The sequence below is a fragment of the Agelaius tricolor genome, unplaced genomic scaffold (genome assembly GCF_023055355.1).
Source record: "Agelaius tricolor isolate 1412-34295 unplaced genomic scaffold, bAgeTri1.0.p SCAF_47, whole genome shotgun sequence".
In the NCBI taxonomy this organism is placed as follows: Eukaryota; Metazoa; Chordata; class Aves; order Passeriformes; family Icteridae; genus Agelaius; species Agelaius tricolor.
The window spans coordinates 1,075,368-1,147,456 of NW_027269307.1; the positions used below are offsets into that span (position 1 = coordinate 1,075,368).

The 72,089-nt window shown below is 37.8% G+C and overlaps 2 long non-coding RNA genes across 2 annotated transcripts; both read left to right on the forward strand.

Moving 5' to 3' along the window:
• Positions 1 to 6,173: 6,173 nt before the first annotated feature.
• LOC139604227 (uncharacterized) lies at positions 6,174 to 39,660 on the forward strand. The gene is made up of 3 exons (XR_011683924.1): positions 6,174 to 6,246; positions 28,583 to 28,704; positions 39,366 to 39,660. It is a non-coding gene; the product is annotated as an uncharacterized lncRNA (long non-coding RNA).
• Positions 39,661 to 40,897: 1,237 nt separating this feature from the next.
• Positions 40,898 to 57,305, forward strand: LOC139604219 (uncharacterized). The gene is made up of 3 exons (XR_011683915.1): positions 40,898 to 41,032; positions 42,973 to 43,056; positions 57,025 to 57,305. It is a non-coding gene; the product is annotated as an uncharacterized lncRNA (long non-coding RNA).
• The last annotated feature ends 14,784 nt before the right edge of the window (positions 57,306 to 72,089 follow it).

Below are 72,089 nucleotides of genomic sequence, written 5' to 3' on the forward strand. Positions count from 1 at the left end.
CTTCTAGAAGGCAGATGGCCAGCTGTGAACACACCAGTACAGCAGAGCTACATAGAACTTGCTAAGGATGAACACCAGCAAAATGCTGAGGTCCCAGAAAACAAATTATACATCTCTCGGATAAAATTTGAATTTGCAGTCTTCCCTGACTCAGCAGCCTATTCTGAACTGTACCAGAGAAACGGTTATAATGTCATCTTTATTTTGAGATAGATGGCAACAAGTGTGGAGCAGTTCTCTCTTTCCTTTCCAGTTTGGTTAATAAGTGAGGATGTGGAGGCAAAGCAACCTTCAATAATTCACACATTATCCCATCAGCTTTACATTTCTGAAGGCTGCTGGTGATGGTGGGTTTCAGACCTTCAAGAAATGAAGAAGCAAAGAAAAATTTGAGTACAGTACATCAATATGCGAATCCATAAAATCAGAGGGTTTTGGGAAAGCTGCAAAAGGCAGGCCTCAGAGACAGCAGAACTGTGATTAGAGCTAAGCAGCAGCCATGAGATTGGTCAGCAGAAAAATTATTTAAAAAGTAGAAAAGCAAGGACAAATAGAACAATGGTCTGTGTATTAACACTTGTCTAGAATAACTCTCTAAGCTACAGAAAAGTTTATCTAGCAAGATATTAGGAAATTTGAAGCTTAATAATGGAGCTCTGTGCATTGTGTTTTCAGGCTTACAAGCAGGTATTGTATTTGAAATAAGCAAGCATTGTTTAACCAAAGGTACATGTGCTTATAGTGATTGGATAGAACTACTGTCAATGTGCTTTTGGTTGGTGTGATTGGTCAGAAAACCTATAAAGTAAGTTTATTAAATATTAAGCCCCGAATGTTTTTGGGTGTGTCCTGCCTGGCTTCGTCTGGCCTTGCTGCTGGACCAAAGGCTGCAGCTGTGGTGTTTTCACTGCAGAGATACCTTTGGCTGGCTGGATGCTGCAGCTGGGCATCCAGAACAAATCCAGGCAAAATAGGATCTCAGTTTACCTTTGGTGGAAAAGATTCAGACGACGGTGAAGAGAAAAGGAGCGGGTTCTGCTGTGTAGCTTAGATCCAGAGTTTTATTGTAGCATGGTAGACTTCTGAATGTGGTAACAGCTCCAGACAGACAGAGATGGCAGAGACAGAACCACGGCAGACACCCCGCCGCATGGTCTCGTGTCCTTTTTAAGCCCCGGGACAGGGGGAGGGGACGGATAGGTGAGGGCCAACCAGGTGTGAGCAGGGGAAGGGTCAGGGGATGTGGACACTGGGACAAACCAATGAGCCCAGGCCTGGGGGGGCATCTGCCAATCACTCGACATCTTGCTGGAAGATGCCAGGCAGGAGGGCACAGGGGGAGGGGGAAAGGTTGGCATCCTTGAGGGGGATGGGATAGGTGAGACAGGAAATGGTGGCACACTGCAACATAAATTGTAACATTAAGTCCTTGTTCTGCTGCCTGGGATGTGAGCTGGTGGCATCTTCCCATTGTCATAACCATGTAATGAGACTGATCCTGGAACATAAAACAGCTCAAGGCACGTTCCACAGCAGCCCCGTCCCGTTTGTGATTTGTACACAGCCCCCAGCCGGTGTCACATCGAGTACAGCGGAACACGTGAAGAGCAAACAAAACTCTGTGAGAACGCTTCTGCCCCTGTCAGCTGGTGTGTGCTGCTGTCAGTAGTGAGCCACTGCTGCGTGGAACACAGCTTGCTGACAAGCCATGTACCTCCATCCCCCCCTCAGCCTGAATTTTAACCAACTTAAAAATAATGGAGATTTTTAGAGCTCAGGTATAAGAGTGGCAATTTTTCATTTAGTTCAGCTTTTTTTGCTCTGTTTCTCTCTTTTTCGCTTTGGCTCTGTCATGTCCTCATTCAGAAAAAAGTGTGGTAATAGGAGGTGAAAGGAAAAACAAGGCAGTGACCTTTGTAGTTAGTAGGGATTAAAGCCATGTGTGATGTGAATGCTTCTGTAAATCTTACTGTAGGAGTAATTTCTTTTTCTTTTTTTTTTCTTTTTTTAAAATTTAATTTGGTGTGGAAACTTATGTTATTGAGAATTGTCTACCTTTTGTGCTACTTTATTGAATTAGCATTTAAAGTACTTTGAAAATCTGAGACTTTATTGAGTATCCTTCTCTGTGACTGGCCTGTCAGTCCTACATATTAAATGTATGTTTTAAAAGCAGGCCAGGAACATGTTGCTTTTGCACAGTAGAAGGAACAACACTTAAATTGCTTCATGGGGATTTTTTTTTTAAGAGGTCTGTTTGCCAAATGATCTATGTGCAATTAATGCTGATGATTGCTGCTAAATCTAATATGAGCTGTAAGCATGAAGCCTCCCATTGCTGTCGAGCAAGAGGGAGGCAGTGCCAGGTAATGGCATTCAGTCAATGTTCTCTGTCTCATCAGTCAAGGGAAAGGGTAGAGGGGACAGTGCATCACTGCTGGCTATAAAATATATCTGGAAACAATATGCCTGAGTGCATGGGCTCAGGGAGGACACTGAGAAAACATCATGAAGTGTATCCTGTCCTTTATATGTTTCTGGCAATGAAAGTTGGATTTATTAGCAGTTTGTTGCTACAGTAAAAAGCATTCACAAGATTTACAGCTGAAACAATAGCTGCAGATGTTCACTTCTCTTGTATTTATTGAAGGTTTTGTTGAGCTCATGGCATCCTTTGAGTAATTGCCATCTGAGGCATGTTTTGTAACAAGGACTGTGTCAGAGTTCTCTGTCACTGTATTTCATAAAGTTCTATTAGGTCTTTAGGAAAAGGCAGTTCAAAAACATTAACAAAAACAAATGTGTGGGCAAGTGGTAAAGGTGATTACTAACTGGCTGTCAGTCAGGATTTATAAATTTAGAGATCATCTCCTCAAGTAATTATGTGGTTTACATTTTACTTAAACACAGAATAACCATTGTCTTGTTGCTGGAATGAGTTTCCAGAGTGTTCATTGAAACAGCCCAGAACATTCTCAGCCATTTAAAAAGAAGACAGAGAACTATACTGTAGTCTGAGGTGTTTTCCTTTCCTTTATAGCAGAGTGAAAAGGTAATCATGTGTGTAAATCATGGTAATAGAATAACACTGTATTTAGCTTACAAGAATTCTTGCAGTATGTAAGACACACACTTGCAAAATTGAGGATCTTAAAGTATTTAGCTGAATTTTGTAGAAGTTAGAGAAGTAAATGTAACTTTGAATATATTAAATGTTTTCTATTCAGTATCGTTCCATTATTTTTTCCCTCCTTTCTTATGGCTTTTGAAACATAATTTAACCCAGAATTTAAAGATTAAGCTAGGTCCATGCTTTGTACAAGTTGTTTCCATAAATACCCTGTGTGAGGCCACAAAGTCTGGCAGAAGACCAGTTTTACTGTTATTGCACAAGTGTCATTGATTTGTATTTAATGGAGAATAAAAAGTAGAAAAATGATGTAATTTTGAAACCAAATACTCCTAGAACTCATGTATTATAAGCAACACACTTTCTGTATAGCTAATTTCAGACTCTTACCACTTCATGTGCATTGAATTCTATCTTTTTGTAAAAAAAAATCAAATTCAAACTGGTTTGGTTTTTTTGAGTATACTCATTTCAAAGTGCAGACCTTCTGACTTTTCTGATTTTTCCCATGAAGTGAACATGACCCTTAGTGATTCGTATCTGACTAACTCATTTGAATTGTGTACTTAGATCCAAGCCCCCTACCTTCAGTATCTCTAAAGGTGTTTGCCTTTACATTCTCTTGATCTGAAAAGGTGCATACTCAGGAGTTGTCACTCTAATATTTCAAAGCCTAAAATACACTGCTGACTAATTCCCTAGTATTTCAGACAGTTCATTTCTTTTTTTCTCATTGTCACAGGAGAAAATAGGCCCAAAACTTAGGGAAGGAAGGTGAAAGACTTGGTTTTAATCCTGTGTATTGTCAGATTTTTTTTGCCTAACAGTGTTCCCCTGTCCTGCTGAGAAGGGCAGCAAGGGTGGCTGACTGACATCCAGGGCTAACCCACCACAGATCCATCTATAGCTCTGTTTCTAGAAAAACAGCACCAAACAAGCAACAAACCCCCACAACTCCAAACAAACAAAAAAAAGCTGCTACTGAAAAATTTAAAAGAAAAAAATGTAACAGGAATGATGGCAATCACTTCTATTTCCTTTTCAGAAGGAAATGAAAATGGTGCTGTTTACAAATGCCAAGTAAAATGCCTCTAGCATTTTAAATAAGACTTTAAAATATTACATTAAAATTAGCATTTTTCACCAGTTTCTTTTTTAAAAAAAGAAAAACACCGAGACTCAAAATAATTACTATAAATAAAATATTAAAGAGAAGTCATTTTTATTGCATTGCCTGCATTAGCAATGTAATAATTTCTTTTGAAGAATGCCATTACCTCTAGTAAATATTTAGTCCCTGTGCTTACACAAATCCAAACTGACTTTATCTGAAATCAGTTGGACAGCAGTAAACTGTTGATGCACATGATAAATGGTATGTAATTATTTAGGCATCTTAGTACAAATCCATTTCCAAATAAAGCAAAGGACACTCAGCTAATGGAGATGCTACAAGTCATCATGTTGGGGCTTGGCACAGCTTCCATCTTGGGCACCAGATGGAATGTAGAGGAGCTTGCTGGAGTTTGGCATTCCTGCAGCTGGTGTTAGGACAGGGAGAGGATATGTGTGGCACTCACATTCTCTGAAAAAATCCCTTCACCCAGGATTTTTTCTCCTGAGAAGCTGAGGAGCCTCAGAGAAAACGAAAACAACTCTTACCTCATTTGCTTCTCCTGTGTTGTGCTCACATGTGGAATGTGTTTGGAGATTGTTTACCCACAGGTGATTGTTTCATTGGATTCTGCTGTGAGTTGTTTGACTCTTTGGCCAATCAGTGCCCAGCTCTGGAAAGGGTCACAAGTTTTCATTATTATCTTTTTAGCATTCTGTAAGTATCCTTCCTGTATTCTTCAGTATAGTATAGTATTCTTTAATATAATATATTATAATAAAATAAATAAATTAGTCTTCTGAGAACATGGAGTCAGATTCATCATTCCTGCCTTGGTTGGGGCATTTCCCAGCAAATACAATAGACATGAGTAATGCCATGGCAGCAGCTTTCTAGTCCTCTCTCTTCCCCTTCCTTGCACAGACCTCCTTGCACTGGTTCCTTGTGCAAATGAGTTAAATCATGGAAGACCAATTAAGGGAAGCAGTCAGGTAACCAGAGGCCTGCTGATGCTGGTGTATGCTGCTCTTTGGTTAAAATAAGTGAAACTCCTTCCCCTGAGACTGAAAATCCTGGGAGCCATTTTTCTGGCTAAAGATTTAAGTTTTCAACTTCAAGGGAAAAGGCAGAATGGAAGAGCGTTTTCTAGTGCAGAGTGATGAGAGGGTAAGGAAGGACTCTCTCCACCTATGGAAAAGTGCAGACTGACTGTGGTGGCAGAGCACAAACAGGCAGATATGTCTCTGTTTAGGAGACAGGAATGTTGTCCCATGTGTGCAGGACCAGTTTTAATCTACTGGTTCAGTATTAACTTGTGCCTCCATCTAGCTTTGCTGCTTTCCTGTTTAAAGAGTCAGCTGAACAGTTCCATTAGTGTGTTGCTTTTGAAAATGGGAGGAGAAAAGTGGTCTGTAACTATTGTAACAGACTACAATTACTTATCTTGAGAATTTCTTCCAGTCTTTATTCATAATCAAAGCATTTTCAAGACAGTTATAAGTCACTGTAGCCACATGGGTTAGACCTGGTTATGCTGTGAGGGCCTGGAGAAGATTATGTTCAGAGCAGCTTTTGTGTAATCTTTCACTCTGCCATTTATGAGTGAATATTCATAGATCATTTCCTTTCAAATGTTTACTGGATTTTCTGTTTCCACATTTTTAGACTTCATTTGAAATAAGCAGGATAATTTGGAGAAAACATTTTGATTACAGCCAGAAGCTAGAAGTATTTCACTGTTTAATAAAATAGTGCTGCAAGATGCAAACAATTAAATGGAACATGTTTTAGATACTTTAAATTGCTAATAATTTAAAATGACATATTCTTTCACACTCCCAGATGGAACAAAACCTTGATATATTGAAACCCATATTTTTTGTTTCTCAGTGACTAAAATGAATTCTTTTTTTCCCCCCTTTTTTCTCCAGTGGGATACTGTAGGAAATGGCCCTCCTTTGCTGAAAGCTAAAATACAAGGATTAAGCCATTAGGAAAAGAGGTAGGCAACTTGGTTTCCAGTTTTAACTTCAGCTTGTGGACTATTTGTTTAAAGAATGATGCAGTCTCTTTAATTATCTTGAAAGATCATAAAGAAATCATAAGTAATAAAGCTGAAAATAGGAGGCATCAGGGTCAGGTTATATGATTTAGGAGTATTGTGAAAACAAGTCAAGTCTTATTGTACTTCATCTTACTTAAAAGGTCAAGAGTGATTTTTGTTTAAAATTCTGAATGCTTTCTATTTGAATAATTAAAACAGGAAATGAAAGGTATATAAAACAAAATCTGGTTAATGCAAAACAGTTAAAATGTATGTTTTCCTTCAGAGCTGTGAAAAGGTTTGTGTTGCAAGAACAATATTATTCTCAGGGTTTATTGCATCTGTATTCAATTTCTGCTGCTTTCCTTTCTGAAACACAAGGCTCAGGCTGCATTACTGTGCTGTGAGAATTTTATCAAAATTGAATGCAGCTCTATATTTGCATCTTGGCAGTCTGGGAAGGAGGGTCACACGTTTACAATAAGTACAAAGCACTTTGATGTTCTCTTTTGTCCCTGAGAAGAGGGCAGACTGTGTGAATGGTTTTGATGGCTTTTTCATGACAAGCTTGTGTGAAACTAAACTGCAGGCCCTGCTTTGAAGAAAAGTCAACAACGAGGGAACACAGATTTCCAGTTAAAAATGAGAAGATGAAATAATTAAAAATAGAAATAAGGGTAGGAAAAAATGTAGATTAAGCAAAGCAGATAAATACATAAGTAAGAGTAATTTGTGACTTGGGATCTTGGGCATTGATTATGGCTTTCTTAAGTTCCTGGGAATTTTTTTATGATGCTATTGAATGCACTGTTTCTGTGTTGGTATTGCTTTTATGTTTTTCTTTTTAAATCTGAAAGCAAATTCATGTGATCTCAAAGTCCCAAGCCCAGGTCTTATATTATGTTCCCAGCTGGAGGTTCTGTACCAACCTGACACTATTTCCTCTTGGAATAGAAGTACATATGTCGTGGTTATGTTTTGATAATACATCTCTACAACCAATGTTCAGAAGTTATTTGCTGCCCTTACTGTCATCTTGTTTGCAAGATAACAAAGGGATAAATTAAATTGTATGGATTCTTTGACACGTGATTTTTCAAGTGGTATTTTGTCATTAACTTGTGAAATAACTAGTGGAATGTAATACCAACAGGAATTGTGAAATAGATAGTTTTGTCAACTAACTGTGAGAAAACTTGGAAAAAATATGTTTTGTTTTTAAAAGAAACTTTTACTTTATTTATCTAGTTAATATCTATTAAATACTGTGAAAGTATGAGGTTTAAAAATATTGTGACTACAGAAGAGACTGATGTATGTTCCTTGCTTAAAATGATATTGGAAGTTGAATAGTTGAACAGCAAAAAATAAACTTTTCTGTCCTAATCTGCTACAATGGAGTCTGGAAAAAAAAAAGGTAGAGGCAGATTTAGCATTATAAAGAACAGCTGCTAAATACCTGCACTTCATCTCTCAGTACTTTGAGGCTGAACCACACAGAGAAGTACAAGGTAGTCTTAGGGATATTACAAAGAGAATCATAAGACAGATGGCAGCACTTCCCTGCACCTGCCTTAGACAGATGAGCTGCCTTTCTTTGGATTTTTTTCTATTTCTTTAGAATAAGGCATCTGGAAATTCAGCTATGTTGTACTTGGGCTTTTTAACTCTCGTAGTTATAAGACACAGAAATTTTGGTAATTCCACTGAGGTCATCAGAACTATGTCCTTGCATTAGTGGAATATGATTTAAATATTTAAACTCCAGAAACTTATGTTAATCTCTTTTGTAGGTTTTTATTTGCCCCACACATGGTAGTAATTACACAAATTTTGTATACTGGTGTAGGTTTTTATTGACTTGGAAGAATTATTAATTCCTATTTCATAACCTTAGATCTGTTAAGATGAATGGACCCTGGCAGAAGGAGGAAAAAGCATAGGGATCAGAAAAATCTTTGCTGTAGCAGTAGTATAGGTACAAATGAATAAATAGAATAGAAAGGCTAATAAAGGACTGAAGACGTGAGTCAGAATCATGCAAATGAACAGATGCCCTGCAATCAATATAAGAGATGGGTATTGAATTAAACAAACAAACAAACAAAAAGTAGATTTGGGTAAAAATAACATCTGAAAAGTTTATTTTATGGTATCAGAGCAGCAGGTGTTGATATGTGGCAGTAGCTTAACTCTGCTTTGAAAGTATTTTGCAAAAGCCAGATTGTGACAGCACTACTTCAGCTGTCATGTATCCTGCTCCAAAAGTGGTCCCATTAGCTTCACTTGAATTCATGCAGTGTTCTGGTGATTTCAAAGGGAATAGTTGTTGCTGTACAAACTTGGGAACTCCATCTGAGTATTAGACATGCCAGCTAGAATGGACAAGACTGAGAGCTTGCAGGTCCTCAGGTATTTTTACTTCAAACATGGTTGTTACTGCCCCACAGAGTGGGAAGAGTAATCTTGAACCTCAAAAGATATGCATCTAAACTATTTCCAGTTTTGGAAAAATAAAACCCCCCAGACTTTCCTGCTAACTCTAATTCCTGCCACTTAATATTATTCAGGGGAAAATTTTAAGATGTACTGTCACAGACATCTTTCATGAAAAATCCTTTCCTTAGGATTTTTCCTCCTGAGAAGCTGAGAGGCCTCAGGAACAAAATGTAAACATTGATTATCTGCTGCTGTGGAATGCAACAGGTGGATCTGTGATTGGCCCATGTTGGATGTTTGTAACTAATGGCCAATCACAGCCCAGCTGGCTTGGACAGGGAGTCCAAGCCACAAACCTTTGTTATCATTCTTTGCTATTCCACAATTAGCTAGCCTTCTGATGAAATCCTTTCTTCTATTCTTTTAGTATAGTTTTAATGTAATATATATGATAAAATAATAAATCAAGCCTTCTGAAACATGGAGTCAGATCCTTGTCTCTTCCCTCAACCTGAGACCCCTGTGAACACCGTCACAATGTACCCTGATTGTCCCCTGACTAGAAGCTTCAGCTCCTTGCTTGTAAGAATAGAATATATCCAAATTAAAATGAAGAACTTGATCTTCCACACTACTGATGCTGGATGCACTTCCCTGAAATCAGCATCAAGACCACAGGAAGCTGTAGAAACTCTTAGTTCTGTGGGCTGTTTGCCAAAAAAAACCCAATGATGAAGAATTTTGCCCTTGATTCTGAAAGGAGGAGAATGGAAGTTTGGTGAAGTAATTTCCTCTCCTAATGAGGTAAATGTGGCTTCCTTTGGAGCTCTGCAGCAGCATTAGAGGGGGCCAGTGGTGGAACTGGATTTAGGTGATGGGGGATAGATCATAAGCCTCTATGAAACTGTGAGATGGTGTGTGACCATGTTCACAGGGGTCTCAGGATGAGGGAAGAGATGAGGATCTGACTCCATGTTTCAGAAGGCTTGATTTATTATTTTATCATATATATTACATTAAAACTATACTAAAAGAATAGAAGAAAGGATTTCATCAGAAGGCTAGCTAAGAATAGAATAGGAAAGAATGATAACAAAGGTTTGTGGCTCGGCTCTCTGTCTGAGGCAGCTGGGCTGTGATTGGCCATTAATTAAAAACAACCAATATGGGCCAATCACAGATCCACCTGTTGCATTCCACAGCAGCAGATAATCAATGTTTACATTTTGTTCCTGAGGCCTCTCAGCTTCTCAGGAGGAAACATCCTAAGGAAAGGATTTTTCATGAAAGATGTCTGTGACAATGGTGAAGCATCCTGGTAAACTGGTGGGACTGGCTAACACTAGAGGAGCAGAGGAGTGAGGTGAAGGAAGCAGCTGGCAGAATGTGTGGCAGCAGCAAACAGGAAAAGTCAGTGTCTGCTGCACTCCTTACTCCAGAGGATTTTAGAAACACACTAAAGCAAGGTTTTGCCTTCTTCACTGTGAAGCCCTTGGAACAGCCTCCAAGTGCAGTTCCAATAGCAAAAGTTTGAGAGTAAAACAAGAAAATGAACTGTAGCAAATCTAAGGTTAGCATAGTGTTACCTTAGAGTCCTTGGGAACCTAAGAAATTAAGTGACTGAGAGAATGGTTGTGGAGCATGACCTTGCACTAAATCAGCCCTGATTTCAAGGGAATAAAAGGTGGTGACTGCAAATGCTGCTTTTATTTGACTTTGTGGAGAGCACTCATATGATGCAACTAAAAGTCATGCAGATCTACACTGTTCATAAATGCAAAGTAATGAATGCACTTAAGGACAAGTTAAAACAGCTCCACTGATATATATGCAATGCTGGGCTCTCATTCAGTTCTCAGCAGTTAGGAAAGACAGCTGGATATTACATTCAGAAACCAGATGAGGCCCAGAGCAGGAAAGAAGAGAGGTGTGGAAGAGAGGAAGTCCTTAAAAGAAAGATGAAACTGACTCTTCAAATGACAAAAAACCTGGTGAGGTGAAATATGATGGAGATTTAAGAAATCATGAGAGTATAGAAAAGGTGAATGGGGAGTGATTGCTCACTGCTTCTGACAATGCTGGTTCTTAAAGGTGCCCAATGCCATTATTCAGTCTCAGTTCTAAAGTGGAAAAATAATATCTCTCTTCCCCCTTGGGGAGAAGTTAGTCATTTAAACTTATGCTTTCTAGAGGTAGGGAGTCCAAGAGAACAAGAAAAAATTTAGAAAATCCAGTGTCCATTAGAGACTATAAAACATCTTCCCTAAAACTCATTGTCAGGTGCTTGTATGGTGCTGGAGGGAGGGGGGGTCTTTCTGCTAGCGCACCTTCCCTGTCACACTTCTGCTCTTTTCCTGAACACCTGGGAGTAATTTATTGTTGGAGGTGGGGTAACAGGGGAAGTAAACCTTTGTTCTGATGATGTAAAAAAAATTTCTCCTTTCATATATATTATAGTTCTATTTTAAAATTTAGGTGTCCTGTTAAAAAAAAAAAGTGTAAAAAATATCTTACTTAATCAGGGAAACTTTCAGAGTTACAGCTGATGGGGAGAAGTTGTTCAAGTGCACTTTGAAGAAAAGCAAGGCCTAGCCTTCAGCAGCAGGCATGGATCTAGTACTTTTGGCTCTCTGCTGATAATTTTCTCTATGGGTACCTGAATTACTTTGGTAACTGCGTGTGCTGTGAAACTGTGACGAAATGGAGCAAAAGCTGAAATTAAAGCTCTGCAAATTGCCTGGTTTACTGAGTATGGATGCTCAGACCTGGCAGCTCTGAACCTCTCTGATCCAGATGAAATTGATTCACAGTGAGCCTGAACCGTGCTGGTTATGACTGGGAACAGTGTGTAAATGCACCAGCTTTTCAAAGGTACTGCAGTGTTAGGAAGAGACACCAGCTGATCAAAAGTTTCCAGACCCATGGGAGAGCTCTGCCATCTAAATAGCATTTCAGTGCCCAATGGAATTTGTGGCTTTATCCCTGTATTCTAAATAACTATTTCTCCAATTTTCTTACTTTAACACTCTCTCAGCATATATTGAAAGAAAAGTCTCTCAATGCCGTTACTTTCTTTTCTTTTCTTCACTGGTGATTCAGAATACCTGAACAATAATCAAGGTGATTGCATCCAATCCTTATATTTAATAAAAGTTTAAGTTCTGGTAAAGCAGATAGCTGGGAAAGTTTTTTAAATATTAGCTCTCTGCCACTTCTGTCTTCAGTAGAATGGCTTGTCAGTGAACTTCAAAATAAGAAATTCTCTTAAACATCCGGTGTTCTGTTCTTGTCAGAGAAGATCACAAAGTGTGATCTTAAGTCATTGGTTACATCAAACCAGCTCATTATATTCATTGGACAAAGCAATAGCTTATTGTATTTTATTGGTACAAAGTAATTAATGTCAATAATTAATTGCCATGGGTTTACAACAACACCCTTCACCCTGTTTGCATCTGTGACTGTATGTTTGCTGTCCCTCTACCCATCTGTATTTGAGAAATAATTTTCCCTGTTATCTTCCATGCAGTTTTTCCCAATCATCTCTAACAATCCTACAAGTTCATCTGATGACTCCATTATTAGGGTAGGGATTACACTATTATTAGGCTTGGCATAGCCAATGGTAACTATTAGAATGAAAATATGTTCTCAGTGTTAAACCAGCAGAAAACTGTGGTGACATCAGGTATATCAGGTTTATACTGTCACCTGGATTTACACTGACATAAAAAACACCTTCTTGTTTTGGATCTAAAATTTGTTACTGTACTGTAAACACAGGATTCCTAAACTATTCTATTTTTTTTTTTTTTGTAGATAATTCTCTTTGTGTATACAATTCATGCATGTTTAGCTATTGTGTACTAATTTTTTTAAACATGTTTGTATTTGTGGTCTCAACTTAGGCAAATTACAGGGTTTCACTTTCACAAAAATTATGGAATATTCTTCTGAATTCTGTGGTTTGCTATTATAATGTTTACAAGGTCTATTTTCCTGAATTTATGTCCTAAGTCAGGCTTTCGCATGGGGGCCTACAGAATAAAAGTTAAGTGCAGGTTTCTGCTACCATGCAATTATTTTGCAGGCTAAATGTTGAGGTAATACTTCAAAAGGAAAAAAGTAGAATCAAAGGAAATACCATAATGATGGAAAAACTGAAGAGAGTGAAATACATTTTGTTTTGTTTTGCCTAATGGTACTACAGACATGCAACCTTTCATATATTGATTCTACTGTTCTCTGGCTTTGACAAGGATGTAACTTTTTAGGAGTCTTTAACTTCTCTAATTTCTTTTCTGATAATTATATTAAGATGCCTATGTTGCCTTATTCTCTGAACTAAATAACTAAAAATATTTTTTAATTGATGGAAGGTATACTGGCAAAAATTATTTAAGTCATTATTATCTACTGATAAAAAGCAGGTAAAATACTTAAAACACATGCTTTTTTTAACTAAGATATGCTTTTATATGATGATTTTTTAAAACATATTTAAAATATGTTTTGAAACCCATTTCAAACACAAAACAATTTTTTCCTTGATGCCTGTTTTGTATTTTTCAAATGTGAATGTTTTTATAGATTGCCACTAAATAGTATTTTCAGAAAAACACACTTTATTCATATTCTTAATGTCTACATTAAAATAATTTAAAGGTCATCCTCAGGATAGTCAGTCTTATTAATTCAATAATAATAAATAACACAAACTCTTATTCATCAGAAAAATGGATTTAGATATTTGTCTGTATTCACCAATTCTTCTATTCAATATTATTATTTATTCAGCTAAAGCATCTGAAGCAAAGTATATTAGTGTACAGTAGGCAGAACTACTGTTTAACTTTGGTTTTGGTTTTGTTGTTTGTTTTAATATTTTATGCTTGCAGCAGCACCCAACAGACCCAACAAGTGTAAAGCTGATGCAAAATTGTCTTACCTTGTCCTCCCATAGCTTCTTCCTTAGGAAAGAACTGGAGCTCTACAAATTAAGCAACGGAGCAGAAGTCATGGAAAGCAGTTCTTGATTTCTTAGGAGGGTGTGAGTTACGAGTGCTGTGGTAGTATATAAACCTTTACCTTCCTTATAAAGAAGGTTTTTCTCTACCTGAGGAATTTTCAGAAGCTGGGAGTTGATCAGAGAAGTAGCGGGTGGCCCTCTCAGTTCAGTGTCACTGTCAGGGTGGTTTTGGAGCCTTCCTGCTGTGCTGTATGAAAGCTGTGCTCCCCTCTGAAGGTAGGAACTTGTTAACACCTGGCCCTGCTGAATGCTCCCTCACACAGCAAAGGGACAAAGGTTTGTGCACCCCTTCACTGAGGCTGGTGAAAAATCAATTTCCCACTTGTCACACAATGGTCTGTAGCTATGAGATACAGCTGAAAACCCCAGCACAATATCCAAAAGGGGATATTTGTGTCCCCTGGTGCTGTTCTGGTTGTTAGGAACAGATGCCGATGCGTGCCTTGTCCCTTTTCATCCTCAGCTTGTCCTTTATCTTGACTGGTAGGAGGCTCTCAGAGCCAGGAATACATCCCACATCCCTGATTCCCAGAGAGTTCTGCCCAGAGGTAGCACACACGCTCTGTTGTCACTGTTGAGATGAACACATGATTTACACACACACTTGTGCAGTGACAGCAATGGCTTCTCCTTCATTACAAGTTGTTCTTAAGTTCTTTACCCTTAACAAAGCATGGTCTTATGTCATTGGTTAAATCAGAGCTCATTATATTCATTGGACGAAGCAATAGCTTCTTGTATTTTATTGGTACGAAGCAATTAATGTCAATAATTAATTGGCATGAGTTTACAACAAATTAAGGCACGTATCCTCTGACTGCAAGTATCCCTTGTGTGTCTATTTTATCAGGTTCCATGCTAATGGCCCTGCTTTCTTCCTTGCTATGGATAAACTCATATTTTATCAATTTCTGCTTCTGTTAACTCAGTCATTTGACCTGCAGACCAGCTGCTAAGCCCGTCCACACTCTATGAAGCCTCTGCCAAGTGGGACATCCCAATTTTTCCTGCTTTCACACTCTGCATTGTGCATTGGCCCAGCTCAGGAGGAACTCAGTGGCTCTCAGGGAAGTGAAGAAACACAACCTCCTGTGTCCCTGGTAGAAGCACTGCCATGTCCTTCTGTGGTCCATACCCTGATGTGCCTAATCCATGGACCAACACCAGAAAATAACATGGACTCTTGCTGCCTTTCCCCATGTTGTTTGTCATTTTCACACACAGGCATGTTATCTACACACAGATTTGTGCCCAGAAAACAAGGAGAAGCAAGATTATTATATTTATAATAATAACAAATTATATTCAGGCTGAGTATTGCTCTGCTTTGTATAAAATACTTCTCACATTTGAGGTTGACCCCTAGTTTTAATCTAGAGAAGTTTGTTCATATGTTTGTGTGATCTTGTGATCTTTCAAGAACTTCTTGTACATTGCTTTCCCTTTAGATAATAAGAAACATTTGTTCTCTTCTTTTAGTAATGATATAAGAAGAAAATATTAATATTATATGTTTATCAATTTATGCTAACTCCTGGATTTATTTTAGGCCTAAGCCTACAAAATGAATAATGCAGCAGATGGTGATTTTTTGTTACCTACAGTAGGAGGTAACAGGAGTCAGGCTGAAGAGTGGAGACGTAGAATAACCTATGAATTGTATTCATCTTCCTTCCTCCTCCTTGACTTTTTTTTTTTATATGGTCATAGACCTATAAATGTGTAATGGAATACTGCCCTAAGCTATAGCATTTAATACAATATGATTGCATTAAAAACTAAGAAGAAATTTTAAAAAACAAGAGATCTCATGTTGCGGAAAGGTAGATTTTAAAATACAGTGCATATTTTTGTAGTCTGTATTTAAAACAAACTGACTTGTTTATACTATGAGGAATCTGCAGATTAATTGAAGTGAATATTCACTGGAAATATATTAAAATGTCAGTATATTCAGTAATTTATGAACTATATCTTCCTCTAAATTCTAATCAATTCTTTTATTATAGAAAACCTACTAAATGCAATTTATCAAATGCATACATACATTTTTCTATCCTTTTTATTCTTTTGTATATGTTGAACAATGATTATAGTACAGTTAACATTAAAAATATATTAGTAATCACAATGCAGTAAATTATGCAGGTTACAGAATTAGAACTGTTCAGGCAGTGGATTTAAACAAAACTCTTTAAACATGTATTCATTCACCTTTTAAGATTGTATTTAGTCATGGATTATTACTATCTGAAGCTTTCCTGCATTCTGTTCTTGAAGCCTATAATTTCCTGCTGATGAAGTTAGCAATTAAAATAAAATTCTAAGGTGTTCACAGAGACAGACTGAAGAGTCCAGGAGAAGAGTATTTAGTCTCTAAGAATAAATTGCTTTATTTTTTGAATTTTCTACCAAGTAGCTTGAAGATAGTGAGGTGATTGCATCTATAATTCAGCTCCTGTAATGCAGGAGCTAATGTGAAACTTGTGTGTGTTCTCCCTCTACACAGGGACTGTAGGATATGGGCTACATGCAAAGGCTGTATCAGAAATGAGCATCTGCTGCTTCATACAGCAAATGAGATTTTTCACAAAGTTTATGAAAAAATAGGCTACAGAACCAAGCCTTGCTCCTCCAGAGTCTTCACTTATTGAATGTAAAAGTGAACAAAACCAGAGGTTTAATTATCACTATCTCAAACATTTTAAATTTAAGCAATATTTTCCTATTTAATCTTTGTCTTTAAAGCTTCTTCACAGCTGTGGGACTGGACACCTTGCTGATTCCCATGAGAATCTTTTTTACTTTTTCATTTTAATGCTCTGATTCTTGGCTACAGTCAGCTTTTCTCCCAGTATGTTCTGACTTGCATCTGATCTGTCCAAGTCCCTATGAATATGTGAAGCAAGTGGAGGTTTACCTCTGCACTGAGAGGAGCCAAACCTTCTGTGTGTCAATGCTATGTGTCATTTAGCTCTTATAAATAATCCAGGAGCAGAATTTATTCCTTGTTAAGAAAGGAAAGGTAAAAAAACATTGAATTAATACTTGCCCTGGACTTCAGGTCCGCGTTCTCCTGTATGGCAAACTTAATTGCACCTGCATGACAATTCTAAAATAAGAAAGGAAATACTTTGTTAGCTATGCTGAAACAAGGTTTAGATTTTGGTATATTACCATTTTTCAATGAAATTTATAACTTTAATTATGGAATTCAATTTTACTAAATTTATTAAATTTTACCAATGCATTTTTTTAATGCTTAAACTTTTCACTACTTCATGCTAGCATGCCTGAGGATTATTCAGTGTTGCCTGCTAATTTTAGAAGCTTTTTTATTCTGCTGATACATTTTATCATAATGAGACTGTTCTTTATCTTGAAACCATGTCATTTAGGAAGCATTTTGGTGAGATCATACTTGCTTTCTTTAAAGACTATTTATACAACAGTTGTCTTCAAGCTTCTGCAGCTCTGCTCCTAGAACACACAGCCTCTCTGCTCTACTTTATACTAGTACTGGTAAATTTTTTCCATCTGCTCTTCTTGCACAGCTTGCTTATTCCTTTCTTGTGAGGCATATTTAAAAGCTGCAGGCATTGGAGTGTCATCCCAGGCTGTGCTGGCTGGTGACCTTCTTTCTTGGAAACCTTGAGCTGGCCACATTTTCTTTTGCTTTCTTTTGTTTTGTTTTGTTTATTTTTTTCTACTCCATCCTTGATTCCACCAAGAGCTTCAGGGGTTCCACTCCTTGTTTCTTTTTTAGGCTTTTCCCATTCCTTCTGGTTCTTAACTGTGAGACTCATGACTGAGGCTGACAATAAAAAAAATGTTTAGATAGAGTCCCAGTGAAATGAAGAAATGGAAGGTCATAGACTCGACCAGATCAGCAAAAAGTTTGTAATTCTACCTATTCTAAAAAATAACATGAAGAGAGTTTTCTTTCAGAGAATTTCTTGGTCATTTGAAGTTTCATGTCTGTGTAGAACTTCTAAAAGTTTCTTAGAATTTGTTTTTGAGTTTTAACATCAAGGAAGGAGGAAAAAGTCCTGAGTTTTATAGTTATAATAGAGACCCATTATAAAATTAAGTGGAATTCAGGAAAAGTGTTGAAAATGTTTTAGTTGTGCACTTGTAGAAAATGTTCTGTTTTATATGGTATGCTTACATTTAGAGAGATCTAATAGTAATCCCATGTAAGAATCATTCCTTTGCTTGATTTGTGTAGAAATGCTGAGGATTTTGTGCTGCAAGGCTTCCTAAACTTGCTAGTTAAAATGTGCCAAAAAGTTGTTTAAAAACTGCAACAAGAGTTTTTAAACAACATACAAAGTAGCATTGTAATTCCTGGTTTGTTTTTTTGCTTAGAAACCTCTGAATATCCCACTCTTTTATGATGGAAAATTTACAGCTCTTTAGAATTTGTTTATCTGAAAGATGCAACTTTTCCAAAAGTGTCAATTGCCAAATAAGTGGGGTTTTTAAAATTCCATTGATTGTGAGATGAAGATTATTTTCTCTTGCACATGTTAATGTTCTGGAGAAGATTTATACTTGTGGCAAGTGCTGAGATAGCACACTCTGTAATAGGGTTACAAAGCTATTTTCTTATAAGCCAAATGCAATTCTATTCATTTGCAAAAATGAAAGCCATTAAATATTTACAAGCAGAGACAAAATTGAGATTGAAGAACAGCAAGGCAAGTTTTTAAAGGATTTTGGTGGTTGACTCCAATTACAGCTTTTTAATAAAATCATACTTTGTGTTGTCAATATATGTTAATTAATCAGGGTAATTACATTATGAAGATTTACATGCCCTTTTTATTTTGTTTTCAATCGTTTTGGCTCCCTGAAAATAAACTTTTTGTGTGTTTCTGCAAAACAGAGACATGTTAAACCAAAGAAGGTCCTTTTGGATCCATAAGTTGTTCTCCTGACTGCTACCAGACATGCTAGAAAAACAGTCAATTTCATTCACAAACAGATCATTAGGAAGAGCTGCTTTGCCTTACTTCTGGATTTAAGGAATATCCTGTCTTATGTGCTTCTGTTATAAGCAACCCTTCTGTGGTTTGTCTGGTGAGTTTAAAAAAAAATCAAGTTACTTTTTTGTGAAAATACCCAAAGATTGAGAAGTGGAGAAATCAACTAACTGAATTGCTTCAACATTGGATTGTTGCTGCTCAGATTGCTGTGTTTGGTTTTTTTTCATCTAAAATGACATGGTTTTCTTCTGTCTAAAAGATTAGGAATAATACCTCAGATTGACAGAATTGCCTGTATTTTACATGTTATTGAAGGAAGTTATTGTTCAAGTAATAGGCAACTTTAAGTACTCTGAATCAAAGGAGTTCCACAAAGAGCTTTGAGAGAAAATGTAGAAAATCATGATTTGTGCAATTAAGAGAAATTTTTGTGAAATGCAGCGAGAAGATAAGCTTTCTTCCTTTAGAATGTTTCAGTACAAAAAGAAATTAGAGTTTTCCTAGAAGCCCCTAAGTACCCCACCCCACCCTTTCCAATATTTATGTGCAGGATATTTATTATATCCACTATTTCTGGATCCTTTAAGTGTGATGAAACAAGGTAAATTTTGTGGAGAGAAATGAAAGAAGTGAGATACATCCAGATTCTGTCACTTTTATTGGTTTTGAGTGTCATGGGAATGAGGGCAGCAGACCTTAGTGTTATGGTTAATGAAATACATAAAATGAAGTGTTAAAAGGGTCATGCTTTAAAAAACCAACCCCAACCAAACAACAAAAAAAAAAGTGTGATTCTCTAGTGCCTTTCATTTTAAGAGCCAAGTGGAAAAAAATAAACTCTTCAAAAGATTCAGGCTGGAGGTGAGAGGGGAAGAAGGGTGTTGGGTGAGCTTTTCAGGTGACTCAGGAGGCAGCAGATGGATTAGCAGAAGCACTTTGATATCTGGCCCTGCTCTGGGAATCTCCTGTTTCTAACTCCAGAGGAATGGCTTGGTTTAATGCATGTAACAAATAACAGAGTATGGGTTTAAGTTTCAATTTATTAAAGTCTTTGCAGCATGTTTAAAATTTCTACAGGAGTGTGATAATATTTACTAATATTTTTTGTGTTAAATATTCCACCCTTCATGTTTTTCCTTGTGAGCATATTGAAGTTATTTTCCTTTCATTGCTTCTTTCTTCAACTGAATGAATTAATTGCTATATATTTTTTTATCATCTGAAGTTGATTGTCTAGTCAAATTTGAAGATTCTTAGGGTCTTTGTGGCTTATCAGAGGTATATTACAGTAATGGTAGTTCAGTCTCCATTTTACTGGAAAAATAAATTGTAAATAATTAATACTGAGTATATCTTCAACTCCAGAAAAATGGTAGCATTTTCCAGTACTAGCACCTGCAGATAAAGGAATTTTTATGTGTATAGGATATTGGTTTACACAGAAGCTCGTTACTTTCACAGATGGTTACAATATTGCTGATTTTTTTCTGATAATTATTCATGCATAAATTTGTGAAGCATATGTCAGGGAGGATAGTTGTTTTTTTAGTGTTTGTCCTCCATTGTTAAGGAGAGCAGTGGATATATGCCTATGATAGGGAGGCATTTTGCAGTGGAAAAATTCAATTTGCTTGGTATATACATTATGTGATTTATAACAAGTTTCATGACAAGTATAGCTACTGGCTGAACTGCTGTTCAAAAAAAAAATCAGTTCATTAATCAATATTCATTTTTCATACAAAAACATTATTATTTTTAGGCATCTAAAGGCCATGAATACCCAAGAGTCCACACATTATTAAAACTGTTGAGTGTCACACTCATCCATTTGTTTCAGTTTAAAGGCTGACAAAATTTTTTTCTGGAATAACTGGATCAGAATTCAATGTGCCTGTTTGCAACAACAGAACACCCTAATGATAAAGTGCAAGACTATGTAATAGAAACGAATGAAGTGTAAAATAAAATAATAGAATAACATGACAAGCTAAATGCTTTCTGCAATGCAGCATTCTTGAAAGTGAGTGCATCATAAAAAAAGAAGAAGTTACTTTCATGTTTCCTAATTTCACATAGGAAGTATTTCTGATTTATCATCTACCTCTTTGAACAATATTTTGCTGTTCATCTGGTTTAGCAGATCTCTGGATCTGAAGTTCAGGATTTAGTAGCCATGGTAGCTTCCATGGAATAAATCTTAACTCAAATATGCAGCAGTTTGGGACTAAATATTTTGTGTTCTTTCTTTTAATATATTCACTATATAATTTGCAGTGCATTTGCACAGTTTCAAAAGAGAGGCTTGAAATCACTCTGAAATTTGACAGCTTATTTCAAGTACTCAAAAGTGCAACATGTATTTTCTGCACCATGCCATGTTGAGGCTCCAGCTTAAATCTGCAAAGGTGAGACCCAAAAACCACAACAGGATAAGGAATAACGAAGGAAATGCTGTGTAACTTGGAAAATATCTACAACCCAGTTTTACCTCACTAGTTTTGAGGTCACTATTCTCTCTTTATACCCAATTAAATTGTGGTCAGCCTGCACAATTAGTCTACAATTAAGGAAATGAGGCGATCTTAATAAGTGAACAGACCACTTGCCTTGAAGCTCTTCCACCCTCGTTTGTGGAAGATGACAGTCAGCAGTGGCACTGGGATTGCCTCTTGCAGCTGAAAATTCTGTGCTTCCAAAATTTGTGCAGCTCCACAGCAGGGCAGAGGGAAGCACAGGGGACAGCCATGGGGTGAGGTCTGCCTGTTTTGGCAGCACTGTGCATCTGACTCTCACAGACAGGTCTCAGACCTGCCAAATGTGCAGTCTGGAGGGTGCAGGGGGCAACAAGGAGACTTCACAAGTCCCCCATACTTTATGTTTAAGATTCTCTGTGAATGGGCAATGAGGAATTCTGAAAACGAATTTTTTTTTGCCATCCAGAGCAATTTCTTCATCCTTCTTCTCGTCCCTTTGCCCTCTCTGAAATGGCAACCCATTGGTTATGTGGCATTGTGCCTGGGCCTAAAAGAATGGGGATTCCTTCCCTAATAGCCACAGGTGGTCACCCTGTAAGTCAGAGATTTGATTACCCATATCATTGGCTTAGCTTGCATAGCTGCAAATGCTATTAAAAGTAATAAAATTATCCAACCTTTACATCACTGTGCTGTGGGCAAAGGAGATTGTTCTCAGCAATCAGCATTTATGTCCAACCATTTAACACTGGTGAAGCTGTGCTAATGGCTTTCTGTGACATTTTTGAAAGGACAGCCATTAGATCAAATGAGCAGATATGTACCTGGAAAAATGTAACGTTCAAATATTTGGGAAGAAATGGAATTACCAACTTTGTTATCAAATTAAATTAGTAAACAAGGCTGAGCAGGTCTTAGGTGCAGAAACAGATCTCTGGCTCTTTCTTTTCACAGTTCAATAACTCGCTGCTGTGGACTGAAATTGGAGCTGATGATGTGATTGGATTTGCAGAATGATATAGTTTGTGAGGCCTCAGATTAATAGAAGAGTGAAATGAAATTGCAAACAGGTAGACGAAACAGGCAAGAAAGGCAATTCATTCCTTGAATTATGAGAAGTTTGAAAGAAGAAAAGGGTTTTATGGATGATATTATGGACCACTCACATTGCCCCTGGCATATGTGATACTTTGACCAGGGGTGGACATCAGCTCCAGGGACAGGTACAGCAATGCTCCTATCATCTTATTGCCTGGAGCCACACATTACCTGTACCCAGATTTTGCTCACTCTCTTTGAATAAAAACTGCTTTCTGAAATTGTTTTTAATATCTGAAGGACAAAATGTCCAAGCCATGACCTTTTAAGCGATACTTCTCTTCCTCCCTAAACACTGTGTGTTGGGTCAGAATGCTTGTGTGATGCTGGATGTTCATTCTGGCTATTCCATGTTCCCTGAAAAACCTAATATCCAGTGTATGCCTGTCAAATCCTAAATAATTCTTGTATGTTATAGAATAATGTTTTAGATCAATGAAGGTTTGCTCTTTTCTATCAGTGCAGATAATTGAAATATTTAAGAGTACAGGAGCGACATAAATAGTGTTCATTACAGAAAAATCTAATTTTACCTATATGAGGCACTCAGGATTATGGTTTGATTTTGAGTCTCATCCTACTTTTATTCATTTGACTTTAACAGAAATCACCTTCTAGTCATTATTTAATCCTGAACACTGGTAGTACTGCTAAGGTCAGCATGTATTCCATAGAAAGCTAAGTTAATGCTAGAAGTGAAAGTTCTCTGAAATTACTTTTCAAGTGTTAGCGAAATAAGTGAGGAAAATGATTACCACCATATCAATTTGTAACTTTTAAAGCACTTAGAATATGTAAATATAAAGCCATAAAATATGGCTGTTAATACCATGACTTCTAAGTATATATGATAATGTAATTGAAAGGTCAAAGAGAAGACCTCTTCTTGTAAATACTTAAATGAGAAATCTTTGCTCATGAATTATTCTTTTTAGGTGAGCAGGAATGGGCATTTCATTAAGTATTGCTCATGGGAATAAGCACTGCAGGATCAGACCTTCAGTGCTTCAGTGTATTAAGCAGGAACTCTATAATGTCACTCTGATAAATTTTTTAATCAGTTTTTTGTGATGATCTGGTTAGTTCCCAAAGCAACTGGAATAGAAATCAGTCCAATTCCAAAAGGCAGTGTAGATCTGCTTCAATTACTGAGTGCCACACCATTAGTCTTGGTTGTAGGACCAAGTTGAACGCTGCACACTGTGGAAAAGCAGCTGATTCATGATCCATGAGAAATTATTCCACCCCACAGGCTGTTTTAACATGGAACTATGCTAGTGATAAAATATAAATCTGGTGTCTTAGTTGCTGCTTAGATTTCTGTCTATTTTTCTAATGACTCAAGCCTTCCTGTTGGGTATTTCATCCAATTCTAATGTTCTAATGTTGAAATCTTGGCATTAGAATTTGAGCCTTCTGTACACCCAAATGACTGGAAAAGTGTTCTGTCTTCTGCTGTTTTCCATCTGTGAATCTGTCTTGTTCAGCAACTTTGGCCACATTTGAAGGCAACAGGAGTAAGGAAAATGTGAAGGGTTTGGAGTTTTTTCTCCTGCTGAATCCTTGGGATTAAGAAAAAAAAGCAGAATTCCTTCTTCAGTATTCAGATAGTAGTTTTGTGTTTGCTAAATTCTAATGAAAGGTATAAAAATTCATATATTGCTCCAGCTGTATAATGCAAAAATAATTTGAAGATTTTGCCGGCTTTATCCTGAGGGAAGCTATGAAGCTGGATTTTGCTTTCACTTGTGTAGATAGAATATTACAGAAACTCAGTCTAAATCTCCAATTAAAAAGTGACTGTGAATGGTCAGATTTATATTTCAGATTTTTGGAGCAATTTACCCTGGGTTTCTCAGGAAAAGCAATAATTAACCCTTCTCTCTTCAGTCTGGTCCCATAATCTTTATCTTGTCTGTGTTAAAATACTTGAGGGCTAATTACATAGATCACCTTCAAATGTGTAAAGGCCTGGTTTCAAAGCTGTGAAACAGTGCATGTGGTATTTTCTACTTGGTTAACATCTGTGTATAAATATTTTCAGTTTCAATTACTGTGTTGAAGTTAGCTCTATATTCAGAGGATAACCCTGCATTTCACAACTATTATCAAGTTGTATTTAGACAGCGGAGTCAGAGCATCTGAAACTTTTTTTATGTTTGCATATGAGTTTGCATACTCACATGCAAACAAAATAAACCTTCAGAGAGAACTGGAGATTACAGGAAATGTATCACACTGGCTTGTAGTACATGCATGCTACAATATGCTGCTTGCAGTGGGAAGATGTACACAGCATATATTTGGGGATGGGAGAAGAGATTATTCCAGTTCTGGAATTAAGAGATTGTTCCATCACTCTAGATGTGAGAGCAGAAGGACTTAGACTATATCTCAAAAATGTGGAAAATCTAATGGTTTGTTTGGGATGACTTGTTTGGCATCACTTTGTCCATTACCAACTGTAATGGACAGTTCTTGCTCAGAAGAAGTTATTTAATAGAGGCTTGAGGTACTACTTTTCCTTGAAATGGGTACACAGGAGAAATGCAACAGCTTTTTATTTTAACAGGAGGTCAAAAACCAAACTTTTCTGGCAAGCTTTAGGAGATCAGAAATTTGGAAGACTTAAGACAAAACCTTAACCATTTCATTGAGCATCAACTTAGCAAATTTTACCCATCCAATTTTAGATTACCATACTTCAAGGAGAAGAAACTAGGAATAGAAAAGAGGAAGGAAGGAAGTGGCGGAAGGAAGTGGCGGAAGGAAGGAAGGAAGTGGCGGAAGGAAGTGGCGGAAGGAAGTGGCGGAAGGAAGTGGCGGAAGGAAGTGGCGGAAGGAAGGAAGGAAGGAAGGAAGGAAGGAAGGAAGTGGCGGAAGGAAGGAAGGAAGTGGCAGAAGGAAGTGGCGGAAGGAAGTGGCGGAAGGAAGTGGCGGAAGGAAGTGGCGGAAGGAAGTGGCAGAAGGCAGTGGCGGAAGGAAGGAAGTGGCGGAAGGAAGTGGCGGAAGGAAGTGGCGGAAGGAAGTGGCGGAAGTGGCGGAAGGAAGTGGCGGAAGGAAGTGGCGGAAGGAAGTGGCGGAAGTGGCGGAAGGAAGTGGCGGAAGTGGCGGAAGTGGCGGAAGTGGCGGAAGTGGCGGAAGTGGCGGAAGGAAGGAAGGAAGGAAGGAAGGAAGGAAGGAAGGAAGGAAGGCAGGCTAGAGCTACTGCCTCTTGGATCCTAGCACAGGCTCAACCGCCATAAAATCCCAGAACAGGAGGGATATGACCATGTGTGCCTCAGGGCAATGTTTTTAACCTGCTCTGGCCTCCTGTGGTCACTTCCTCCTCCCAGATGGGTCTTCTGGTCACCCATCTGCTCTGGGGCTGGGCTGGGGCTCCAGGGTGGGCTGTGGGGCACTGCTTCCAGTGTGACAGTGACTGAAAGAGTTCTAGGCCGGACTAGATTTGAAAGGTCCCTAATTTGGGTGTGTATTTCCATTATGGATGAAGAGAAGCATTCTTTCTAGCATAAATATAAGAAAAATTATATTTATAAACCACAACCCTAGGCTTGAAAATTACACGCAGTACCAATTCCTTAATGAACAACATTTAACTTCTTGTGTCTTTTCTTAATTTTGCTGAAAGAATAGATTTCCTTGGTGCCCTTCTCAATAGAATGTATTGAAAGGGTAACACAAGTAGCTTTCTGTGGGAGGCAGCAGCAAAAACCTGTGTGGGGAGAAAGGGAACATTCTCACTTGTTTGGTGTTTTGTTCTTTCACTTTTCCAAATCTATGAAAGTTATCTGTGGGTAATTTTTTTCCCCCAAAGTGCTTGAAAATATTGATTTAAGACATCAAAGGAAGCTCCCTTTTGGTACTAGTATGATTTCAATTCCAGGCTGGTACTCCACACCACCAGAGAGAGACTACTCAGAACAGGGAGATTTTCTGAGTGCTGCAGCTTCTGGGGGTCCAGAAGGAGACCAAGGAGGAATTTTGGAGGAAAACGTAAAAATTAAAAATGGACTGAAGTGGAGTTCAAATGTTCAGGAATCACTGGACACATTCCCAGCAGACCTATGAGGAATCATCTGGGCTGTAGTTGAAACATCAGAATTGATAACATTTTTTTTTATTCTAGTTTAATGCATTTTAGGAATTGTCTGAAGTGACATGGGAGTAACATTCAAATGCCATATAAGGGGTACATGAAAAATGTTCAGGGAAATTAAAAATATCATGACTTTCTTAAAAGTGTTGCTCCAAGTACCTCCTGAAGTTCACAAAGTACTGGCAGAGTACTCTGTCAGAAAAGAGAATCCACAATACAGTATTATTCTATTTAAAACTGATGTTTCAGTAAGAATCTGTTTTTGTAAGGGCCCCATACTTCTAAGCTCTTAATGATTATTGAATCATTAGTCTAATGTATCCCTAGGGTCTTGTTGTAGAAAATTACAAATAAAATACCCACTTCCCACAATTTTAATTGTTCAGTGAGTAGTTCCTTACTTTCATAAACTTCTGTAAATTTGCCCTAACTGCACTTGTTATGCATTGTTTCATTGTCAGAAACAATGGTATCAAATCTAAAAGATGCCATGTGGGGGAAAGCAAAGACTATTAATAGTCAATCTGTGGCATTTCACCCAAATTCAGTATTTTTCTAGAGTGATGTTTGATTTTTTTTTTTTTCTGGTCTGTGTTTAAATATTACTGCTTCAAGCACAACTTTCCTTAACTCTTAAAGTGAATCTTAGCTATCTAAAATACTGTAAATTGTTTGCAAGACTGGTTGTTCACGCATTGTGTAGGTCTAAGTAATGTGATGCTTCATGCAGGTCTGATGATCAGTTAATTATACTGGCATTTGAGAGGTTATCAGTCTTGAAATTAATTCATTTTAGAGTAATTTCTGCTTCATGGTGAGTATAGGCAAACACTTGAGCATCAAAGTGCATACATTTGCAAACTTTGCTTACAACTCCATTTGGGGAGTTGAGTAGTTTGTCTGGCTGTACATGATGTCATCAGAACAGCAAATTTTGTCTCAAATTTTATTTTCAATCTTGTTTTGAAAGGTCTTTAGAATCTTGGGTTTGATCAAAGAAGAAATAAACATTGCTAAATTGACAAAACTTGATACAAATGATCTGGTAACCTGGAGAATGCTGAACTACACTTAAATTTGATGTGCTAATTAACTAGATTTTTTCTACATGATACAGTGGTCTGCACTTTACCAGTACCCTATACACAACCCCATAGATACATACACTTTAATAATTTCATTTAAAAGGGTGTAATGTGGAGTACTTAGTTTTTAGGGAGTGCTACAATTAAGATGTGCCACCAGAAGTTATCAATTTTACACAGGCAAAGGCCTGCTAATTTATGCAATTACAAAGCCATGTTTATGGAATTTTCCAGTGAACAACAAAGACAAACCAGACTATCAAATGCCCTTTTGTAGGTAGGTAGGTATCAATCAATTTGGAGGAGTAAAAGTAAAAAAAAAATCATTGTTAAAACAAAAGCATTATGATCTGCTGTACTGTTCTTGATGGTCATCCTTCAGGAAAACTCCAGTAAAAAGTAGTTGTGATTTGTGCATGTCTATCTCCTTCAGAAATACTAAAAGGTTTTGTCTTCAAATCCAAGAATTGCCCACAAACCTAGAAAAGGATCAGGACAATACAGAGAGGAAAAAAAGAAGACACAAATGAAAAAATGGCCCAAACTAGGTCTTCATAACTTTGAGTTGTGCTTTTCTAGCCATTCCTGGCTTTCCTTTGGGAGTAAAAACTTGCATGTAAAAGGTCAAGTTTTTCATCAGTTGAGATCAATGGTAGGCTGTCCACTTACTCCAGCAAACAGTGAATCATGTCACAGATTTCCACAGCTGATAAGGGTGCAAAAATAGGTTTGCTCTCTCAGACTGCAGGAAATAGGAAATACCTTGGTCAAACCATCACCCTCTCAAAAAAAAAAAAAAAAAAAAGTAGAAAAGCAGACCAGAAAAGATGATTTTTTTGGGAAATAGTTACTATTTATCTATTTATCTTGGAGCAGAGATGAAGGAACCTGAAGTTAATTGTGGTAGGTCAGTACCAGCTGTGACATGATGTCATGAGTGGCACAATCTGTGCTCTACATGTGAGGAGCACGTTCCTCACAAGGCAGCCTGTTCATTGTGCTGCTGCTGCTGCTAATGAACCCAGGAGTGCTCTGTGACAGCAGAATTATGCCACAATTCTCTTTCTTTCTGCTTGCAGGAGAGAGGATAGCATTTCACACCAGGATTCATTTCAATCCTTAGCCTGGGATGATGTGAAGAACTGAAGGGATGTGCAGAACAGTTCTGAGGCAGGAAAACATCTAGCCCAATTTAAAGCAGGTATGTGTACATGCACAGACTTCCACCACACACTGGCATCTATATTCTTTAATATCGAGATTTATTTTCAACTCATAAATTTGGCCTACAGCCTAGCCACAGTCAATATTCACATCTTGAATCAAGAATTTGTGATAGCCAAAAAATAAACTTTATTTTTTAAAATTTTACTTCTAGTCAGGGCTGTATATGAAAATAACATTGCAAGCTGTAATTTCCGTTTAAAGTGCATCTGATACAGGACTACACATATGCCAAGCAACCAAATCATAATTTTATTCTTATGTTGATGTATTTAACTTTTGCCTGTGATGAGTCTGTGGATATTGTGGGAAGGACCCCTTCAGAAGCAGTAAAGTGTGGTTTCAATTTTTGTTTTGGTTTTGTGGTTTTCTTAGCCTAGAAAGAATTCAGGAGGAAAATACACAGTTCCTTTTCATAAATGCAAAAACATAACAATTACATAGCCAATTATTTAGTAAAGATTAGGCTTTAAAAAAAATCTTTTGTCATATAGTTTGTCAAAGGAGCTGTAAGATGAAATATGATCAAGAGCATTCATAATTTGAAACCTACTGAATGTTGAATGCTTTGATTTATAATTGATGCTTTAGATACATTATAAGTGTGAAAACTTCAGATAACTATGGTAGTTTACACACAGACATAAAGGATGGTGCACTAAAAGCTCTATTTTAATGGACCTGATCCTGTCAAAATATCATCAAGAAAGAAATAATGCTGCTAAATACTGAATTCTATTTCACTCTACTGATGAAATACTCTGAGAATAACAGAGCATCTTCACAAAGAAGCAGCTTCACATTTTTTTCCTAAAGAAGACTAGTTGTGTTTCATAATTAAACAATCAATACCATGCCTTAGAGGTCTGTGATAAAGTAGATTCCATTTTATAACTCAAGATACCCCTGCCAACTTGCTGACAATAACTCTTTAATGGGCATATGACAGAGAAATTTGGGGGTGAGTACAGTAAGAGTTTTGGTGTTTGTGCCAGTATTTCACTTTTTCTTGTATTTAGGCCATTAAAGCTGAAATATGCCTATCCTCAAATGGAACATGAGCAGCTCTGTCAGAGAGGCAGGTTAATAACTGAGAACAAACGGTACCAAGAGAGGATTGAGACTTTGATGAAATGGGGAAATGGGAGCACTGGTGCACCTATCAGGGGTCAGCTGGGAAGGAAAACCTCCCAGTAGCAAGGCATTGAAAAGATCTGAGGAGCTGTGCATCAAAATGCAGCAGATTCATCTGCACAATGTGTGTTCCAGAGAGAGAACTGCAGGCAGAACTAAAGCAGTTCAAGAGGCCAGCCTGGTCCTCACTGCTGAAAACTCCAAATCCAGTGCAGAGCACTAATTAGTAGTAGGCCTGGCATGGCATTCTGCAGTCTGTGTTTTTGAAGGTTTCCTCAAAACTTGTTATATTCAAAGGAGGGAAAAGCTTCAATAAAAAAATTAAAAAAAGCAAACAGCTTTTGATTTTTAGCTTAGTTTAAAACTCAGCCTTTTATAATGTTACTGAAAATGAAGAGCAGATTTCTAATAAAAGAGCTAATTTTTCTTAAAATTCTGGTGTCAGCAGAACACTTCATCCTCACAGACAGAAATGAATTAGTAGTTTGCAGATATTTATTCTAAGTTTCCAATAAATACTTGGCAAAAGTTCAATAATGTTCATTAAATACATAAATGGAAAAATTAAAAATAAAGATTTTTCCCTTGTGATTTATTATATAGTGTTTTTGAAAAGCAAAGTTGAAGAAAGAAGTCACTATCTGGCAGAAAAAGTACTACAGAAACGTTAATTAAATTGTATAGTCATAAGCAAGCCAGTGAGCAAGAAAAAAGCTCCCTGCTTAGAACTAGGAGCCATATTTATTCTGGCTGGATGCTTAAGGATGTGAAAAGATTCTTTTGGATATTAAAGCGAAATTTAAATAAAGCACACATGTAAGAGCCTAAATGAGAGATGAAGGACTCCAGGGGCTCTCCAAAATGCAGTTTATTGCATCCAAGATGTTACAGCACCCCAGGGTTGTGGGTGACAGAGCCTGTGCCCACAGCTGTCAGCTCCAGCTGCAGGCAGGCCTGGAGACCCTTTGGTTATGGTTACTGTGCATTATATACTTTTCTTTTGGTTACAGTGCATTATAAACTTTCTTTGCTGAGCATCTTCATACAGTAGAACCAATCTATACCTTAACTATTATCTATAGCCTATCATAACTACTGTAATTACCAGATTCATGTTACTGTTCTCCAATCACTACAAGTTAGTACATTACAGTTTAAGCTAGAAGTTGTTTTTCAGGTTTCTTGCATTGGAAAATTCTGGGACCTTTTTTCTACTTGCCACATTTGCTGCCTTGTTTGCCTGTGCTATCTTTGTGCTTGGTAAAAACATCTTGTTTGAGGTGGGTTTATCCTTTGCCCTAAGTCATAAAAACCCCTTCTAACTAACACACCCTTTGCCTCCTTGGTTATCCAGTAAGACTGGCTCAGCAATTGTTCTATATCAAAACTTGCTTTCATTTCTATTCCTTCTTCAGACTCTACATTTAAAAATCTTTCTGCTAAGCACACATATCTGTGAGACTTTGCCAAACTTTCATCCTTCCCAGCACACACAGAGCTGTATTGCTGGGCACTTTTCTTTTAGAGTTGACCAAATGAGGAAAACCAATTAGGAGGTCTTTCATAATTATGAAGCTGGAAACAAGCATAGGGAGGATTTTACAGACACATCTGTGGCACAATTACATTCTGGAGTGATTTCAGAAAAGGTGGGGTGGTGCACAGGGAGCTGTTGTCACTGTGACTTGTAGGAGCAGATTGGGAAACTCCTTGGACTGAGCTGGAGGTGCTTCAAATTCATGAGGCTTCTGAACTCTCAGCTGGGGTTAAAGCCAAAACCTTTTGCTTTTTTGCATGCCTGTTTCATTTTGCTTCACGTAACCCTGCATATTGGATGGTTTCTTCTGTGAGTCTAACACCTTGAATATTGAGCGGGCATATGAAAATTTTAGGTTTGTCTTCAAAAATGCAAAGCCCTACCCACACAAAATCCCTCTACCCAAACCACACATGAAGCAAACACAAAACCAAGGAAAAAAAAAAAAAACAGACCAAAACTTTGATTTCTGTAGCTCATGGCTGTGACAGTGTTCACAGGTGTTATTGGATGAGGGAAGAGATGAGGATCTGACTCCATGTTTCAGAAGGCTTGATTTATTATTTTATCATATATATTACATTAAAGCTATACTAAAAGAATAGAAGAAAGGATTTCATCAGAAGGCTAGCTAAAAATAGAATAAAAAAAGAATGATAACAAAGGTTTGTGGCTCAGCTCTCTGTCCGAGCCAGCTGGGCTGTGATTGGCCATTAATTAGAAACATTCAACATGGGCCAATCACAGATCCACCTGTTGCATTCCACAGCAGCAGATAATCAATGTTTACATTTTGTTCCTGAGGCCTCTCAGCTTCTCAGGAGGAAAAAATCCTAAGGAAAGGATTTTTCATAAAAGATGTCTGTGACACATGATAAAATTACAAATCTCTTTTGAAAGTCCACTCCTATCAGTGTAATGAGAGTCTATTTTTCAATACAACTGCAACACCCCTCAGCCCCAATTTGCTAAATTTAATGCAGCTTTTAAGTAGCACTGAACTTTAGGGAAAAAAACATAAAAGCAAACCAACCCCTCTCTTTATACTATACTTTAAAATGGTTATTTACTTTAAACTGTTATATTAAAAGCACTCCTCAGAAGAGTACTCATCTGTTTCTGGACACCTGGTTAACATTAAGAAGATTCTACCAGAATTTTGTTTGGGATTGCCGAGCTTACTCTGAGAATTTAATCAAACATTTGGCCAGCCTTACATGGGTAGTTCAGCAAGGCACACGAATGTTCCTCAGCAGGATTACGGCAGCTCTCTCTAAGAAGGTACACAGCTTTCTTTTTTACATCACAGGGTTTTGTAGCACTTTTTTAATAATAAACATTCCTCTTCTCTGAAGGTGTTGCTTTGTTCAGCTAGAGCTTTCAGATCAGGATCATTTCCTGGCAGTGATTGCCAGTGCTGTGGTTTTAATAAAAACAGTATCAGAGGATCGTGTTTCTGAAGCATATTTTGTAAAGTGAAATTATATAGGCATATTCTGCACAGGCTCTTGTTTTCTAAAACTTGACATTTGTAGAAGTTATTTGAATAGTTTGAAGGAGCTTACTGATCCATTCACAAGGACTTCTTGTCTCATCTAATGTGAGGGATATGCTTGACAAATCTGATGGGAAATAAAGAACTAGTAGGTTTTTGTTGGGGTTTTTTTTCTTTATTTTTTTGGTTTTATTTTGGTTTTTCCTGTGATGAACTGAGGGACTGAGTAGCATTGTTTTTGAACACCTGTAGCTCATTTTTGAACACCTGTTAGATAAGGAATGAAGGGGGTAAAAATTTTCTTTTACTTGTTTTTGCAAAACAACGTAAAATTTTTACACATAGAATTCATGGCAATATCGTCCACAATACTCCCAAAATTGCAGCCATGGACAAAGCTGGGAATTGGTGACAGAATATGCAGTGGCAGACTTCTCTTATGGTAGTGATGGCTTGCAAAATGAAGACTTGGGGGATATTTTGTTTGGCAGAACAAATTTGGTTTGTTTGTTTGCTTGGGGAGAGGTTTTATTTGTTTGTTTTTGGGGTTTTGTTATTTGGGGTTTTGTTATTTGGCTGATTTTTTTCTTGCTTTTTTTGTTTGTTTTCTTGGGGGGTTGTTTGTTTGTTTGTTTTATTTAGGGTTTTTTGTTTATTTTGGGTTTTTGTAAATAAGAAAAAAATTAGCTGCCTAACAACTTCCAAATAATTTTAATGCAGGTGGTGGGAAATGTTTAATTAACTGGCACATGCATTTTGTGTGGTTGCTAGAGCTTGTTTTCTCCTTTCTCCCTATCACCCAGGTACACATTGCAGAATGTTCTGTATAAATAACAAATAACAATTTTCAGTGAGGGATGGGGAGGAAGAAAGGAGAGAGAGGACCACATGTTTTGTAGGCATTCTGAATGTCTTGTAAAGTTGTCTGGTTTGGATTGAACTGTATTATTGCTGTGAAAATGGAAGGACACAAGGCCATAGGTGCAGAGCTGAATTGCGTGTGAGTGAAGAGATGTAGATGCATCCAACACCCTGACATAAAGCTGACACTTTATTCTTTATAAATACAAAGCAAAGTAGAGCTGATCAAGTATCACAAGTGACTCATAAAATGAAGTAAGAGCATAAAGGCATTTAAAAACATCTGTAGAAGTCTTTGGAAATTTTCTGTGAAATTTCACACTCTACTTGGTTTTGATTTTTTTGCAATTTTATTTGTTTCTGTAAAGAGAATAAAATTATATGTGCTTTTAACCATCTCAATTTAAATAAAGAGGTAAAATCCAGACTAGAGCTGATTTTGGTGTGGATAGTCATATTTAAAATATATACAACCAAGGTAAACTCACTGTTGTTTATTTTCATTTTGTAGTGTAACTTTATTGTTTCACTGTGTTACTTAAACTGTTCTTGCTTTCCTAAACTGGCATCATTCCTCCAAACTTGCTTTAGGCTTGGCTGTTTCTGATTATTCCTACCTTCCTCAAATATTCTCCATTTTTAAGAGATGCCACTAATGTTTGTTCCTTTACTTTCCAGGGAGTTGAAGGTATTTTCAGAAATTGTCTAGATAAAACCTAAATGTCAGCTTCTCTATGGCAGTTAAGTACCAAGTTCAGTGGGAGTTAAGTGACTTATAGAAGACAGAAATACCTTTGGAAATAGGGGCTTAAGTGCCTTTTCCTATCTCAAGATAGAAAAAGAGACAAAGGCTTCTATTATTTGTGCTTCATAAGCACAGATGCACTTTGAGTATAGTAATTGCAAGTCTACAGAGCCTGTCAGAATTTTGTTTGCATTTGTAGCACAAACCCCAAATATATCTCTTTCACAAATAATCATAGTCAATAAACCCCTGAATCATATGCATTCCAGGTGATTTCTGTTGGGATTGTGAGCTTGTGCTCGTGGGTGTAAATGTGGCTGGGGGCAGAAGGGATCTTTCCTACTCAACATTGGGTATTTGTGATAGAGCAGATCTTCAGGGCAATTGTAGGGTAACCACAGCAAGGAAGGCTTGGGCCAGCATGTAGCCATTTGCCTTTTTTCTTCCTCTAGCACCTTTTTGGAGGCCTTGTACTCTCTGTAGCAAAACAAAAAAACAAACCACAGATCCTTTATTTGTAGTGAAAGCTCTTCTGGCTCAAGTCAACCCCAGGTTGTCACAGTGCCTTAACCCAGCAGCACCTTGATCCCCGGTATGATGTTAAGCTTTCTCTCCTGAAAAAAAATTGCAGAGGTCTGATGTGGCACAAACCTGCACTGTTTGTACTTGGAGAGCCCTTGCAGTTGCAGAACAAATGGCAGAAATAGCACTGAGCATTGCTGGAGGCTGTCCTGCAGATTCCAGCAACACAGCATTTGGCTTTGACACCATTCCTCTCTAAATGGATGAAGTGACAACAAACATCTTCAAAGCAGTTTGCTTTAAGTTCACTCCTTTCTGGTGAGTTTTAGGAGAGTGCCAAGAGGGGATATAGCTATCCACCTCTTGGGATTAATATGTTATATCACATCTGTCTGCCTAATGCAGAGGAATCTCTGGTAATGTAAAGTGCCTGACACTTCAAAGGCAGCCAGAAATCACCCGTCGAGATATTTATAGAGTCCTTCTATAGGGAAATGTCTTAATGTCTCCAGATCAGTAACTGCCTTAGATCTGAAGCAGGACAAGTAATTCTGTTTTTATTATCCATTCCAGTGCCTCATTAGTCTTTTTCTTTTTTTTTTTTTTTTTCTCTGATTGGTCACATGAAATGTGCAGGAAGGCACTACTTGTAGGTAGTTGACTCAGTGCCACATGTCAGAGAAAAGTGTAAGAGAAGGAGAGAGACAAGCAGGGGGGAGAGGAAAGCATATCCCCCACAGGGCAGGAGCAGGATGTCTCTGCCTGGCCTCAGCACAGAGCTCCTTGAAGCTCAGTTTTGTCACTGAGCAGTGCCTGAGTGCAATCAGGGATTCTGGCATGCTGCTTTTCCAAACATATCCAGGTGGGAACAGAGTCATGCACTGCCAGGCAGGGTTGAGTGATTGACATATTCAAAGCCCGGAGTACTCTGCTCCATGCTGGGGGAATGTTTTGGAAGTAGGAGCCATTCACAGGGTTCTATCTTGTCAAACTGCTTCAGAGAACAGGGAGACTGTGTAAAGACAAAACTGGGGGTTTGACTCTGGAATGGTCTATGCAGCACAAGGTGTGCTGGTATCAGATGGGACTCCCTTTTTCTCAGTAGAGAGGGGAGACTTTGCTCAGGAACTAGTGGGTCTCACTGGTGTGGGAATCCACAAAATCAGAGGGTTTTGGGAAAGCTGCAAAAGGCAGGCCTCAGAGACAGCAGAACTGTGATTAGAGCTAAGCAGCAGCCATGAGATAGGTGAGCAGAAAAATTATTTAAAATGTAGAAAAGCAAGGACAAATAGAACAAGTGTATTAACACTTGTCTAGAATAACTCTCTAAGCTACAGAAAAGTACATCTAGCCAGATATTAGGAAGGTTGAAGCTTAATAATGGAGCTCTGTGCATTGTGTTTTCAGGCTTACAAGCAGGTATTGTATTCGAAATAAGCAAGCATTGTTTAACCAAAGGTACCTGTGCTTATGGTGATTGGATAGAACTACTGTCAATGTGCTTTTGCTTGGTGTGATTGGGCAAAAAACTTATAAAGTAAGTTGTAACATTAAGTTCTGTGTCTGCTGCCTGGGATGTGAGCTGGTGGCATCTTCCCATTGTCATAACCATGTAATGAGACTGATGCTGGAAAATAAAACAGCTCAAGGCACGTTCCACAGCAGTCCTGTCCCATTTGTGATTTGTACACAGACCCCGGCCGGTGTCAACTGGCACAGCTTTAAACTGGATGTGAAGAGGAAGCAGGACAGCATCAGGCTTGTCCCTGGCAAGCTGTACAATGAGAGTGTCTTGGTTTAAGACAATTTATGGGGCAGACACTGCAGTGTGAGTTACCTCCTCTTTTAGCTTTAACCACTAGCCTTCACCATTAAGGAGAGATGTATGTGAGAATATATAAGTAAAAAAAAAAATTACTAAAAACACCCAAAACAACCAGCAACCTTGTGGTCCTATGGAGATGATCCAGGGAGACTCCTGAGATAATAAGCAGCAGGGAAACACCAGGGGATTATCTCAGAGGAATTAAGGGATGTTCCTGTAGGAAGGTGACACAGCCAACAGCCCAGCTGAGGTTTTATGCTGGGCATTTTACACCAATGCACACAGCATGGGCAGCAAACAAAAAATACTAAAAGACACAGTGCTACTGGAAAGCTACAATTGCCATTCCTGAAATTTGGTGAGATGGCTGGAGTGTGACTATCAATGGCTACAGGCAGTTCAGAAGAGACAGGGGAGGAAGGAGAGGCAGAGGACTTGGTCTCCACATCAAGAGGGCACCGAGATGCAGTGTGGAGAGTTGTCTCTGAAATATAGCCATGAGGAGGTCAAAAGCCTGTGGTAGGAACCAGAGAGCCCAGCAACAAAGAGAACCTTGTGGCTGACTACAGGCCCCTGACAAAGGGAGGTGTTTGACCAAGGCCTCTTGCTCCAGCTGCAGGAAATATTGTGCTTGCAGGCTCTTGTCCTGCTGGGAGACTTCAACCACCTTAACATCTGCTGGAAGTTGCAGAGTGAGCTGTAGGCAATCCAGGAGACTCCTGGAACACATTCATGTTTTCTGGAAAATATGTGGAACATATTTTCTGGAAAAATGTCACAACTCCTGGTTGTCGCATTCATATTTTCTGGAAAAATCCCTTCACCCAGGATTTTTCTCCTGGGAAGCTGAGAAGCCTCAGAGAAAAGGGAAAACAATAATAATCTGATCTGCTTCTCCTCTGTTTTGCTGCTTTTGAATGTGTTTGGAGATTGTTTACCCACAGGTGATTGTTTCATTGGATTTCTGGTGAGGATGTTTTACTCTTTGGCCAATCAGGGCCAAGCTGTGTTGGGGCTCTGGAGAGAGTCACGAGTTTTCATTATTATCTTTTTAAAATTCTTTATTCAGCCTTTCTGTATTCTGTATTAGCCTTTCTCTATTTTTTAGTATAGTTTAGTACAGTATTCTTTAATATAATATAGTATCATAAAATAATAAATCAGCCTTCTGAGAAGATGGAGTCAGATTCATCATTCCTTCCTGCCATGGGGCACCCCACAAATACAACAGAGCAAGAAACTGGTCAAGGAATGTGAAACATTGGCATGGCCCAGTTTTGGGGGCTTCAGTTTGACAGGCTGGTCAAACTGAAGGGGAAGGAGAAAATTATGAATAAAGAGTTGAAGCTGGCATAGGTGACCTGGGGAGAGTATAGAGATGAAGTACAGGACAGGGAGGGGGTGAGGAGAGCCAGGACAAAGGTGGAACTGACCCTGGCAAGACACACCCCATTAAGGCCAGGCTAGAGGTCATTTCCAGCACTGGTTTCTCTGCCTCATTGCACAGTTTGCTGTGATTTTAGATGAGACCAACAGGCAAGCAAGGTGGGAGTCTGATTAGTTAGGGATTAAGCTGCATGTCAATCATCAATCTAACATGACAGGTCAACAGCACCCCTAAAACTGGTTGAATTTTACACATAGTGCCTTGTGTTTCCCTCTGACAGTGATGCAGCATGGTCTCTGTGCAGCTGTGAGAAATCTCTTACTTTGGAGCTGTGCCAGTCCTGCTGCTGCACAGTTTTGGGGAATTAAAGTCCACGTGCATCCCTCTATCCAGATGTCCTTTTGCTTTACTTACATCGAAAATGTAGGAGATGCAATAAAAGTTTATCTCCCTGCTGATGAAGATTTAGCGCAATATCAACATTTATTCTAGCAATTCAGTGCTCGGTGGGCATTTTAAATTATCTTTGCAAAAAGATGATGCTGAGATTGCCATGCCTGGAAAAACTGAGGATAATTCTGGATTTGTGTTTGTACCAATTCAGAATGATGTTCTAGCAGTTGTGCAGTGTAGTGCAGCTGTATTTTGTTTGAGGGTGTGCACATATCCATGTTATTACTGCAGATCTCTCTTCTCATTTTCTTTTGCACTACCACCAGAAATTGGTACTGTGATATCACCTGTAAGAAGCGTACCTTGGGCTGCAGGGTTTTTTTTAATTGAATCATGCTACTTTCACAGTCTACAATTTGCCCTTAGTCTAAAGGTTGTTTATAGTCCACCTTGGACCCTTCTTTTTGTCTTGTCTGTTTTGGTCCAAGAAAAAAACAACTTAATGATTTTTTTTTTCTCTTCTGTATATGAATATAATTTTATATTTATGTACATATATATGTATTTTCTAAAAAAAAAAAAAAAAAAAGAAAACCTTTTTAGTTTGTTGAAGTAATTTTTAATTTTAACTTTGTTGTTCTCCCCAAAATTGCACTTTCAAATACTATATTTTCAAATCTGGTTTTGCTAATGCAAAAAAATTTCTTTTTTCTTTATTTGTTTGTTTTTTTGTTTTTAGGAGAAGACACAAATAATTACAACTTAGGAAAACTTAGAACAAAAACAGAGTCTTCCCACCAATGAACTCCCAACTTGGTGCTTGGGCTGTAGTTCATGTGAAGGAGAAGCAGCTTTGATTCTCTTACTCACAGGCCAGTGCATAGCAACATTCAGACAAAATCTCTGTCTGTGAGAGGTGAGGAGTGCTGAACCTTTATTTTGGTATTCAGTTGTTGTGGATTACATTGTCTTCTTTAAGGAAAAAGGCTTGTGAGCTTTTTTTTCATCTTTGCCTGCTGAACTTTTAGCTTTTGGTCTCAATTACTTGTAAGCTTGCATGGATTCTGTAAGCTTACATCATTGATGCCTTTCATTAATTTGTCTTTCAATGAATTTAGCTGCCCTGTTGTCTCATCTTATGGTCTCATCATGGTCTTTTACCATGTTTTATGGCTGAGATGAAAGCATCACATTGAAGATAACTCTTATTTGAGGAGTGTCATCATTAATCCATTTTCCTTTTTAGCTTTTTTTGCCTAAAACCTGCAATTAGACATCCTTGTTAAGGAAAAAAAAAAAAAGGTATGTATTTGTAAAAAGAGAGCTCCAAAATTAAATTTATCTTTTTGTGATCCACTTTGTCACTTTGAAATAAATTTTTTGGGCTTCTCCAATCCAAATTTTTCCTGATGAATTAGTTGCTGTCATCTTTGTATTCTTGGAAAGAACCTGGGTTTCCAATTTGGTGGCTCATGGATGTCTGATTGAGCAGTGGTGTTGTGCAGGATCTTACAGAGCATAATTTCTGGCAGCCTTGGACACTAATGTCTTGCCATACTAAATTGTGGGGTTACCGTCAGCTAAAGCAGTGAGTTAGGAAAAGCATGGTTGAAACCAGAAATTAATATTTCTATATAATTAAAAATAAATTATATAATGTATAAATACATATTATATATATATAAATATATTATATATATTATATAATTCATATAATGTATATAATGTATATATTATATAATGTATATAATATATTTATTATATATAATGTATATAATATATTATATATTTAATTATATAATAATATTATATAATTATATAATATAAATTTATATATTATATAAAATATAATAATTTATAAATTAATACTTCTATACACTGGAGCTGCTTCATCCAAACTAAAAAATGGTATTGCATTTTAACCTCCTTTAATGCCTTAGCTATCTGTGGTTAATTTATAAGTAGTTCATTGGGACACAGGTTGTATGCTGAGATGACTAGACAAAACACTGACACTTTTAAAGACACCTTTCAAGTGAAAGTGTGGGTGTTTCTCCTGTCTTATGAGACTGCTTCTCCTTTTTTAAACTAAAAATCTCACTTTAGAGGAAGGACAGGGATATAATTTGGTTAAATCACTGTAATACCGCTGAAAAAAATTACTGACTTTAGGGTATTCCTGAATACATAAAAAAATTTCTTTTTTCTTTATTTGTTTGTTTTTTGTTTTTAGGAGAAGACGCAAATAATTACAGCTTAGGAAAACAGAACAAAAACAGTCTTCCCACCAATGAACTCCCAACTTGGTGCTTGGGCTGTAGTTCATGTGAAGGAGAAGCAGCTTTGATTCTCTTACTCACAGGCCAGTGCATAGCAACATTCAGACAAAATCTCTGTCTGTGAGAGGTGAGGAGTGCTGAACCTTTATTTTGGTACTCAGTTGTTGTGGATTACATTGTCTTCTTTAAGGAAAAAGGCTTGTGAGCTTTTTTTTCATCTTTGCCTGCTGAACTTTTAGCTTTTGGTCTCAATTACTTGGTATTCTGTAAGCTTGCATGGATTCTGTAAGCTTACATCATTGATGCCTTTCATTAATTTGTCTTTCAATGAATTTAGCTGCCCTGTTGTCTCATCTTATGGTCTCATCATGGTCTTTTACCATGTTTTATGGCTGAGATGAAAGCATCACATTGAAGATAACTCTTATTTGAGGAGTGTCATCATTAATCCATTTTCCTTTTTAGCTTTTTTTGCCTAAAACCTGCAATTAGACATCCTTGTTAAGGAAAAAAAAAAGTTATATATTTGTAAAAAGAGAGCTCCAAAATTAAATTTATCTTTTTTTGATCCACTTTGTCACTTTCAAATAAATTTCTTGGGCTTCTCCAATCCAAATTTTTCCTGATGAATTAGTTGCTGTCATCTTTGTATTCTTGGAAAGAACCTGGGTTTCCAATTTGGTGGCTCATGGATGTCTGATTGAGCAGTGGTGTTGTGCAGGATCTTACAGAGCATAATTTCTGGCAGCCTTGGACACTAATGTCTTGCCATACTAAATTGTGGGGTTACCATCAGCTAAAGCAGTGAGTTAGGAAAAGCATGGTTGAAACCAGAAATTAATATTTCTATATAATTAAAAATAAATTATGTAATGTATAAATACATATTATATATATAAATATGTTATATATATATCTATATATTATACAATTCATATAATATATTCTATATCATATAATTATATATAATCTATTATATAATTATATATAATGTCTATAATTATATATATTATATAATGTATACAATATATTTATTATATATGATCATATATTATATATTATGTATTTAATTACATGATAATATTATATAATTATATAATATAAATTTATATATTATATAAAATATAATAATTTATAAATTAATACTTCTACACACTGGAGCTGCTTCATCCAAACTAAAAAATGGTATTGCATTTTAACCTCCCTTAATGCCTTAGCTATCTGTGGTTAATTTATAAGTAGTTCATTGGGACACAGGTTGTATGCTGAGATGACTAGACAAAACACTGACACTTTTAAAGACACCTTTCAAGTGAAAGTGTGGGTGTTTCTCCTGTCTTATGAGACTGCTTCTCCTTTTTTAAACTAAAAATCTCACTTTAGAGGAAGGACAGGGATATAATTTGGTTAAATCACTGTAATACCGCTGAAAAAAATTACTGACTTTAGGGTATTCCTGAATACATAAATACAAATAAGTCAGGCCTGAGCAACAATTTTAATGCCAGAATAGTTTTTTGAGCTGAACAAAGCAAGAGCATATATAGGTGCTTACAGTGGTGATGCACTGCAGTGGGTTAGTAATGAGACTTTTGTAAAGGAACTACTAATGTTCATGTTTTCCTGAACCAGAGTCAACAGGGATGTAAACATTGGTGTCTACACACAGCTCCATTACAAAATTTGCTGATTTTCCCTGTCTGATCTGCCTCCTGCTGAGTTAAAGAGGCAGCTTTAAGGTCAGCATACAAAAATCCTCATGCATGATACATTTATTTAATGTCTTTACTGCTAAAATCTACCTACATTCCTTAGTTCCTTTTGTTGGCAGAAAGTATCCTGAATAAAATTCTTCACTTCTTCTGTCTAATAGAAACAAATTCTGAGGTTCTCTTGTTTAACAACTGTGCAACCTCTTGCATCAAGATTAAACACTTTGTTTTGTCCCCAGGCAGTTGTATATTTGTTACTCTTGAGGCAGTGCTATTTGAAATAAATGGAATTGAAAGATCCTGAGAAATGGTTTCTGAAACACATATATTGTGTTATTCTCTCCTATGTGAGCAGAAAATGCTTCTGATGCTTCTCCCTGCACCCTTGCAAAGGAAAATAGCTGATATAAAAATATCACATGATGGGGGTGGTGAAAAGGTAAGCATTTTTATCCTCAGCCACTGAGGCTTTTTGCTGCTTATTGTCCTGAAAATAATTAGGTTATCTTTATGAAATGTATTACTATTCACTAAAGATAACATAGGTAAGGGCATAATAAAGGACAAAATAAAAGAGAGAAGGAAAAAGTGTCTCCTTTTCCGCCTCAAAAGGTACCATATGAAAACAAAACAAAAAATCCGTGGCTTGGAAATAGTCTTAAAAACTTCTCAAGGTTCAGATATATATTTTGGGCTGATGACAGGGCTTATCTCTTCTCCCTGATCAAAATAATAAATGCTCACCAAGAGAAAAAGTTCTTTTATGTTATAAAGAAAACAATTTCCATGTAGCTTTTGTGTGTGTGTACGCATATTCATAAAATATGGATTAGCAGCACTAGGTATTCAGCTAAGTAAATATTCATAAAATAAAGGTGAAATTGATATGCATTTCCCAATAGAGAGTAATAAGCATATTTTGATTTCCTAGTAAAACATCAGACTAAGGGGAGAGAAAGCACTTTCTTTTTGCCTGGACATGTTTTATTCCTCATTCTCATTGTGTTGATCCTGCTGGCAAACATTTTCTGACATTTTGAATATACAGTATTGCTAATATTGTTAAATGTAGAAAATTCAGGTCTATTGCTTAAAACATAAAATAGAAAGACATTTTGGATTTTTTTTTTCCTTTGATTCTAGGTTTTGTCTTTGGAGTACATTAAAGTTGCATATTTAGGTCCTTTTTTATATATATATCTGAGAGATAGATACGCCTTTTTTACTGAAATCCTTTATTCTCAGAAGTGTAGGTTCTGGTGCCTTGTTAGCAATATGTGCTAACAACCATTGGAAGACTCAATAAATAAGATATGTGCTGCAGTCATGAGCTGTATACTTGTAGGTATTCCTCATGGCTTTCTTTGCAGTACACATCATCATTTAGAGTAATAGAATGGAACTGTTTCTGAATAAACTGAAAATTAACTGGATGTTCTAAAGCTCTACCTGAGAGGTCTCAAGAACAGCTCCATTTCAAACATGGGCTCCATTTCAACAGGCTATTTCAAAATAGCCTGTTGAATGAGGAAAAATTTATATGTTGGTGATCAAACAGGCAAAAGTTTTTAAAAAATCAAATCCTTGAAGTAAAACAAAATGCAAATAGGAATTTTTTTTTGCTATTGATTTTATTTAATGCTTAAAAAGTTAGCTTAGGCTCCTGTTTTTCAGAAGCAGAGTGTTTCAAACCCAAAGTTGAAGAATATGTCTTCCTAGAATTAGTATTTGATGTAAAATAGGTTCGGAATGTGTCTCGTTCTTTACCAGAGTTTGTCACAGACATCTTTCATGAAAAATCCTTTCCTTAGGATTGTTCCTCCTGAGAAGCTGAGAGGCCTCAGGAACAAAATGTAAACATTGATTATCTGCTGCTGTGGAATGCAACAGGTGGATCTGTGATTGGCCCATGTTGGATGTTTCTAATTAATGGCCAATCACAGCCCAGCTGGCTCGGACAGAGAGCCGAGCCACAAACCTTTGTTATAATTTTTTGCTATTCTATTCTTAGCTAGCCTTCTGATGAAATCCTTTCTTCTATTCTTTTAGTATAGTTTTAATGTAATATATATGATAAAATAATAAATCAAGCCTTCTGAAACATGGAGTCAGATCCTCGTCTCTTCCCTCAAACTGAGACCCCTGTGAACATGGTCACAAGAGTTTCTGTTGATATTGATTCTTTGTTTCAGTTGGGCCTGTTTGTAGAAATTATTTCACCCCCTTCTTCTGTTTTGCCCTTCTGCTTGGGTCAGTTGGGTCAGTTCTCTTTCCAGGCTGGGGAGATGGGTTTATTTGTGTGTGTGCAGAGCTCACATCCTCATCCCTCTCTGCTGTTGTGGTGTTTTGTTCTTTGAACACAAACAGTACTTTCCAACAGCAGCCATGCTTTGGACAGCCAGGAAATGTGAGGTCTTTGTTCTACTCATTTTATGGGCTTTGCTGATTCATGCATTTATTAATGCATGGGCTATGTGTGTTCAGTTGTGTAATTTCAGTGTGCTCATTGCCAATAAGGAAAATAAAAACAAAACTGACTTTGGCAACTGGCATGGAGCTGGGCTGAGCCAGTAAATAAATGTTATGTATTTAAAGGATTTTTTTTTTTATTTTAGAGCTGTTAGAGGAAAGATGAACATTGTCATATGGTTTGAATTTTTTTGTCTAAATTAGATCATCATCTGCATGCCACTGATCATTTTCACATGCTGAATAAATTAGAACCATCATAAATGATGGCAGCAGTCTCCACTAACAGAGCTTGTTGATACCTGCTTGTTGAAGTCTATTATTTAAAATAATTCCTTTGGCTTTGTCAATGTTTACACAGGCCAGCATCTTTAATGTTGATTTAAGGTTATCTCTATGTTCCATAACTAGAATACAGAACATTTTTATTGATTTCTTAGCCACACTCTTCTACTTTACTATCCATAAATGAATTTTGATTCATAAAAGAAAAACCCTGGGAGTCAAATGTCAGCTATCATCCAATATATTGCTCTCTGCTGCAAGTAAAATAGTCTGCATCTCATCTTGAAAATATAATGCATGTAAGTCTTCTCTGAAAGAATTTCAATAAAATATTGATGTAAGTACTTTTTTTTCATTTTATTTGATAAGGTATTTTGAAGATATGGACAGCAGCACAAAACAAAGCCTGGAGTCATTCCATTTTGTATTTTGTATTTTTTGAGCTTTTCCACAAAAGGTGGATGTTTTATTTGTGTTAGAGAAAATACTCTGTGGTGGAAAATACTCTGTGGTATTGTCTTGAGTGATCTGTCTTAGTAGATTTTGTGCTGGGAGATATGATCAAGGCTAGCAAAGCCTAATAACAAACAAAACAAGTACTGTACACACTCCTCTGGATATCACATTTGTTACTTGCATCACATAAAGGTGCCCTGCTTTTAAAGAATGTGTTTCCACACAATGCTTCTAATTTTTTCCTCCTAAGTGTCTGGCTTGCTAATATGTGTTATTAGAATATTTTGTTTTGTTTAAAGACAAGGTGGTAATTCCATGAACAATCTAATCTGATTTTCTCTTCATACTTCACAGCCTGAAAAAAGACAAAGAAAGGCAGCTCATAATTGTGGGATCTCAGCACATCGTTCCCGATGTCCAGAGATGCCAGGAGAACCCTTGGGGGTCTCGAAAACCCTGGAATGTTGCCAAGAGTGTTTGGTGGCTTGATTTTGATCCATCCACAGAAGTAACAAGAGTCTGAGGACAAGAGAATCACTGTAGAGTAAAAGGTGTAAAAGAGACACATTTAGAGGGTGAGATATAGACTTTAAGGTTTTTGGTACAGGGGGGTTATGGAGACAAGATGGAGGGATCAGGGCGTGTCTTGTCCTTCTTCTTTCTTCTTCTTGTCCTCCATCTCCTGTGATGATGTTGGCACTTAGAGATTGGTTTATGGTGAAGGTGCACTTGCTAACATGGGCGAAAAGCATTGGGAAATAAAGGTAAATATTGTATACGTAGGTTTTAGTATAAAAAGACATGACCGCCCCGTGGGTGGTCAGAGAGTGCCTGTGACTGCCTGCAGATCAGACCTCTGTTGGGCAGACAGAAAAATTTTGTAGATAAGAAATAATAAACAACCTGAAGACCGAAAGCTGAAGAGTCGAGACTCGTCCTTTGCATCGCGCCCACCAAAGAACCACTCTACCCGTGTCGGGGCAGAGACAGACAGCCGGACCCGACACATAATGAGAAATCTGATGCCACCTGGAAAATTTGGACACCATAGAAGCTAGAAAAATTCCACCTTCTAGGGAGTTACACACTTGGAAAATAATTCATTGCAATTGATGTGGGGGTTTTTTTGGTTATGGGTTTTTTTTTTTTGGTTTTGTTTGTATTTTTTAGGACCTCACCTGACAGAAATCAGGTGACTGCTCTTCATTCTTTTTAATTCTTTTGCAGAAAGCAAAGGCAAGTCGTGTGATTTTTTGGGAAGAAATTAAAAAATGGTGATGACTAGCATTGCAGTGAATATCAAATGAATATATAATAACAGAACATTAGGAAACAATTAGAAAAAGTGCCTAGGCATTATTAATTCATGCACTATTCATTGTACCAATATTGATCATGTGAAAGAAGTGTGGTGTTAGTTACATTTTAATCATTCAGCGTTGAAGAAGGACTAATTATTTTCAAATAGCGATGGGAAGGATCCAGTTTTATTAAAAAAAAAATCATGGAATGTCTAATTTACTCCCACAGCATTTTAATAGGGGAAAGATATGGCTACCATTATTTGTAGGACAGTGGAGGATATCACAGCAATTGATCATGTTTCAACTCTTGTGGTACTGCTGCCCTCACAGGAGGCTGTGTTAACTATGGGATGGCTCATTCCTCACCCATCCAGAATAGGGCTGAGCATTATGTCCCTTCCAGCCAAAATACTTGGATTTCTTCAGTGCTTCAGAAGAGTCCTGGGGAATGAGAGCAGCAGGTAGGACTCGGGGTCAGTGAGGGAAGTGCCTGAAATGGGTAAAAGTGGACTATAAAGGGAGTAGCACTGGGTGTGTCCAACTCCCTGCTGCCCTTTTCCTCCACTGGGGAAAGCATTTAGGGGCTTCCAGTCCCCTCTGAGGAAAGAAGATGCTCATATCTCCTTGGAAAATCATCTCTGATCTTGCTGAGGTGTATGCCTGAGAGGAAAACTGAAAGTTTGGTGCCTCCTTCATAGGAAGGAGGGTTTCTTGGGTTGAGGCTTTCTAAAGATGCTCAGATAAGGTGTTCAGGAGTTTGGAGCCTGGTGGAACAGCTGTGAATTAAAAAAGCAGATACTAACATACTTCATGGCCAAGATGCTAAACCACAAGCCTGTTTGTATGTTTTATATAGGATAGCTCCTTGGGGTTTTTTTCTCCCTTCTCTAGGCAAAGTACCTCATAATGCTTCCAAATTGAGAGATGGATCTCTAAGGACTTGTCTGCTACCCAAATGCAGTTCTGTGAGCTTTTCTTCCTGGAGTGACATCCTCATGGGTGGGGGCTTGGCGGGCTTGCTTCGAAAATAGCTTGTGTCTCACTCTAATTTCTGTATCTTGCCATAACTTGTGGTTTAGGAGACCTCAGATCAGGTGTAATGACACAGCCAAAACACAGAAGGACAGCTGGGTGGTGTGTTGTGGTGTTGTGGGTCCCAGGATGAGGTGAGAGATGGGAATCTGACTCCAAGTTCTCAGAAGGCTGATTTATTATTTTACATGTTGTATATTATATTATATTATATTATATTATATTATATTATATTATATTATATTATATTATATTATATTATATTATATTATATTATATTATATTATATTATATTATATTATATTATATTATATACTAAAACCATACTAAAGGAAGAGAAAGGAGACATCAGAAGGCTAGACAAGAATAATAAAAACCTGTGACAGACTCAGAGAGCCCTACACGGCTGGACTGGGACTGGTCATTAATTAAAACCAATTCACATGGAGCCAATCAAAGATGCACCTGTCGGTGAGCAACCTCCAAACCACATTCCAAGCAATCAGATAATTATTGTTTACATTTCTGTTCTGAGGCTTCTCAGCTTCCCAGGAGAAAAATCCTGGCAAAGGGATTTTTCATAAACTATCATGGTGACAGTGGTGGGAATCAGTGAGCTAAATCTGGGGTGATTTAAGTGGTAATTTTACTTTAAATGAATAGTGCTTGGGAAAAGCTCAAGAATATGTGTTTAGGTCAGTGGAAACAAAGCCTATTGTAGCTTTTTGCTTTGTACTTTGTCTATTTTGCATGTTAGAGGAAGGTAAAGATGAACCTGTAAACCATAGTAACATACAATTAGTATTGCAACAGGTTTACTTTGGTATATTGTCTTTTTTGTAACCTCTGGGTCTGGTATATTTATGTTATTTGGGGACAAAAATAACACATATTTTCTGTATGTGGATTGGTTGGTTTAAATTCACGAAAAAAGCCACAGGTTCTTGCTTTGGTATTGGACTCTTGAGTGGATGCTTTTCATTATATTATCTTCCATAGTTTTATATAGTATTGATGAAATTGAAAATCAGTGACCTGACAAAAACAAAATAATACAGCATGAAAATTGCTACCATGATTTCATGCTGTGCTAATGCAAGGATGTCATTCCTGCTTCAAAATAATAACAGTGTTTTGCTTCTGAACTTAAAGCATCTCTCTCTCCCTCTCTTCCTCTGCCCACCCCTCCTTTTCCTTTTAAAGAGAGTTGATGCCACAATGAAATTCTTTTTAATCACATATCTTGGTTGTTTGTTAGTGAGTAACCAGTACTAACAGGCAATTTTTTTTGAGGCAGAGAGTGGAATCTCTGTTTTGCATGAGCATATGCAGAAATGCAGAAAGAAGCAGGCTTAACAGTCACTATAACAGGGCTAATTGCAGAATTTGGGAATTTTTTCAGTCATTCTTCCTCAAAGAACAATCAGGCTGCATGGCAGCTCTCTTTGAATTCCCACAGGTCACTGCTTGTCTTGGAATATGCAGAAGTGATATTCACTTTCTGTTCTCAACAATTCCTATTCTCCTACAGGTGCCAGAAAAGCTTTGAGGAAAGACACAAATCCCGATTAACATACACGCTGAACTTGGAACAATGTGATCAGGTTTGCACCTGATTAGAGACCTCCTTATTGAACCTTCCTATCTTGCCAATGGTGGTAGAACCTACAAATGAGATGTAACAATTCCATGGAAGGTGAGGAGGTCCTGGTGAAGTTGTGCCATGTGGGAAGTGTGTCTTTCAGGTCCCAGATAACCTGGTCAGACTCTGCCATCATAAAAACTTCTCTGTCCAGAGAGGGAGGGAGAAAATGCCAAGTCTCAAGTTAAAGGACAGCACCAGCTCCTCCTTGTTTTGGCTGTCCCTCTGTTTCTTCACTGTTGGCTGTCCCTCTGTTTCTTCACTCCTTACAGAAGAGGGGGGCCCTGGCTGTTCATGTGTGCACAGAATGAAGTATCCATCTCTCCTGTACTTCATGGAGGAGATGGAAAGGGAACAGGAAGAAACAGAGCACCGTGCCCTCACCTCATGCTCTAGGTGACTCGCCTCAAGAATAGAGGTAAATTTAAAAAAAAACCAAACAGACCTGTCCTCCTTCCCCTGTCACAGACACATGTTATGAAAAATCCTTTCCTTAGGATTTTTTCTCCTGAGAAGCTGACAGGCCTCAGAAATGAAATGTAAACATTGATTATCTGCTGCTGTGGAATGCAACAGGTAGATCTGTGATTGGTCTCATGTGGCTGTTTCTAATTCATGGCCAATCACAGTCAGCTGGCTTGGACAGTCTGAGAGTCACAAGCCTTTGTTATCATTCCATTCCACTATTTTTCCTTGCTAGCCTTCTGATGAAATCCTTTCTTCTATTCTTCTAGTATAGTTTTAATGTAATATATATCATAAAATAATAAATCAGCCTTCAGAAACATGGAGTCACATTCTCATCTCTTCCCTCATCCTGGGACCCCTGTGAACACCACCACATTCCCCCATCCAAGAAATAGTTTACTGCATGGAATAGTTTATTTAGCACAGAGCTGGAGGGCTGCTGGTACAAAAGTCTGTCTGTGTGTTTACTCATTCACAGTTAAAGAATTCGCCCACAATAATTGAGGTCTGAACCGATTCAGAATCTCTTCTCATGTACAAGGACTTTCCTTGACCTTGGTTATTTTAGGCAGAAAATAATTTATGATTCAGTGAGCCAGAGAGAAGATACATGTGAACATGAGGCTTAGTGGTTAGTATTCACCTGAGGGCTCCAGTTTCCATGCTAAGGACAGACTCAGCTCTAATGTCAGCTTTTGACACAGTGATTTGAAGTTCTCTTCCCAGCTAAGGTGGTTCATGTGCTGTAGAACTCTCCAGTTTAGCATTGTCCTCTGTAACTTCATAGCCTCCATGAGGAGATGGGAACATCCTAATGGGTATGCTAACCCACCTCTTTAAAGATAGGAATATGGGGTTGAGTTTCTCTGACCACAGGAAATAGTTCAATCAGCCTGGAAGATGGTTCTGACTGTTTATGAGCTGTTTTATAGAGTCAAATAAGAGGTACCTCATCCTGCAGCTTAATTAAAAAGAACAAGGACAACCTCTCCTTTATTTTCAAAGAGGTAATATTGGTCACTTCTTACTTAAGACAGAGGTTTTTGTGAAGTCACACTTCTATTCTGGATGCTTCTTATTAATAATCTCAAATGGTTCTTTGGTGAACAGGCTAGTTTGGCTCACCAGCTGACTTATCATTCTGTCACATTCTCAGAATGATTTTCAGAATTTTCAATCTCTATCGGATAGCATTAGGACAAATATGAAATAGGTACTAAAGAAGAAAAAAAGTCTCCTTCCAAAAGATAATTTTTTATTTGCTGAATTAATTTCATTCTGGAACAGAGTGTTTCAAATCATTCACTAAGTCCTGCTTGCTTCTCAGCCTGCCTGGAGCTCTCTGTGCTTTGTCTTGCTAATAAAGTGTTGTGTGGTTCAGTTTTATGTTTGTTTCTTAAACTGCTCTTCCCTGTTGCCACTGTTTGTTCTGGTTGTTTGCGGTTTCAGCATCTCTTGTTTGCTCTCCTCCCCTGCTGCCTTTCCATTCTTGCAGCCCTCTGGGGTTTTGCTGTGAACTGCCCATCTGATGGGTTTCCTGCTGACTTTATCTGATTGCTGGAGCTCCAGCAGTAGCTGCACAGAAGGCTGGAGCACCATCCCTGGGTTCCGCGCTGCCAGGTGCTCCAGCCACTCAGCTCCAGTACCTGCTCTAGCTCTGAGACTGCCTGGTACCAACCAGGCAGGGTGAAAGGAATTTTTTGGTCTGTTCTTTCATTTTTTATATATCTATGCCAAAAGATTCTCCAAGTGTGGTTATTTAGTTATTTGGATAGCATAGGAGATTGTTGTAACTTGATTAAGAAGTTCTAATCTAAGTACAGGAATGTCATCTGAGGACCTTGATTGCTTTGTGTCTTTTACTAAATATGATGAGGGTTTTGTTTTTTTTTTTCCTTTGGTGAACATTTTTTTTTTCCTTCACAGATAGAATCTTTTCAATGAATAGGATTTGTTCATAATTACTTGTTGTGAAAAACAGATTTTTATTACTGATAGAAGCATGAGGCGAAAAAAGAGGTATAGAGTTTAACATTCTTTATGATAGAATTTAAATTTACCATAAAATTAAACCCTGAATTTGAATTAAATACATTGATTTAAAACCTTTGTGGAGTTATTCATTCAGTCTGGCATCTTGAATTTTTCAAGAGATTATTTTTTTCTAGTATTAGGATACTTACAGGATGGAGGTAAAAGTCAAAAGATGTGTTTTATATAATATCCTTGCTAATACATTTAATCAGTATATTTATTGATATTGAAAATTTTGTTTCACACATTTTTAGAACTGCCCCCATGCTGTATGAAGACAAATTAATCATATCCAAAAAAATGAAAAAAGAGTATGAAGAAGGAGATGGAAAGAAAAGGAATGATAAATGGAGTGACTGCAGTTATTATACCAGAACATGTGGGCTTTGATTTTTGTTGTTACTTTTCTTTTCATCATGGGAGAGGTCCTTTTCAGAGCTTACAGAGTTTTGAAAACATTTTAATGGAATTTTTTGGGGAGGATTTTTCAGTCATCACAAGGCAAGGGGAGATCATCAAGGGAAAGAGCAGGGTGAGTAGAGGAAGAGGGAGAATTGGAAGATGGTGCAGGGGGAAGGTGAGGGAGTGCTGGGGCTCTGGGGGGTGCCAAATGCATGAAGGGCCCAAGGGAAAACCACAGAGAGCAGAGTGGTCATAGTGACAGTGCCAGGTTTCAGTTTGTGTTTCCATTATCTTCCATCAATAATGAGATTATTCATGATAGAGCTGCTGAATGCACCCCTGCCCACACCCCCCTGCCCACCCCAAATCTTGTTCATACCTCCCCAGTTTCTGAGACATTAAACTTACACTGAGGTGCAGATTTCATACTCTGTGGCTGGGTCATTTTTGATTTCGTGCTGAGAAGAGTTTTCTTCCTGGTGTTTTAAAATTCTTCTGCAGCTAGAAGAGAATACTTTTTCTAATGCCAGATTAAATGCTAATAAAATGTCACATTTAAAACCAGGTGGTTTTAAAGTCAGGTGGTTTCACAGGAACTGTGAAACACACAGCTGGTTCCAAATAGAAGGGGTAATATTCTGATTTATTTTTTTTTAATCTATGTAATTTGACTTTTAGTTAAAATAAAAGAATGGACAATATTCAAGTACATTGTGAATGCAATGGGTCAGTTTCACATTTGGGAGAACAAGTTCAGGTAAAAACAAGATATGTGTTATTAATGAGCTTAATTTGTCATTGAAACAATGTTTCTTCAAATGTGGTGGTTATTTGTTGTTGGAACCCTAAATTGCACCTGCACATCCTCCTAAAATAAACAGCAATTGAAGCGGCATATTTTGGTTTGATGCAGGATTTCTCAGATTTTAGGTGAATTCTATAGATGCTATCAGGCTAGATAAACAGATTTGTTCTTTCTGTGTTTTTGATTCCTGAAGGCACACTCTACAACAGCTTTACACATCAGTCCCAGCAATTACATTTGGCCACTGGGTTCCCAAACCGCTCCGGGCCAGAGCGGAGGCAGAGGCTGCAGGGAGATGAAAATCTGGGAGCACCCCCCGTCTGTGGGGTCAGATGCAAAACAAACTTGTCTTCATAGAGCCACATCAGCAGTGGGGGAAGCTGTCTGCACAGCCACGGGGAGGTTTTTGTTCTGCATGCGCTGTGTTGCTTTAGGGGCGATTTCAAGCGCTGCTTTCCAAGAATGCGCATCAGTGGTTTTCCAAAGGCCTTCCAGAGATCCAAACTGATCTGCCACAGTACACACCACCTCCTTGTGGTATCCCTGTGGATAGGAGCTGCTTTGCTGCTCTTCCTGCTTCCTCTTACTGAACACGATGTGTTCACAGGAGGTTAATCCAGAAACCATTCATGTCTTCTGCAGAAACAGGAATGTCAGTTTTGGCCAGTGACTGACACAGGATTTAAATGGCAAGCAGAAAATTGTTCCTGCTTATTATCAGAAAGGTACCTAGCCATAATGTTTTGTAGGTGTAGGCTGGTCACAGCAAATAGTAAATCTGCTCCAGGTATTTATGTTTTGCTTTAGGTTGCAGAAAATTCCACAATTCTACTTCTGTATTGCACAGCTTGCTCCTGCTAGTTGCTGTACAATTACTGAATTAGAAAGTCAGGTGAATTTATAAAATAGTGAAAAGTAGGTGTTTCTTCATGGATACATTTGCTTTGTTGTTGGAATACATGTGTAGTGATACAATGCTTTGTGACACTGGTCACAAAATAAAAATAGAATATATTTTCCTCCAATTTATTCCATTTAAAGAATTAAAGAAATTAAGCTTCCTTATCTTTTACCTGCATTTTGCAGAGAAACTGTGATCTCTTACTCTCTAGGAAGCTTCTCCCTATTAGTTTACCCATTGGCACTGGCTGACATGGAGCCTGTGGAGCCTGAAGTTGGTGTTCTGCAGCTCAGAGGGGTGTGCTCAGAAAGAAAAATCCAAATGTTGCCTACATATGTGCAACTCGCTTTGACTCCAGGGCAGGAGATCTGCACTTGGGCTAAACAAGAAATTGATTTGTCAGTTCACTGACCGACTTGAAAATAAATAAATTAAAACGGTTCCAGCTGACAAGAAACAGACCTCTCTTTACTCCTCCCCACTTCTTTTTCCCAGCTTATCAAAGCAAGATGCTTTTTTCAAACAAAAGATAAATTATTTCCCAGACTGTGACGGTGTTCACAGGGGTCTTAGGATGAGGGAAGAGACGAGGACCTGACTCCATGTTTCAGAATGCTTGATTTATTATTCTCTGATATATATTATATTAAAACTATACTGAAATAATAGAAGAAAGGATTTCATCAGAAGGCTAGCTAAGAATAGAATAGCAAAGAATGATAACAAAAGCTTGTGGCTCGGACTCTCTGTCCAAGCCAGCTGGGCTGTGATTGGCCATTAATTACAAACAAACAACATGGGCCAATCACAGATCCACCTGTTGCATTCCACAGCAGCAGATAACCAATGTTTACATTTCATTCTTGAAGCCTCTCAGCTTCTCAAGAGGAAAAATCCTAAAGAAAAGATTTTTCATAGGAGATGTCTGTGACACCAGACATTTTAGATAAAAGCAAAAGCTAGATTTTAGGGCGATGTATGGGTGCTGCAGTTTTCTTTTGTATACTGGACCAGAAGCAGTCCAAATCTCTACTGATTTTAAGGAGATGTATTTCCCTCCCAGTTAACTTGAAAGAAAATTACCTAGCTGTGGAGTTCTATGCTACTAGAGAATGTTGTACCTTTCTGTTGGAACATCTCTGCTTTGTATTGAATGTCTTTTGGTCAGCAGCACAAAAAGTAACTCTACAGTCTGCTGTTAAGAACATTTTGGGGATTCCCAGGTTCCTGTATTAATGAATCCAAGTGCTCAATAGGAGAGAAATGATAGACTGAGGGGGCATTAGCCCACAGTTCTTCAATTTTCTTGATTTGGTTCAGAGAGAGATTGGATTTGGATCTGAGCCTCTGGCATCATGTTTTAATTGTTGGTCTGCAAAGCAAGAAAGCTCCTTTTGGGCAAAATATTGTGAAAGTAAAAATGGTTAAAATATTATGGGGGAAATAAGAAGTAGCCGCTTTGGCATGAGCAGATCACTGTCTAGAACTACCTGAAAGGAGATTGTGGTGAGGTGGAGGTTGGTGTCTTCTCCCAGGTGACAATTTATACAATGAGCTGAAACAGACTTGTGCTGCACTGGAGTGGTTTAGATTGGATAATCATAAAAATGCCCTCACTGAAAGGCTTGTCAGACATCAGAACAAACTGCCAAAAGAAGTGGTTGAGTCACCAACCCTGTAGACTTTGAAAAGACATGTAGATGTGGCACTTGGGGACATGGATTAGTGGCAGTGCTTCACAGTGCTGAGCTAACAGCTGGACTCAGTCTTAGAGGTCTGTTCAAATGGAAAATTTTAGTGATTGTATAACCTAATCATTGGGAATCTTGTTTCTTTTGTATTATTTGGTGGGAGCTACTCAGTGTGGACTTGCCTTGATTTTCTATTTGCTTGAGTTTGGAAAGGAGAAGACATATAGCTTCTAGTCTGAGAGTTTAATATATCTGAAATGTATGGTGAAACTTTTCTTGGTCATGAGAATGGCATTATCTTGCTTTGCTATAAGTTTAGCATGGTGATATTTTAATTCTTGCAAAATTCTCTACTACATTTACGCATCCAGAAGATATTTTCCCTTTTAAATGCAGTAAGATGGCATAGTATGCCTCTGAAATTATTACTCTCACAAAAAATGGTGAGACTTAGCTCCAGAAAATATTCTTGAATCTAAATTTCATAAGTAAAGACAATTGGTTCTTTCTGTGTTTTTAATAAATTTAATTTAATTCATCCATTCCTTTTGTTGAGACAAGTTAGTGCAAAATCTTACCTGCCTGGTCTGGCATAATGATTTTAAGTCAGTGGACAAGCTGTCATGATTTCAGTCTCCTTTTGAGTCCCCCTCTCACCATTTTCCAGGCACTCCTAGTGCCTGGGATGGTATTTTTAAATAGCTTTGGAGCTGTGCTGCTTAGGATTGACATTTCACTCAGTTTGCACAGCCTTCCTTTGTGTGACAGTTAATTTAAACCTCGTGGTTCTGTTCTAGCATAATTTCCCCATCCTCTTCAGGTGGGCAGCCCCTTACCTGAAGCCACAGGTACACTTACACTTGCTGAAGAAATCTGCTTACATGACCTTGAATGATTTATCTGCTTGCATTTCTCCAGAATTTGCAGAACCAATGGCCTTGGAAGACAGTGGTGTGGGGAAAAGCACCATTGGGAATGTTCAGCTCCTCATGATGGAGGTAGCGCTTCGTTGTGTGAGCCAAGCACTGGATTTTTGCATGGTGTCCTGAGATGGCTCTGTCTGCTTGCAGCGAGTAAAAACCAGCTCAAGACAGCTTGTAAGGGCTCCCCCCTCTTTGGGCTAGCTTGGCTCTCTAGGTCCCAACTCCTTTTCCTCCCTGCCTGAAGGTTCAGGGGAAAAGAAGCTCAGGCTTATGTTTCAGAACAGAACTCCAAGCAGCTTGTGACTGTACCCCAGAATTGTGTTTGTGGGCACATGGGTTAGATTTCTCTCATTCTTTGAGCAGCAAAGTGGAAGAAAGCTGGTTGGCTTTTTAAAAATACAATGATATTTTAAGTGTACTGTCTGTCTGAGTCATGCAAAATCTTAGTGATTTCCCCACTGTGAATAGCGTTGCCTAAAAATTACCTTAAATGTTCAATTATTTGATATTCCAGTTCTGTCTCAAATTTTTGAGAAATGTACTTTATTCTGCTAACTATATTCCCTCCTATACTTGGTAGGCTTTATTATTTTTTTTTCTCTTTGTCTATGAACTTATTTGCATATGCTCAGTAGACTAATTAAGGTTCCTGAAGGTTTAACCTTGTCTTATACAGTAGATCCTGAGACTTGTCATGGTGTCAGCTCAGTAGGCTGGAGGGAAGGGTTCCAGAAAATATTGTGTAATATTGCCAAACAGGGCTTTGCTGTTGAAATTACTCATTTCACAGAGCTTAGGTCAATGTTAATGTGACAGAGGAGATTTAATCCTGTGGGAAGGTGTTTACATCACATGGTTTTAAAAGAAATTTTATCACCTGGGTCTAAAGGGAACTGTGCTGTTAGTATTTTCCTTAATTGTTCTTTAATTCATGAAAGAAAACTGTACTTTTAATTAATTTCCAAACAAAAGCAAATTATACACTTTGCTTATAACTGAGTGCACTGGAATGGATCTGCATCAGCAGAGATTATTCCCCTGGTTTTGTGTAAAGGAAACATATTTCTGAAATAATTGCAGAAATATTAGGGGGACCCTCCTACCCTAGTTATTTCAAAAGAGAGGCCAGACAATTACAGCAGCTCAGGTCAGCCAGATCCTGCTCTCCTTGATGTCATGGTGTGATGCCATCAAACAGTGTTAGCTGCTGGTGTTGTACCTTTTGTTTGATAAAAGGAAAAACATTTAAAATGTCACTGATTTTACCTCATGGAACAGTTGCTAGTCCTTTTACTTGAGATTATATACTCTAGCTGTGGAATACTTATTATTTTCTCATAAGAGCTTCTAATTTCCTTCTATTCGTGAGACAGAGATCTTCACTGGATTTGCAGTACTCAAAAATAATAGAGGGCAACATAATTTATATTTTCGGGTTTTTTAATTGTCCAGAGAGTAGATGATGTCATTACCCTGTGTTTGGGCCAAATACACAATGTATACACATCCTAGAGCAAAGATTTGTGCCAAAATTGCACCCTTGCCTATAGCATTGACAAGCCTCAAAAAATATACAGGTACATCAAAATGAAAAAACTAAAAAAAAATAAAACCAAGAGCACGCAAGAAAGAAATCCTCTTTTGTTGTATAATAGTGAAGAGATGTATCAAAATCCATAAATTAGGCAGAACTTTAAATCCACATATAATTTCAATTACATACATCTGTTTCTCCTTAGGAAGAATGAAGTGAGGTCAACAACTAAACATTTTACAGCCATCAAGATTCTGGGATGCTTTTAAAGCTATATACATATGTGATTTGTAAGAAACCTATTTATATGTAAAATTTCTCATTTGAACATTCATTCCTTTTATTATGCAAACGCAAAATTTTTTGGAAGCTCTAGGCTTGGAATTGAAGTGAATGCACGTATCTCAGCCCAATGGTATTGCTCTAATTTTTTTCATTTTAACCCCCTGATGTTTCTGTTACCAGGAAGAAAAATATCTGTTTAACTTTCAGATCTGCAGATAGTAGGGAATAGATGGGGCATAGATTTTCCTTCAGAAAAGTATGTAAAAGGTTTCTGAGTTCTTTGACAAAAATAAAAATTAGAGCCTTAATGGAGGTTTTTGAGAGCAGATGAGCAAGGGAGGAACATTATATGCTGGGACTCAAGGTAGAAGACTTTTGAAATCTTTGAATTATATGTAATTTCATGTATTTGAGTGGCAGTTCCTGTCCTTCTCTCACCCACTACCAGGCACAGCCTTGAACAGAGCCCAGTTCATTCAGCTGTGATGGTCTCATTGTGACCCTGGTGACGTGTCATACAGAACATCATTTTAACAATAATGTTAATGAAATTGATGACTTTACTGATAAGGTTTATAGTAACACAAAACAAAATGGAAATACATTTTACGTTCATCCTAAATGCATGGTATAATGTATTGACCCTCCTCGAGCTTGCAGCCTTCTTGAATTCCTCAAATATTAAAAAGTGAGCAAGGACTTAAGTAAGCTTGCTCAACAATAAAGCAAACAAGAAAGCAGAATCGCTTGGAATACATAATCATAAAACCTTCATGCATAAAATAAAAAGCAAAATACTGACCTAAATTGTTAATAACGGGAAAAGTCTGTTAATACCTGTTGTATAAACCCCTAATCTTTACAGTTGTTAACAGAAACTGGAGTGCATGCATAAAAAACATCTCTTCACAGCAATACTGTTATCCACATCAATCAAGATAATCCCACAGTAAAACCTTGCTAAAGAAGAAATGTGGCATGTTTGGATAATGTCAATGATTAGAAAACATGTCCCAGAAAATGCCATGCAAAACAAGTTTAAATATTAATGCACACCTTCCTAGCCCTTTTCAAACTGAGTCTCAAATTATGTACGTGGACCTCAAGGCCTGAAGTCTGATTTCACTTCCAGATGTGAAACAAACAGAAGTTTCTGTGTGTTTGAAAGCAAAGTGTAATTCTGTGCCATAAAACTTCACAGCTGTTTTTTTGGTTTTTTTTTTTTTTTCACAAAATATGACTTCTCTCTCTGCACAAGGATGAATTAAGTCACAGAGCAGGGACATGATTGATTGAATGTGAACACAGCACATAACAAACCCTACTATCTCTTGCTACCACTTCCTCCTTCATGGCTCAAGGAAACCCATGCTGCTGGTTCAAATTCATTCCATCTTAGGCTGACAATGCATTTGATCACAGCTCATCAAAGAGGACAATTTTGTTCTTTAGACCACACTATAAAAACTGAGTGCCTGGAAGATTTTCATAGGGTGCATGGTGTGTTCTGGAGGAATCATTGAAAAAGACAGAATTACACACTAAACCTCTGTGAACAATCATGTCCTTATTTTCTGCTCTAGATTGATGGTAATTGAATATGATTTGCACTTGCAGGTTGGCATTCATGGACTGCTAATCTCTTGGGAAAATACAACACATTGAGCTTTCAAGTGTTGTTCTGCTATTGTTTTTCAGGGCAATCAAAGAATTGGCTCTCGTGTGCTTTTGAGGAAGGTGGTGTTAAAAAAAATAGGTAAGTGAACTAGAATTAGTTCAGCTAATTTTATAGGGCTAGAGTTAAAAAGTCTGGATCTTAGCTGGTTCTTGTGATTTCACAAGTCTGGAGTATACTGTCTTATAAAATGCCTTTTTCTGTCCACCAACATAGCAGGACCTTCTTATGCAGCCTCAGGTGACTATGTTGTAGCTATCCAAAGTTAGAGAGATGGATGTCACCTAAAGTTAAATTGAAAATAAGGTACCTTTCTGCAGAGCTTAGCAAAATTGGAGCTTTTTGAACTTTCTGGAGCAGTGCAGCAGCCAAAGCCTACAGAAACCAACAGGCATGAGAGAAACACAAAGGCAAGCATGAACGTAGAGTAGAAGTAAGGTTCACACTAATACATAAAAATTGCATGAAAACCTGTGTTTCGCTAAGAAGGTGGTTAGGTTTGTAAATGGAACCCGTCAATATTATAATTGTTGGATGAGAAGGCTCACAAAGTCAGAGCAGAATTCATTATTCAACAAGCCCTCAGTTCAATTCAGCTGCATGAAATGCTGAGTGGCTTTAAGGATACAGCTGAAAACCTGGATGATCAGCTGGGTAGCCTTACCAAATAAGAAAGAAAATGTGAGGAAGTACACCATGCTAAAGCACATCTTTAATAAAGGGCTGCCTGGAAAGACCACATGTAGGAAAGAACTTGGCTTGTTTTGGTTTTTTTTAGGTTTTAATTTTTAAAGTAGAAGAAATATATTATCTCTGACCTCCTTTCTGTGAAGGAAGAAAAATATCATTAAAAAATTATTTTATGATAATTTAAAATAAAAAATAAGATATTATTTGGTACAGGAGTGAGCATCCTACCTGTAGAGCTTCTAAACTATGATTAAATACCTTAATTGTTTTAATTTTAAAAACCCCAAACAACTGTGTCCAAAAATTTGTGTGGCACCTTAAGCACAAAAGAGAAGAAACTATGATGCTGGCAGTGGACTGAGCTGTAGGAATGCTGCTCTCACTTAGTGGTTCTTTCTCTTTATGTTAAACATTTATGAATAGCATGTGCTTGGCCTGCTGCAGATGGCTGCAGAGGGCCATATCTTCAAGAACACCCAAAATCTGGAGGTTTGTTTGTGTGGGCCTATGCTGATCAAATATAACCTCTCCTAATAAGTGGGAGTGGACATGGAAATCATGCCTTGTTCTGTACATTGCATAACCTTGTTCTTTTGGGCTTTTTTAAAATCTATGTTGGGCCCATGTTGGCTTTTTTAAAATCCATGTTCACTGCCCCTGGGGCCACCAGGTGGCATCTGGCCATGCTATTAAACACTCCCAACATCCAGAGGTGAAGGGACTGCATCCAAAATGAGGATGCACATGTAACCTAGTGGGCTGCACTGCAGAGATCCAAAAAGTGCCAGGTCACTGCACCAAAGGTGTGACAAGGGCAATTTTAATGGTTTAATGACTGCAGAAAGAGAAATTCTTGTGAGTAGGAATGGGTTTGGCTCCTGAGTTTACTGGAATAGCTGTAGTGATGGTGAACTAGGATTTCTGACAGTATGCACAGAAAGTTCCTTTAGGAAGCTAAGCACTTATGAAATGAGAGTTTTTATTTTTTTTTAATTTGAGTGTCAGTGTTTGTTAATCATAGTAATTATCAGCTGTGATGATTAATGCCTGATGTAAAGGTGAGATAGAGCATTTTGAGTAATGGAAGTATTTACAAGAGATGGATGTTATGAAATATATGAGGATTTATTTCCTCTGAGAAAACAGGGGACACAACATGTACAAGAAAGAGGGTCACAGGGAAAGCAATAAAAACACGTCATTACAAAGGTGGCTGTGAACAATTTACTTAGGGGAAGAATAGAACCCACCTTTTTTCAAGGAATAGGTCTAAAACATGCATTTTTTCACAAAGTTGTAATTAAATTTTAGAACTTGGTTCTAGATGAATGACGCATAGGCAGTTCAGGAAATCCTTAAACTTCCGACTGCCAAAAGCAGTGATGTTTACTAAACAGGACCAGTCTGTCCTTGCCTTGTTTCTCCCATGTCCCCTAAGCATCAGCCACAGGGTGCAGTTGGAGGCAGGATTTAGGTGTTTCACTCCAACCCAGCAGGACTGTTTCTACTTTTCTGTAGCCCAGATCATGTGTGTGGAGAGCATAAAAAGGAATGGGCAGCATTTGTTGACAGCATTTTATTCTTTTCCTTTATCTCTCGCTTGTCAGCAGCCCTGAGATGGTTTTAGAACTCAGCAGAGCAAAGGAAGCGTTGCAAGAGGCATTGGAGGGGAAGTTATGACTCTAAAGCATTTGTTTGCCTCATTATGCTAATTTCTCCATTATCTCTGGGGTAGTGCAGCATCTTGATCCAGGTGAATTTACATTCAGCTCCTAATTCCATTGTTCATGGGTTCTCACTCCGTAAAACCGGGGTGCTGCCATGAGAAGGAGTGATGGAAAATGCGCTGTGAGATGCCCAGCTTGTGTCACAATAAAGGCCATCAAATTCTCCATAACATGGGGTGTTAGATACAGTGCCATAATAAGCTGTCAGGGAATAAATCCCGCAGCCCAGCCAGGGATTAAAGCATGCAGCCAACGTTTACACAGTCAGGCAGCAACAGCAGAGATTTTCAGGTTCATACCTGAGTAAGTGCAGCAGGATTGCTGCTGACACAGCAAGGCCCTGGAACTCCCACATGCATCACTGCAAACCGGGCATATTTGTCACCTCTGTGCTTTTGGGCACTCTAATTTTCACTCAGGAGCCTGTGAAATGTCTGAAGGTAAGAATCCTATCCTTCAGTTTCCCCAGTTATCAAGTAAAAATAATTTTCGTCTTGCTGAATGCCGGGGTTGTTTAAGTTAACTTGAGATTTAAAGATCAAATGCATCAAAAAAAGCACAAAATATTTTTGGGTTCAGTAGATACAGCATAAGGAGCTGTACATTGGTGCACAGATAGTTAAAAGAAAAACTGGTTTTGAGCAAATGCATATGCAATTTCTGTAGACAACTTCCATTATCCTGTGAGGCACAAGTATTGCCAAATTATGAAATTAATTACAGATATTAAACTAAATATCAGTCTTCAAACCCTCTGTTGCCTTTTTTTCTTCCTTTGAAGGCTTTTTATTATTTTTTTATTACTGTAGATACCTATAAAACTTTTAATTTGAATAATTTAGAAATTTGTATTTAATTTTATTATATTTCTTTTCATGTTACTGCAGTGTTGTCTTTGGGTTTTTAATTGATTTTTTTGTTATTGTCAAACACTTTGAAACTTCTGAAATGAACTGCATGAAAAGAATAAGTAATAACCCAGTCTTAAGAGAAAACCAGCAATATTTTATTAAAGAGAATCTTTCATAGAATTAAATCCTGTGATTTTATTATTTTTTGAGCAATTACAATAGCGTTTTTAGCAGGTCTTATGGAAGTAATGTATCTGCATCTATAGAGCAGGCATAGAAAATGCTGCAAATACATGCCTTTGATCTAAATGACAGAAATAAATTTGCTAGGGACACGGTAGAATTAAGCATGTTTAAACTGACCCATATTGCTTGAAGTGCAGGTAGAGTATTTCTCCTTTTGATCAGACCATTTGATTTACAGCATAAATAAAATTAAGTTATATGCATAATACATGTAATATAATTTGGCACATTAACTCTTACAGATGGAGGTTAATATTTTATCTCTCCCCTATTTTATTTTTTTTATTTTTTCCTGTTCTGCAGTTAAATTTATCACGAGTCTGCAGGCATGACTTGCTGCTACACATGGACACGAACAATTAAGTTTTCAGTCAGAACTACAGTGAGAGACTCCAATCCAACTGCACTCACTAAGCCTTTTGGTAGCTGCATTGATAAGGCAGGAAGAAGTTCATGTGCAAGAAATCTGAAGTGAAGGTGCAAATCTCATGCTTGGCTGGTATTTTGGTATCTAGGAATAAGTTGATCCTGAGTGGCATCAGAGAAGCTTTACTCTCAGTGTTTCTGTTTCTTTTAAAACTGTTCTAAATCTTTTGGACCCTTATCATTACAGGGAACTCAAATTTGTTAATGTTGTGAATCGAGTTACCATTCCAGAGGGTTTTAAGCAATTTTTCAGAAAGTGTTCATTAATATTCAAAGCTTTTTAAGAAAAGTCATAGACTTGTGCCTAATATTCAATAAGACACATTTTTGTTGCTTTTTATAGATCTGGAAGTTGGAGATGTGCTTTCTAGTTTAAAGCAGTCATAAATGCCTTAAATCATTATGATAAAATTAGAATATTGAAAATACCATCAAACTGGTGTTTGGTTTTTTTTTTTTTTTCCACATATCCAAAAGCTCTATGATTCTAAAATAAATTGCATATAAAATAATGATATAATCAGTCATTTTTTTCAGTTAATCATTAGCTACTGTAATTGATTTTGAGCACAGCAAACTGCTATGTGTACTCCTTGTTTGAATAGTACAAGGCTTGGCAGTCTGGGTTCCTAAAGAGCTATAGTATTATATATATATAGAGAAGGGAGGCAGACTAAATCTACAATGGCTGTTGTCAGATTGTTGAGTGAAATCTGACATGTTTAAAGAAGATGCTTCCATTGCCTGACCTTTCACCTGGTAAATTCTGAACTACTTCTTACCTATTGAGGTACCCAGCACGCAGAGCTCCCACTCAACACTGTCAGATTATGGAGCTTTCCTTTTATTCATTTTATCACAGCACTCACTGTACTTTGGGTTTGAGCTTAAACTCTTGTGTTAGAAGTATTCAGGCTTTTTCTGTAGCCTTCAAGACCTGGATGCTGCCCCAGGGGATAATTCAGGACAGGAATCTCTTGTGACCAGCTGTCTAAAGAGCCTTCTGAGTGCAACTTCATCCTTAACTAAATGGCTGTGTTGGGTTGCATTCAGAATATTATTCCTCCAGAAATTCCAGTGCTAAGTGTGCTCATGGGGATGGGGACACCAGCAGTGCCAGTCTGAGATTGCTGTGAGGATATTTTTGATTATTTTTTGATTAACAATATGCAGACCCCAAAGAAATAAAAAAAAAATAATAATACTGGAGATACAAATCTACATTGCTGAAAGAATTACCATAGTGATACAGGAAGGGATTCTTGTGTAAGACTTGATTTGTAATTATGGATTGTAAGATCCTGTCTGTACTCAGTTCTCAAATACATAATTTATGAGTAAAGCCTGAGTAAGTTTTTCAGCCAATAAAAACAACAGTGAAATTGGAATTTACGGGATTACGAGCACAATAAATTTTATGAACAGTTATAGCTTTTCAGTCTTTTTCTCCTTTAACAGAAGAGAGACAATGAAGTTCTTATAACCTAAAAAGTCAAGGAGTTGCATTTCCACTTGAGAGCTTTTATGGGAAGATGCAGTTAGACACAAAATGCAGAATAAGCAAAACTTAGGTGAGATTTAGTTTAATAGACATGATAATCTGAAATCTCATTTTGTTTAAACAGCAGGAGCCAAGGAAAGGAAGCTCCCAAAAATCTGAGGCAAAATTACCAGTGCTTTTTCACAGTGAAGAATTTTCTTGAAGCTTTTTCATGGGCTGAAAGAACTTCCATACTGGTTTTGTCAGTTTTCAGTACACATTGATGTTCAGAACACCTCAGTTCTTGCTCAAAGGAGGTTGTATGTTGCATGAATGCTACTGAGAGATAAAATTCTAACAATAAATGTGCTTTGCTGTTGATTACTTCTTAAAATTAATGGATATAAAGTGTATTTCCTGTTCAGAAAACCCTCTGTTATAAGTCAAAGTGATATCAAGTGCAGTCATGACAATTTCCTTAATGATCAAGAAACCTTACAATGAGCTGGGAACGAGGATGTGGGATAGTGAAGCACAGATGAATGAAAAACTTCAAAAAAATTTGTTGAAATTCACAACCATTTTGCTCAGTGTTTTCCTATAAGCATGGAATTAAAAAAGAAAAAAATCATTTCACAAGCTAAAATGCTGATTAGACTGGCCAAAAATTAAGTGATTAAAATTGTGCTTTACAATCTCAAATCAATAACTCATTTGTTGAAAAGAATTTGAAAAAAAAGTGCAAATCTCACTCAAAATTTTTCTGGAAAAATCAAAAGAAAAGAGGAAAGATGGGGAGAATGGAAAGCAGTAGGTGAGTCTCTCTTCATATTTGAGTCTGGATGGTTTGAATATTTCTTAAAAGTCTTCAGAAGTCTTTTGAAAAGCTTCAGATGTCAAAATGGAAACACCTGAAGGCCTATTATCAAAATAATAGCCTCTACAGTCTGTGAACTTGGATAAAGAGAAATGACTCATCTCCAATGATAGGGGACTGATGGATTCCACTGGCAGACAGTGACTTGTGTGACATGACTGGATAATAGGGGCTTTTACAAACTCCTTTGCCTATTTAATGGCCTAAAAATGGATTTTGAATCACAGGTAAGATCAGGCACCCAGAGATGGATTCCTTGCTATTTTTAAGAACTCTTGAGACTGCAACTACGGATAGTATCTATGCACACTCTGCTTAAGTGGTAAAATATTCTGTCCTCTTTAGTGAACAAGGGAGTAGCTATTCCTGTAATTTTTAATATGAGCTTAGAAAATGTAACTGACAGTGATAACCTCAATGAACCATCCTGGAGACTACAGGTATTCATTAAATAATAATCACTCTTTGTAGTGCATTAGCACAAGGAGCCTTAGCCATGGACAATGAAGCTGTTCTGCCAGTTAGTAAAAAAACCTCCCCTGGCAGAAAGACCTTCCAATTTAAATTCTCAATGTGACACAACAGTTGGATGCAGAAGATGATAGAGCAGGTAAAATGCTGTAGGGGTCTTTTTGATAGTATTTCACATTTCACTCATGACATAGAGATCTTCAGGTGTATTCTACAGGTTTTGAAGTACGAGAATGTGATTAAAAGGGAGGTATGTGCTCATGGATTTCAAAGAGAAATTCAGCCTGTTGGATTCATTGTATTCATGTGAGACCAAGTAAAATATCAAACTCTTTTGTAATAACTGAGTAAATATTATATTCGGAATAATTAGAGTATTGTTTTACAAACATTAAAAGGCTTGCAAAAAGCTATGTCATTCATTATTATCTTAAAAATATTTATATTGGGTATTTGGAATAATTACAAACAGCAATTCTTCATAAGATAAATGGGTAGGATTAAAAATAAGCACATACAAGCTATTCATCAATTAAATAAATCAGCCCATGCTATGAAAACTCCATGAAAAGATACCTTAGAGATTTAGTTAATATCAAGGCATTACCTATTACATGAATGTTGATTGTTCGGACATGACGAGAAGGAAATCTTAGAAGTATAGTCTAGATAAGATTAGAGGCTTTTTTTTTTTTTTAAATACAGGGTAAGTAGTATGGACACCAAGAGATTTTGATCTTTTTTTTAGAGTGACTCTAATACACCTGTGTGAAAAAACAGATTGTCCTGTATAACCCCATACAGACATAGGATGGAATCATGTCTGTTATGTGTTGTATGTAGCCTGTAGCCACATTTCTCCTCACAGAGAAAAGGAAGGCACAATTCTTCCCAAGAATACTCCCGAGATTCCCATTCTCTGAACCTGAGAGAAAGGGAAAACAATTCTTGTCTCATTTGGTGTGACTGTGTTTGTGCAAAAGTAGAATGCGATATGGAGATTGTTTACCCAAAGTGATGGTGTTTTGTTTCCTTGGCCTATCAGGGCCAAGTGTGTCTGTGTGTTGGGACTGTCAGCTGACAGTCATATAGTATAGAATAATATAGAATAATATAGTATAATGAAGTAATTAATTAGCCTTCTGATAAGATGGAGTCAGATGCATCATTCTCTCCCCCTCATCAGAGGCAAAAATATCCGCTATACATGCCCACCCCAAAAAACCCTTCCAAACACACCATCCTTTAGTCTTCAAGTGTTTCATTTGTGGCCCTGTGTAGGCTATTTCTTACCTAAACACCTGGTGCCTTTGGACAGCAGACCTGCAGGTTTTTATAGCCAAGAGTATCAGAGATCAGTAGGTCCAGCTGTAGGCAAGTGATGTCCAGCAGTCTCCAGGTCATCAGAGACCAAGCCAGCATTAAGAAAAGGGTGCAATATGTCTGAATTTGTGCATTATGGAGCTTGAGAAAGCAAACAAATATTATCAGCCTGGGTGGTGGGGCAGTGCCAGACTAACCAGGCAGCATTTATCACCTTCAGCAGTACTGAAGGTGATAAATTGAAATTGTACCTTGTCAATGTATCAGCCTCTCAAATATGCCGGGGGAACTGGTGGTGTAGTGACACCACATAACAGAGAGATGAGAAAAATGATAGCTGAGGAGAGGCCAAGGGCTGCCTCCAGCTTCCCTGCACAGTGTGGCACCCACACTGGGTCCTCCCTGTCCCCCAGGATGTCACAGCTGCTGTCCTTTCTCCCATGGTGTCCCAGACTCCAGCTGCCTCTGGGCTGTGTGAAGGAATCTCACTGAGACCCTCCTGGCACATTGTCTGCAGAGAAACTTCAGAGACCAGACCTCCTGTGCTGAGCAGCCTGTGAGGAGAGTTACACCTTCACCTAGAGAGGTGGAAACCAGCTCTCTCACCTGAGCAAACAGAACTCTAAGCTAGAAAATAAGAGAGCTTACTTTGCTGTGGCAGGTTACCCTCATTATCACTGCAGGGTTAGTAAATTATAAATATATACCCATTAGGAGAGGAAAACTCATACTTAAAAACAAGCTCTGATATTTCTGCTGGGCTTGCTATTATTTTATTATTTCTAATCTTGTAAACAATAATATTTAAAAAGTAAACTATGTTCATAGTGCGTGTAACTTCACAAAGCAGCATCTTCTGCTACATATAAACAGCAGTACATGAGCCATTCCAGCTTGTCAAGTCTGATTATGTACTCACTGCACACAGCCTCTAAACTGAAAGAGACCAAAATTTATGTTGGAAATGCGTCACTTCCCCATATCCATTCTCCAGCTCATTTCTAACTGGAATGAAAGGCAACTGGGTAATATGGAAGGCCTGGGGTATGTTTGTTGCAGGGAATGGGGCTGTGGGGGCTGCTGATGGAGCTTTGCTTCCTGCACTGTCTGCCCTGGCAAAGCATCTGCCATGAAGTATGTGTTCACTGAAAGGTCTGCAGAGTCACCTATATATGTCTAAATAAGGATATAAATAGAAAATCAGGTTTGGTGGTGTGTGCAGGATTTATTTGGAAAAAAAAACCAAACAGAATGAGAACAAAAAGAGCTTTTCAATGTCTCATGCCTGATGCTGGCCAAGATACAGATAGATCCCTAGTGCTGGCTGAAATTAGAGCTGTGTCAGTCTGCACTAAACTGTGTCTGGCTGCCTGCTGCCCTGGATGGCTTTTCTGAGAGCTCCAGGTCGTCCGGATTTGGGAGTGTGTGACCATGTTCACAGGGGTCTCAGGTTGAGGGAAGAGACGAGGATCTGACTCCATGTTTCAGAAGACTTGATTTATTATTTTATGATATATATTACATTAAAACTATACTAAAAGAATAGAAGAAAGGATTTCATCAGAAGGCTAGCTAAGAATAGAATAGCAAAGAATGATAACAAAGGTTTGGCCGTTAATTAGAAACAACCAACATGGGCCAATCACAGATCCACCTGTTGCATTCCACAGCAGCAGATAATCAATGTTTACATTTTGTTCCTGAGGCCTCTCAGCTTCTCAGGAGGAAAAATCCTAAGGAAAGGATTTTCCATAAAAGATGTCTGAGACAGGAGTATCCATCTTCTTTTGCTTGGCCTCGTTCCTTATATTAGTGGCTAAGAGATAGAAAGATGTAAGAGTCACTTTGGGAGCCTAGAAAATCTGAAAAGCTGCTTATGACTTTCCCTTTTCCAGTGAGAAAGTCCTTTGGTTGGCAATGGTGCACTTGGACTTTTTTTGGCATTTCAAGATTAATAATATTGACTTAAAACAGGCAGTGAGGAGGAGTAAACTCTTGCTTTCCATAAATATAGAATGCTTTTTTAATTTACACATTTACAAAATACAGAATGCATTTTTAACATACACATTTACATAAAGATAAACCGACTTCCTTCCTTCCTTCCTTCCTTCCTTCCTTCCTTCCTTCCTTCCTTCCTTCCTTCCTTCCTTCCTGGACATTTTTGATGCCTTTTAATGTAGATAGCGAGAAAAATAACCCTCATAAAAATTCCCTTACATGATGAAAAAGTATGAAAAAAAGTATTCCACGAAATACATCAAATCTGGATCTACAAAATCTACCCTAAGAACACACAACTTTGTGAATAGATTGAATTCTGAGGGGAAAATCAAGGCCTTACCTTCTGCAAAGATTGATTTTGGGCTGCATTTGTCTCCATGTGTTCTGTAATATACCCAAATTCACTGCTATATAATCAGGGTGATTTGAGTTTTGAGTGCTGCAAAATGTGAGTAAAACCTATTCATCCCTGCTTACTTTCCATTTTCAGGTTTTTTTCATGTGACAAGAAGACATAACTATATAAAATATCATCCTGGTAGAACACAGGCATTCTGTTGTGTGATGGGATCACAGTCAGCAGTCTTGGCTTTACATTTTTTGAATCTGAATGTGCACAGCTAAAAATTCAGGTTTATTAGGAGTCATCAATGGTAGTTTATGCAAAGAGCAGACAGCTCCTTTATGGTGGAGCCTGCTTGCCAGTCTGTTACACAGTTGGGTGTAGCTGAAGAACAAGTAGGAGACAAATGAGGAAGTTTGATTCCTGAAGTAACTGGAAACATCCAGAAGTATTCTCCATATCTGTTAATGAGAGCAAAGGCAGTACAAAGCACATTCCTGTGAAAAGCCTGGCTCCTGAAGACAGCTTCTTCCTGTGGGGATCCACAAAATCAGAGGATTTTGGGAAAGCTGCAAAAGGCAGGCCTCAGAGACAGCAGAACTGTGATTAGAGCTAAGCAGCAGCCATGAGATTGGTCAGTAGAAAAATTATTTGAAATGTAGAAAAGCAAGGACAAATAGAATAATAGTCTGTGCATTAACACTTGTCTAGAATAACTCCCTAAGCTACAGAAAAGTTTATCTAGCAAGATATTAGGAAGGTTGAAGCTTAATAATGGAGCTGTGTGCATTGTGTTTTAAGGCTTACAAGCAGGTATTGTATTTGAAATAAGCAAGCATTGTTTAACCAAAGGTACCTGTGCTTATAGTGGTTGGATAGAACTACTGTCAATGTGCTTTTGCTTGGTGTGATTGGTCAAAAACCTTATAAAGTAAGTTGTAACATTAAGTTCTTGTTCTGCTGCCTGGGATGTGCGCTGCTGGCATCTTCCCATTGTCATAACCATGCAATGAGACTGATGCTGGAAAATCAAACAGCTCAAGGCACATTCCACAGCAGTCCCGTCCCGTTTGTGATTTGCACACAGCCCCTGGCTGGCATCACTACCTCTCCTGGAAGGAGCAGGCT